This window comes from Vigna unguiculata, chromosome 5, assembly GCF_037176805.1.
Source record: "Vigna unguiculata cultivar grain cowpea cultivar isolate G323 ecotype 2 chromosome 5, ASM3717680v1, whole genome shotgun sequence".
NCBI classification, from domain to species: domain Eukaryota; kingdom Viridiplantae; phylum Streptophyta; class Magnoliopsida; order Fabales; family Fabaceae; genus Vigna; species Vigna unguiculata.
In genome coordinates, this window is record NC_140796.1 from 27907253 (window position 1) to 27979341 (window position 72089).

At 35.5% G+C, this 72089-nt stretch overlaps 4 protein-coding genes and 2 long non-coding RNA genes across 7 annotated transcripts in view; 3 read left to right on the top strand and 3 right to left on the bottom strand.

Annotated features, from left to right (window-relative positions):
• The window catches only part of LOC114185480 (DUF641 family protein (DUF641)), a 2445-nt gene extending 256 nt beyond the window's left edge, over positions 1-2189 (top strand). The window contains exon 1 of the mRNA XM_028073216.2: positions 1-2189. This exon is cut by the window's left edge and continues 256 nt beyond it. Coding sequence (XP_027929017.1) covers positions 149-1723 — 1575 coding nt within the window. The 5' untranslated portion in view covers positions 1-148 and the 3' untranslated portion in view covers positions 1724-2189.
• A 2877-nt stretch (positions 2190-5066) lies between these two features.
• On the top strand, positions 5067-6988 carry LOC146886318 (uncharacterized). Its single transcript, XR_014994862.1, has 3 exons — positions 5067-6081; positions 6347-6395; positions 6505-6988. It is a non-coding gene; the product is annotated as an uncharacterized LOC146886318 (long non-coding RNA).
• A 12123-nt stretch (positions 6989-19111) lies between these two features.
• LOC114184893 (protein ACTIVITY OF BC1 COMPLEX KINASE 3, chloroplastic-like) lies at positions 19112-28033 on the bottom strand. Its single transcript, XM_028072280.2, has 8 exons — positions 27595-28033; positions 27272-27499; positions 26098-26433; positions 25282-25837; positions 24818-25004; positions 24346-24712; positions 19717-19856; positions 19112-19354 (listed from the first exon to the last, which is right to left on the bottom strand). The coding sequence occupies exons 1-7, from the start codon at positions 27892-27894 to the stop codon at positions 19740-19742; spliced, it is 2091 nt and encodes a 696-aa protein (XP_027928081.1). The 5' UTR covers positions 27895-28033; the 3' UTR covers positions 19112-19354; positions 19717-19739.
• A 9104-nt stretch (positions 28034-37137) lies between these two features.
• On the bottom strand, positions 37138-39307 carry LOC114183396 (uncharacterized). The gene is made up of 3 exons (XR_003604357.2): positions 38793-39307; positions 38616-38695; positions 37138-37371 (listed from the first exon to the last, which is right to left on the bottom strand). It is a non-coding gene; the product is annotated as an uncharacterized LOC114183396 (long non-coding RNA).
• A 280-nt stretch (positions 39308-39587) lies between these two features.
• Positions 39588-47202, bottom strand: LOC114185445 (uncharacterized). Of its 2 annotated transcripts, none has more exons than XM_028073168.2 (7): positions 47029-47202; positions 44522-44699; positions 44154-44226; positions 40936-41185; positions 40749-40845; positions 40161-40226; positions 39588-40055 (listed from the first exon to the last, which is right to left on the bottom strand). In XM_028073168.2, the coding sequence occupies exons 2-7, from the start codon at positions 44645-44647 to the stop codon at positions 39858-39860; spliced, it is 810 nt and encodes a 269-aa protein (XP_027928969.1). In that variant the 5' UTR covers positions 44648-44699; positions 47029-47202; the 3' UTR covers positions 39588-39857. The 2 variants fall into 2 exon arrangements, with proteins under 2 accessions (XP_027928969.1, XP_027928968.1); XM_028073167.2 differs by having other exon boundaries at positions 44154-44234.
• An 18683-nt stretch (positions 47203-65885) lies between these two features.
• LOC146886319 (uncharacterized) lies at positions 65886-67419 on the top strand. The gene is made up of 3 exons (XM_085673392.1): positions 65886-66293; positions 66349-66826; positions 67025-67419. Exons 1-3 carry the CDS (start codon positions 65886-65888, stop codon positions 67417-67419), a joined length of 1281 nt encoding a protein of 426 aa, XP_085529518.1.
• The last annotated feature ends 4670 nt before the right edge of the window (positions 67420-72089 follow it).

Sequence of the window (72089 nt, forward strand, 5' to 3'; positions counted from 1 at the left end):
TGCCCTTTCTTCCAAGACATCCAAAGCACATTCCCACCACCATCATTCAGTAGCTGGCACCGAGTTACCGCACCACCAAACACCATAGCACAATTGAATTGAACCTTTTCATTCCAAATCCCTCTACCTTTCTACTTCACCAACCACGATGCCTGAAATGGATGGTTCCTCCGCCAAACCCCCACAAATCTCAGAAATGTTCCAGAAGTTCGCCCTCGCTTTCAAGACCAAAACCTTCGAATTCTTCTCCGACGAAAACGCTTCTCCCCTTGACGACATCGACGGTTTCTCTCTTCTCGACTCCACAGAAGAGATCATCCCCGACCAAAAAGTTGTGGTCATCAAGCCCGACCCTGATCCATCCCACAATTTTTCTCCGCCGCCGCGCTCTCCGCCTCCACAATCCCCTCCGGAATCTCGAAATCCGCCACCGCAATCTCCGCCTCCACAATCCCCACCGGAATCTCGAAACCCGACGCCGCAGATCACTCCTCCTGCCCCCGAATCTCCCGAGCCCGTAAAGGCGCCGGCGTTAACCGAAGCTCAGATCAAAGAAACGGCACACGCCCTGATCTCGTCGGTCTTCGCTGCCGTCTCCGCCTTTGAAGCTTCCTACTTCCAGCTCCAGAGCGCGCACGTGCCGTTCGTGGAGGAGCAAGTGACCACTGCAGACAAAGTGTTGGTTTCGCATCTGCAGAGGCTATCGGAGCTGAAGAAATTTTACCTGGCTCCCGAACATCGTGGTTTTCCATTCGGCTCGTGTTTGGAAGCCGAAGTGGAGGAGAATCAGAGCAAATTGAGAACTCTCGGCACCGTCTCGAACCGTTTGCAATGGGAGCTGGAGCAGAAGCATGACGAAGTGGTAGCCCTGAAAGCCAAACTGGACGAGATTCACAGGGGTAACGTGAATTTGTCTAAGAAGCTTTGTGCTAGCGCTTTGAACCCCTCTTCTGATGTTTTGTTAACTGTTAAGGTGTTCGATTTATTGCTGCATGATGCTTCTAGAGCAACACATAGGTTTACCAAGATTTTAATCGGTTTGATGAGGAAAGCAGGGTGGGATTTGGGCTTAGCAGCCAACGCGGTTCATCCCAATGTTGATTATGCAAAGAAAGGTCACAACCAGTACGCGCTTCTGTCCTACGTTTGTTTAGGGATGTTTCATGGTTTTGACTCCTTAGATTTTGGAATGGAAGAAACAGTGTCCAATGAACACGTTTGTTCGGATGTGGACAAAAGAGACGGTTGTTTGAAGCAACTGCTTGAGCATGTGTCTAGCAATCCCATGGATTTGTTGGGTATTCACCCTGGTTGTGAGTTTTCGCGGTTCTGCGAGCACAAGTATGAGAGGCTCATCCATCCATCGATGGAGTCGTCCATTTTTGTCAATTTGGAGGAGAAGGAGGCTGTGTTGAACTCGTGGCGGTCCTTGAGTATGTTTTATGAGGCGTTTGTTGGAATGGCCAGTGCCGTTTGGACACTGCATAAGTTGTCCTACACCTTTGAACCCGTAGTTGAGATTTTTCAAGTGGAAAGAGGTGTGGAATTTTCTATGATATACATGGAAGATGTGACAAAAAGGTTGACCTGGCCAAACAAGGGAAGGGCCAAGGTGGGATTCACTGTGCTTCCTGGTTTTAAAATTGGCAGGGTAGTTATTCAATCGCAGGTTTATATAGGTAATTTCAGATGTACAGAAAAGTCTAACCAGAGTTCTTCTTGAAGTTGTGGGCAGTGTTTTGAGACTACTATGTGCAGGAGTCAAATGAATCCTGTTGATATTTCTGGGGTTGGTGTTTGTTTCTCCCCTTGAGTGAAATCCACCACTGTTTTGCCAGAATTTCTCTAAAGACGCCTGTATTGGAAAGACGATGCCAATGTTGCTCTATATTCCTGCCTGATGATGTTTGCTTCTTTGTTTGATGCTGAAGCAGGAGCAGTAACAAAAAGATTTCAAGTTGTTCAGTATTTGGTGCCAATACAATGAGGATCAGTAGTTTTTTGTTGGTATTTGTTTTTCTCTTTGAGCTTTCCTCCCAGTTTTGTTTCATGTCTGTTTTAGGTCACTTGTGTAGATTTAACTGTACAGAATATTCTCATTCTCGGTACAATAACAACAAATACACCAGTAAATTGTGCATGTATCACTTATTACTTATATATGACAAATGACATTGGTTTTCTCAATACTCAATAGAAATTCTGTCTCTCCAGTCTCCAGAATATGAAAATAGTATCATACAAAAATTCTATAAAGTATATTTGTAATATAAAATTTCTCTTAGAATGGATGGCTGTTGTCTCCTCAAACCAGCTAAGTTGATTAAGCTTCAGACATGAATTGTGAATGCACAGGTACGATCTCCTACACTTTCCTACTATTTAGACAGTTTTAAGGGCAGAATTTGAGGTTCTGTTATGTTTAAAGATTCTTATTGTTAAGTTCATTCAAAGTAGATCTTAATCAACTACTTTTCCCTTTTTCTTTTACTTGTAGTTGGGTCCGGCTTTTCCCTAAGTGAACTGGAAAATCGGGAGCAATTCTTAGCCGTCAGTCAAGGCACCAAAACCAAACTTCCCAACCAGCCAAACCTCAGTGATTGAATGTGTATTTTGCAAAAGTAATTAGAAAAATTCAATTTGAACCAATTTGGCTCTTAATTTGAATGATGAAATAGGGCAGCACTCACTTGTTTGGTTGAAAAACTAGTGAACTAGTTAGGAGGAGTCTTAGTATGTTTTCTGTTAATGAAAGTCTAATATCAAGTTCATAAAGTGCTTGTTAATTAGGTATGAGATGATTACAATCTCCCTCATAGCTTTTAGGTGTTTCACTCACTATCAAATCAAGCGTTTACTTAATGTTCCTTTTTATACATGTTTCACTCACTATTTAATGTAGGACTTGAAAAGACTATGCAGCATACTGGTTATTCATTCTTTGTTTACCACGCTGGACTTTGGGACTATGCACAAAGGTTGGTTGGTTAGTTTAAATCTTCACTTTCATTAATATATTTTATATTTTTTTACATCCTTAACGTTTCGGTTTAAGTATTTTTTATCCTCGATAAAGTATTGAATTTTGTTGTTGATTTCTAATCATTTTTATTTAATGTTTTCATCGTATGAACTTTGTTTTTTTCGCTTTATTTTAAAAAAGCTGTTTAAATAGTACTTTGATCAGTGAAATAAAGTGTTCTAGAGGCCAAAAAATGAAATAAAAATTTATTGGAGATGAGAAAGTTCAAAAAAAGTTATTAGGAACAAAAGAACAAAATTTACAAGTTATTAGAGAGTAAAAATATATTCCATCCAAAATTTTGTATTATTTTTAACACATTGTTAAAAAAGTTATATTATATACTAAATAGGTCCACTTTATTAGCTAAAAGCAAATGCTGAATAATTAAAATTAGACGTTTATTGTGATAATTTTCTTAATACCTGAAAAGAGGATGAAGTAAGCAGAATAATGTTTGTTGTCCTTTAACACTGCTAAGTGATATTCCTGTAATGTAGGGAATGTTGGAAACTTTGAATGTTGGTTTCGGAGGATGCAGGCACAGGTGTAAGGTTTTTCAGTTTTAAGTTGTTATATTTATATTATTATATAATAATAGAAATACATGTACAAGTATAACTTTTTTTATGATAATAAAATTATTATTCGAATTATAAAAATAAAATAATTATTATAATTTTATTATAGATAATTATTTTAACTAAGAAAAACGGTCAAATTGAAAAATAATTAAATTTATAATATAGTAACAGAGAATCTTTTATTAATATTATATTTATATATAAGGGATAATCGAAAAATTCCTCAAAAATTTATGATTTTATCAGAAACAACTTATTGTAGGGAATCATTTTTGAAATGAGAGATTCACGTATACTTTCCTTTTTATCTAATGCATCCATCCTAAGGGGAAAAGGACCTTTCTTTATGAAAGTATGGTACAATTATCTGCGTCTTAGTAAAAATAAAATTTAAATTCATGATAAATTCGAAATCAAATTCTCATCCCAAAATGAGTGGAACCTGCTTGCTTCCAATACTGTGCGTCGACTTTTGCAACAAGACATTTTTGTGTCATCCTGTAAAATGAAAATGAATGACTTAGTGTGTTGTTTTCGAAAGAATGATTTAAGGGAGAAAGAAGATTGATTTAGATGAATTTGAGAGTGAAGTTTATGTTTTTTTTAAGGGATTTGGAGGTGGAAGTGGAGTTGATTTGAGGGTGAATTTGTTCTTGGGGTTTCTCTGATTTATTTGTCCGGTGCAGTTTTGATTGTGTAGGGATGGCAACAGGACGGGGATGAGTTTTGTTATCCCATACTCATCCCCGCAAAAAAAATTCATCCCCATACCCAAACTCAAATCCAACAGGTATTAAACTTTTGTCTCATCCCCACCAAGTAATAAGTATAATTTCGTACCTATTCACGTACCCGTTCTAACTACTTCAATATTAATTTTTATAAAAGAAAAAAAATTATGGTAAAAAAAACATAATATTATCAATTCAATATTAGGAAGATGATTTCTGTATCAAATACTTTGAAATAAATTATAATTGTTTACATTTTAGATTAGAATATCAAATAAAATTTCATAAGAACCAAAACATTTATTAAATTTGCAAACTATAAACATTAATGAAACTTGGTTAATAAAATTAAAAAACATTTAAAAATATATAAAAGGAAAACAAATATTCAAATTAAAATATATTTTAAATGTTTGTTTACTTCAATTTTTTAAATTCTTATGAATATCTTTTTATACACTAATAAAAGTTATAATACATCACTTGATCAAAATGACACAAAGAATAAATAATAAACATAATAATAAAATTTTGACATAGATTTTGTATCTTTTGAACTCCAATATATGTTGGATAGTGACAAAAAAATATTCATAGCAATTACATTAAATTTTTATATTGTAGTAAATAAAGGTTATTTATACAATTAAAGTGAAAAAATTATAGTATGATTAAAAATGAGTTAGAAAATAAAAAGTAATTAGATAGAATATATCGAAATATTATTCTACATATGATGAAGATAAAAAATAAATAAAAATATTAAAAAATTAACAAATGTGTGTCTTAGAAATAATTTGAGAGATTATCGAAAGAAATCGTACAAAGAAAATCAAGTGTATAATTAAGGGTATGATGATAAAAAATACTTTGGAGATCTAAGAAAACTTTTCACATATCAACATATATACTTAATGGTTGAAAAATAACGAAAATTATATTAACGAAACAAAAACGTTATTCAAATTAAACAAAAATTAATAATAATAAGTAAATATTTTTTTTATATTACCTTAAATTGAGAGTATAGACATTGTCATGTGAAAGGAAAATATATAATAAATAAAAATATTAAAAAATAATAGAAATATTCAAATGTGAGGCATAAAAAAAATTTAATTAACATACATCATTTTAACATAATCACATAAAGGTTATGATGAGATGAAAAATATATTGGAGATGCGAATTAGTTTCATGACAAATCAAATAATTAGAAAAAATAAAAAATAGAAAGTATATATATATATATATATATATATAAAGGTTACTTAATTAATTGTGAATATTTTAATAATTTAAACGGGAACGGAGATTTGGCGGGGACGTGTATTATGGCGGGGATTCCCCATACCCATACCCGGTCAATGCGAAAGTTTCCCGACAAAACAGGGACGGGTTCAGACAATACCCACGGAACGAGTTTATTTGACATCTCTAATTGTGTACTAGGTATCTTAACAACGCACCGAACAAATATATAACAACATCTACTTGTGTTAATATCTGGCATTCTTGAGTACAACTAAAGTTTGAGTGTTAGGTTTATGTTTTTCATTTTTTTGGAAGAGATTTTGGGATGGAGGGTTTAGCAGGTTTGAGCCATTTTTTTGAGACAAAATTTCTAACTGGGTTTGGTGGTGTCATAGCTATTCCTTCAATCATAGATGTTACCATGGCTGCACTTTGCCCTGGTCAAGATCAGTGCTCCCTTGCCATTTACCTCTCTAGTATCCAACAAACTGTGAGTATACTCTTCATTTTCATTTCATTCTCTTCAAATTCTCAATTTTGTTCCCTCCTTTCAATAAACTCATCTTCAAACACTTCCACAAATACTTACAAAAACTCTCACATACTAAGTTATGTCTTTTATCCATTTATCAGTTAGCTTTAGTTTACGTGTTGATTTTTTTTTTGTAGAGAAACTACTAGAAATATTTGATATGGACTTTCTGTATATTTTATATTTTCTGAACTGCGGTGTTCTGTTGAACATTTACACGTAGGGGTTGCTAAGCTAATTTCGGGGAATAGCAACAATTGTTATATGATAGGGTAAAATGTTCTCTTTTAATTGTTCAGACTATTTTAATACCAACCAGTTCACACTATCGAGCTTTTACTTTTCTTATGTCTTGATTATTGGTTGTCATCATTTTGGTAGGTAAAGAACTTCATCTTATTGGTTGGCGACATCCATAAAAGCATATACTTTCTCGATGGAAAGAGCATGGTGTTCAATTGAGTTTGTTAGCCAATGATTTTGCTCCTCTCAATTGGTTTGCAATAGAATTTTTTTATTGATGGAAGTACTCTTATTCTCATGGTTTTAGATGATAAAAAAAATCCAGGTTCGTGACATGCATTTGCACTTTTGAAAGTTATTTAGAGCAAATAAAAGGAATTTTTTATAATTGAAAATTTGTTGTTGAACATAACAAGAAGAAACTATTGAATTTTTTAACTTGTGTCTAGTAATTGTTTAACATTGTATGTGTTCACATGAAAGCAAAGATAATGGGGTAGCCAACAATCATATTCTATAAGAAAAACAATCTTGAAGTGAATGAGTGCTGGGATTTATGTGAAAGAAAGCATGGATGAAGCTCTTATTTTAGGAAGATCAAGATACAGAGGAATGAAAGTGTTGATTGTACTTATTTATATATATATATATATATATATATATATATATATATAACACCTAATTTGGTTCTTTAATTTTATTCAGTTCTTTTAGAAAGACTCCTAGTTTTTTATTTGTTCAATGTAATTCTCTAATTTTTTAAAAATGTTCAATTTGGTCATTTCGGTTAGATCAATGTCAACGACATGTAGTGCCACGTGTCATATTACTGTTAGGGATGTCAACAAAAATCGTACCCACGGGTATCTACAAATAAAACCTGCAATAGGTAGGAAATGGATATTGAAAAATGGATACCCGTGGGTAACACCCCATTTAAATAATACCCTTAATTAAATGAAATGTCACACAGAATAATATAAGAAGCAAAGTCATGGAGTATAAACACTACTCCTTACAGTTCCAGAAGAAACCAGGAATGAACTAGGGCACACAACGATGCTAGTAACAAAATACAGTAAAGGATCAACAATGTTCAAAATAAAGCTTAAAGACAAGACAATACATGGGCCACGACCCTAAAAGAAAACTCAAACAAATGAAATCCAACCCAGATAGGCTATGCAGCGAAATCTCCATTTCCCTGTTGACCACGAGGAGTTCTCGCATCTACTCACACCAATAAATTGATGATCATCGCAAAAAGAGAAAACCACACACGGAACATACAAACAAGCAGAAATGGTAAGCTAGAGTAGAAAATGATTTATCATACCATTACATACAATTTGATAGTCAAAGATTAATACGTCAACCAATCATGTGATGACTCGCAACCAACACACTAAGACTCAAGACACAACTTATCCGGATACATATAATTAGTCGGATTCACCGGATGTTTGCACTTGTGGTGGCCTCTATTGCTCTGCAGAGCCAATTGCCAATGGGTTTCACCCTACCACTCACAAGGTTAGCCTTCAAATATCTAAGGCCTCCTGCTACTCTCACCACTTGAGTCAATACGCTTTACGTGAGACAAACTGACTCTTTAGAGTGTTAGTATGCAATCCTTATTTGAATCGTTACTAAATTATATAATAAGGCACCACCACGAACTTCGTGGAATTACGTCCTAAGTATGAGGCACCACCATGCAACCATTGTGGAATTACGTCTTGACAAATGAGGCACTACCATGAGATCTCACCTAGAGATTCATGAAATTACGTCCTGACCAATGAGGCACCACCACGAAACTATCGTGGAATTACGTCCTGACCACACCAACATCATGTTTCATCAACCAATATAAAATCATTGTTCATACCAATTCCATGTCACTTTTATAACCAACCACCTCATACATGTCACATGCCAAGATCATGCCAAACCTATCAATTACAACCCATAAACCATTTTACTCATGCATATTCACCCAATTCATGAACTCCCACTAAAAGGGGTCATGGAATTACGTCCTGACCATGAGGCACCACCATGCAACCATTGTGGAATTACGTACTGACCAATGAGGCACTACCATGAGATCTCACCTAGAGATTCATGAAATTACGTCCTGACCAATGAGGCACCACCACGAAACTATCGTGGAATTACGTCCTGCCCACACCAACATCATGTTTCATCAACCAATATAAAATCATTGTTCATACCAATTCCATGTCACTTTTATAACCAACCATCTCATACATGTCACATGCCAAGATCATGTCAAACATATCAATTACAACCCATAAACCATTTTACTCATGCATATTCACCCAATTCATGCTTTAACAGAGTAATATAATCATACAAGTGCTCACCAACCAAAAAGAGAGGGAAGAACAAGCACCAAGCAAATCCTTGCACCAGTCTCGCTCAAGCCATGGACCCTCGCTCAGGTGAAAGGGGTCTTTCACTTAAGCTACAGGCTCTTGCTTAGGCAAGACTACCAATAGAGGGTTTTGCTGATCTCTCGAGTTCTCACTTAGGCGAGCCCTTCTCACCTGAGTGAGACCACCCCTCGCCCAAATGTGAGGTCCCTCGCCGGGGCTACAACTGCAGCGGCACACATCAAACTCCCACGAGTTCTTGCTTAGGCGAGCCCCTCTCGCCTGAGCGAGATAATACCTCACTCAAAATGAGAGCTCTCAACTTGAGCGAAAGCTTGAGTAGTAACCTAGGTCATTTTCTGCTATTCTCGCCTAGGCGAGACAGGCTCGCTTGGGCGAGAGTATCAGTACTCGCCATTGTTCTCCCTGCATCAGCCATACATACGCATCCAAACAACTCAACAAGGCCTTTCATAATTCACAGTAGCACACAAGCCATACAAACATGAAACAAAGATGAAAACAAGTAGATCTACAGAATATATGAAAGACTCTAGCTTCTCTTACCTGGAAAATGCTAACTCAAGCGAATGAGATCCTTAGCGGACTAGCACCTAAAGCGCAAGCAAATAGCGGAACTGAAAACAATAAAGGATGAACGAAAATGTGCTATGACAGAGACTAGCGTGAAACCAAAGCTTGAAGAAAAGAAGGGAATGCAGAAAGCTCAACTTACTTGGAGGGAATCGTTCAACGGAGGGGAAAAATAGGGGAGCTCACTCAAATCCTAGCAGAGCTTCTGAAAACTGTTCAAAGGAGAGTGTAAGGTGGTTATTGGCAAAGTAAGAGCAAAATGAGAGGGTTTTGGTTGCTTTAGGGTCTTTGGCACCCTATGGGCCAGCCTTTAGGCCCAACTGATTTAAGAGAAACCCTTAAATATTGGGGCAAAATAATTTGGGCCTTACAATGTCAATTTGATAGAAAGGACCAAATTGAACATTTTAAAAGATTGGAAGGCTCAATTGAGCAAATAAAAATTAGAAGTTTTTGTGAAAATTCGAATAAAATCAAATAACCTAATTATATATATATTCACACTCTAAGAATTATTATCTCTTATTTCATATCATTCATACCAAATCAAAATAAAATTCTAATATTTGAACTATATACAACATTCACATAATATAAGCCTCTTCTATTTTACATATAAGTTATACATTATTTGTTGATAATGACATATAAATCTATAATACAAAGTTTTATCTATGAAACAGGGCAGCACCTAGCAAAGACTTTTTAGTGCCCAACACCCAAGCTCTTGGGACCTTTGAAATTTACAATCCATGTGGCGTCTTACACCAAATTCACAATGTCCAACACCATACCTCTTTAGAGTTCATGGTCAAGTAAGCGTCCAACAGTCCTAGTGTGGTGCCCAATGCCTTGGACCATTGGAACCCAATGTCAAGTGAGTTCCCAATAACCTTAGGGTGGCGCCTAGTGCTACAATCACCAAAGCTCACTGACTTCAAGTTCATTCTAGTGACCGAAAATTCTGTAATTTTGCCCAACATTGTACCATAAAATAGATTTTTTATCAAAATTTAACAAATTAACTAAACTTAATGTATGCAGAATTAAACAATAGAAAAAAAACTAAATGCATGCATAATTAAACAATAATAAGAAACTGAAAAGATGAATATAGATGGAATTTAATTAAAACAATTTGGATCAGAGGAATTGAATAGACTAGCAAATAAATTAGATTCCAAATTTTATACTAATTGCAATTAAATGTGGTGGTGAATGATGTGAGTGATGTATGACTAAGTGAATTTGGCAAATTGGGTGTGAATATAATAAAATAAAATTGTGGATGCAATTGTGAAATAAGAGGTAAAAAAAAAGAAAATAAAAAATAAAGTCAAGTAATGAGTCTTAAATAAATTGACTACACAAGTAGCTAAAAGAGATTAGAGCGAGAGCATGGATGAATATAATAACTTGGATTATATAAAACTACAAGATTAAATAGAAAATGAAAAATATATTAATAAGAGAATTAACCGAGAATTCGTAGAGACTTCTTATTATTTGACTCAAAATAAAAATACAACTCAAAATTTTATTGAAGAAAATAAGGGAGAAAGAATGGAGGCTTTTTGCCCTCATATGGTGTGTCTTGTACTTTGTTTCCAAGTCTCTATTTGTAGAGGATTGACCAAAAACATTATTACAGTATTAAAATTAATTACAATGGAATAAAATTGATTAGAGCAATTCAGTGTTTTCCTAATTTGAATCATCCACAGAATATATTACATTTTCTTCTTGAAATTAAATCTTTGAGAATAAAATTGATTGGAGCAATTGAACTTTTTACTAATTTGAACAATCCATAAAATATATTGTATTTAATTCTTTAAATTTTGCTAGCCTTTAATTTAGCTAAATTGGCTTCTAGTAATGAATTTGATTGATTAACAATCTTCATGAATTGGCTCCTTAAATTGTTGGTCATTCTCATCTACAATGGGCCGCCCAAGACTGGTCCTTGATTTCCATCAATTTGGCTCATGTTAAATAATCTTGGATACCTTTCTCGTAAAAAAAAATGCAATGCTAAAATTATGCAAAATGCAACAAATTTAGAAAAATTGAATTATGCTATGTTTTTATTAAAAGATTTTAAATGCATGATTTGTAAAGATAATAATTAGCTTAGAAAATTCTCTTAGATCAAAAAGTAAAGAGTAGAATGACATACATCACATACACGATAACGTCATTTAAAGCCCACAAACACGGCACCTAAGTTACTTAGACAGTAATAAAGGCCCACAAACGCAACACCCGAGTTACTTAGACAATAACATCAGTTAAAGCCTGCCAATGCAGTACCTAAGTAATCTAGAAGATAACATAAGTCCACAAAAGTGACACCTCAGTTATTCAGACGATAACATAAGACCACAAACAAGACACTCGAGCCTACCTAGATGGTAGCATAAGTTCAGCACGCTCAAGCAACACCTTAGCCTACCTAGAAGGTAGCATCAAGTTAAACCCACTCAGGTTGTACCCGAGCTTGCCTAAGCCAGCTATACAAAGCTTGCTCAGATAAGTGACACCTGATCTTGCCTAAGTCAATAATTCAAAGTGCTCAAGACAATATTCATGGTCAAAGACTACCACCCACAACTTAGCCAAATAGCCAATCTACCTACAAAGTCAAACGACCCATCCACTTGCAAACATAAAGCCAGCTACAACTCGGCCAAAAGGTTAGTTACAATTGCAACAAACATTTCCTTTATGTTAATTAAACTTTCGAGTTTAGGGGACTTATGTACGTACCTAGCCCAATAAATATATGAAGTAGCATAGTCCAACAAGGCCCATTAAACATTATTGACCTAGAAGTGGTTAAATAATTTTCTAAGAGACATTTGTTATCATATATTAATAAAATATAAGACTAAATCTCGATAGTTTAATTTCGTTATAATTATCTTTTAATTCTATATATCAATAGAATATATGGTTAACCAGGTAAAATATTGTGTTATTGTTATTATCTAGCTAATTTAATATATAAACGGTAAGTTCTTATATTTCTTGATATTATCTTATATTCTTTGGATATTTTATATTTTTATAACATAATTCACAAGGCCGAAAAATTTTATAAAATTTTATAAATGCAAATACACACTTTCTTACTATACCATGTATCCTAAAACTCTTTTATTGACTTGAGAGTTAGAAAGTCTTTTGCAGGTAGATCTTTCTCTTTGAACGATAAGAGATTCATTTCTAGCCATCAAAAATATTTGAATCACCACTTGAATCTTATTATCAGTCCTAATGTCCATGTTTTGGATCTCAAGAAAAACATATATGATTTGATATATGACTTTATATAATTTGGTATTCATTCATTTAACAAAACATGTGACAATGACATTGACGAACAATGTGGCCATTGGAATTTGTGCAATCACCAAACCATGATCACTTGACCTAGGTAAAGTTGTGATGATATTGCCTAAGTTTAGGACATATGCAGCAACAAAAATATAGAAGCTATTCAAAACTGCTAAATATACTCGTAACTAGATGGATGGTGGAAATATAACTTCAAAAGCAAATATAGTTTTTTTAGTATCATCATACTAACTACACGTTTTAAGTCACCGATGTTTTGGAGTATAATTATTTAGGAACATAAAGAATACCATATAACATTTGGAAAAACATTTGTAATTATAAAATATGTGAAATATGTTTTTCGTTCATGATCCCTTGACCTAACTAAAGTTCCGATAATATTGCCCAAGTTTCTGACACATGCAGTGGCGAAAATATTCAAGCTATTCAAAATTGCTAAATATACCCATAACTACATGGATGGAGTAAATATAACTTTAGAAGCAAATATAGCTATTTGAGTATTGGCATACTAACTGCAGTTTTTAAGTCACCAGTGTTTTGGAGTACAATTATTTATGAACATAAAAAATATCGTATAACATTTGGAAAATCATTCATAATTATAAAATATGTGAAATATGTTTTTCGTGCATGATTGCTTGACCTAGCTAAAGTTATAATGATATTGTCCAAGTTTAGGACACATGTAGCGGCGAAAATATACAAGTTATTCAAAACTACTAAATATACTCGCAATTACATGGATGGAGGAAATATAACTTTAAAACAAATAGAATTGTTTGAGTATCAACATACTAATTGCACTTTTTAAGTCACAAGTGTTTCGGAGTACAATTATTTATGAACATAAAAAATACTATATAACATTTGGAAAATCATTCATAATTATAAAATGTGTGAAATATGTTTTTTTTCATGATCACTTGACCTAGCTAAAGTTATGATGATACTGCCCAAGTTTAGTACACATGTAGCGACGAAAATATACAAGCTATTCAAAAATGCTAAATATACTCCCAACTACATGAATAAAGGAAATATAACTTTAAAAGCAAATATAGTTGTTTGAGTATCAGCATACTAATCTCACTTTTTAAGTCACCAGTGTTTTGGAGTACATTATTTATGTGTGAAAAGTTGGAACGAAGTTGAAAGAAAAAAAAAACAAAAAAGAGCGCTACTACAACAAAATTGAAAAAAGGAAAGGAAAAAGAAAATAAATGGAAATAAAAGCAAGGAAGTTGAGTGGAATTGTTGGGAAACAGTGTGCATAACAAAACAATTCTGCACTTGAACTCATCACTTGATAACACTGTCGTTGACGCGATCAAATTAATACTACTAAATTATATCAATTCCAATATTGCTAAGATAGTAGTCAAGAAAATAGAAAGGGTAAAGTAACCCTAAGTCGTCTCCCAACAAACATGAGATTGATTTTTAACAAGTTAGTTCTTATAAAATCTATACAAAACGGTTAGTCAAATAAAATAGTATTTGAAAGAAAGAAATAAATATGGAAAAAGATAAAATAAGATAAAAATAATAAAAAAGAAAATAGATTAATTTCATTGCTTTTTCAAAATAGATCCATCATCGGTTATCTAAAGATTATTGCTCAATTAATTATTGTTGTATATTTGCAAATTAATCAATGTAAATTCTCAATTAATTTGTTGGCGTTCTCACTATTAACCAAAGTAAATTTTCAATCAAAAGCAAGAACTTTGTAAATTAATCATAGTAAATTTAACCAAAGTACATTCTTAATTAAATATTACTATCCTTAATCATATCCATTCTTTTACCTCTAAAATCAAGCAAAAAGCTAATTAACCAAAGTACATTTTTTATTAATTCTAGTTAAAGTTTTCACCTCTAATCAAAGTACATTCTCAATCATTGGTAAAATTAAAATTAAAAACCTTTGAACTCATATGATTGATATGCATATAGATTAAAATATCTCACTAATTAGCTATGATGTAAAAACCATTACTTTTCATGTGATTCAAAGATAAAAGACATAGATGAATTAAAACCTCAACAATAATAAAAAGAACAAAGAAATTATTTCATTCTAACCTCAGAATCTATAATGAAATTACAATGGAATCAACCCAAGAAGTTTAGCACTCCATGAAATACAAAATAAAATAAAAATAGAAGAAGAAAAGAGAGAGAAAGAAATTAGGCCCCCAAAGGATTCCTAAATTCCGGAGTGTTGAGCTTGTTCTTTTTTTTTTTTTTTTGCTTTCCCTTGGTCTCTTTATATAACAATTGGACTGAGCTTTTCTTTTACTAACATCTCTCAAATATCTTTTAAAATAAAGATAAAGATAAATATTTAAAAATATTTTGAGAGATATAGACTATTTGACAAATATAGTTGGTTGATAATATCAATATATAATATAATTAAATAAATAAATTACTTAAAGATATATGATAAATTATCACCAACTAATATTTGTATTAATTTTCCAAATCAGCCATTTTCAATCTCCTCAAATTATCTTCTAAATAATTCAATATCTTCAAGATATATTTGTTTGTTGTGGATCTAAAAAGATTTAAGAAGATCTTGTCATATTTAAAAAGATTTGGTAGTTATTATCTTTTGATATTTTATGTTAAAATTAAATAAGATAATTATTTAAAAATATCAAATAAAATATCTAAAGATATATTTTCCCAAATTATCTTTCATCATAAATATTTATGAATTATCAAAGCCCTTCTTCTGGAAAAAAGATAGAGAAAACCACAAGATCTAATTTTTGTTGCTCGTTCCCTCTTCTGCTTGGCTTAGACAAACTTCTTCACTTTTTGAAGCTTTTCATGCCTTCTTCATGCAATGCTTAACTTGGAATTTTGTGATTTTGATGATTTCTATTCTTGGATTTATCTCTAAGGTGTCATGAAGCTTTAAGCAATTTATTTCCACACCTCCATGAGTTCAACTTAGTTGTAGCTGCATTAACACACTTCAAAATATCCAAAAAAAATTTATGCAACTAAAAAGCTATTTTTAACATCTTTTTGTATCTCATGCTCAATAAACCCAATTATAACAAATTCCAACTAAATCAATCTGTTAAGAACAAAATTCAATTAAAAATCTAGAATTAAACATTAAATGAGGGCAAAAATATGCACTCATCATCACTCTCCACCCTTATTCCCTTCACATTTCAGGATTCAAGCGTTACTTATCTTTCATATACCACAACCTTAGTCCAACCTCATTACAAGCCACTAAATAAGTCTTTTTAATCTTCAATTTGCATTCATGTGATTGGTATTGTTTAGGAACTTTGCAAAGCCATAAAGATGTTCATTGGATTGGATTATGAGAGCAAATATGTTCATATACACTTGAATGTAGAGTGGAAACACCACCTATGAGGATGAAATTGTTTTTGCCATTAAATCTTGAATGTTCACTACTTGAAAATCTTTGTTTGGAGTTGCTTTTAATGATTGATTGTTTTGTAACTTGAACTTGCTAGCATGTTTTCCTTATCTTGCCCAAGAGTGCAATTGTTAAGTGTAAGGAGGTGATAAGTATCTTATCTCTAGAGTTTTTCTTAGTTAATTACATTGTTTTGGGTAGATTTAAGGTGTTAATTAGGAGTTATTAGCTTGGAATTAGTTTAGTTAGATTTTTAGGCTAGTTTTACAAAAGTGGCTTAATTAGGTGTTTTTAATGTATTTTTAGTGTAATCATTAGGAGTATTGTTAGTATGGTCTAGTTTAGCTTGCAATATAGGTCAATAAATAGGTAATAGCATATTATTGGTCTTAGTTTAGGTACAAAGGCTTAGAAGTAGAGCTGATCTAGTTGTAGTCTAGTTTAAGGAGCTTTTAGGAAGAGTTTGGTGTGACTAACATCTATTTTGAGGTTTTTGAGTTTAATGCATGGAAAAAGATCAAGGAAAGAAATCAAATATTGAAAGGAAGCTATGGGGAAAATCTGAATCAACCAAAATTGAGTGAAAAACTGTAGAGTTGACTTTTTGCTAAAAGAGTTTACTATAGTTGACTTTTTTTATTTTCAAATCCAGATGACATGGTACTTGTGAGGAAAGTTTTAGAACATTAAATCACATTTGTGCTGACCTTTCAAGGATGCATGAAACGCCTAAATCTAATTTTCACATGTTTAGTTCATTTAGGTGTTTTTAGTTATAGTATAACTTAGGTTTGTGAATTCTAATTTGCTTCTTTAGTTGTGAATACAGACAAGGGTCAAGTGTGGAACTACTGGAAGAGAATTGAATGGAAGAAGTTGTTGTTGAGATTTATGGTTGAAGTGGATCCAAGGCTATTTGTGAAGAATGCACGTGAAAGGTTTAGAATTGGAGGCAAACATGAGCTATCAAGGGGATGGTTGCATCACCTGCTGTGGAAGGTTGTAGAACCTAAATGAACACAATAACCAATGGTTATGACCTACTCCATTAGGTGGCTACAGTTGGGAACTTGCTACCTAAGTTACAAGTGAAGATGAGTTAGTTAGATTGGTGTAAGATAGGGATTTAGTTAGTTAATGGAACTTGTACTGGCCAGTTACACTAGTTGAAAACTAATTAAAAGTTAGCACCATTGACTCCCTCAATAGGAACTCACAATCCACACAAGCGCGAACCAGTCACGATCATACCATTCACTCTCACCACCATGCGAACCATCACACACCATACCTTCATTCACACTCACTCCACCATGATTTTCTATGTTTCTTGGTATTCTACTGCAATCATGGATGATTCTTGAAGCTTTTTCTGTGAGAATTCTTCCATTTCCACAAACACAATTGTTGTAAGAATGATTCTCCTTAATAGATTCATCTATTTCTTTCATTTTGTAGTTCAATTTTCCATGTTTCTCGTTCTTCTTTTGCTGAATTGAGTTCATGATTTAAGTTTGCTTGGTTTAGTCATATCAAGTTGGAATCCTATTGAAATTTCAGAGAATGCAACAATCATTATATTTAGATATCAAATGTCATTTGATTAAGATCAATCATACATAAACCACTCAACTTGATTCATGAATTTTGAATCTGTAGGATTACATACTGTTACATCCATATTTGATTTCGAATTTCGTTTTCTCGTGTTTCTTGTGCCTGTTTCGTGTTCGTTATTCCTTTATGATGCTTTACGTGATGATTTCAAACCATTCCTACATCCAATTCGTGACTCTTGCATCCAATTTCACATTCGCATATGTGTTTGTTATTTCCGTTAAACTAGGATTCTTGATTTAAGATTTTACGTTCTACTCGACCATTGTGCATGATTACAGTTTCTATGTTCTATTTAGATAATTTCTAAGCGTTCTGTATAATCATATGATCATTTCAACCATTCTATAGTGATTCACGACCATGCCTTGCAAATTTCACGTATGAACATTCATGAGCAATTTTCAAATTTCAATTTTCGGCACATTAAGTTGTTAATTCGTTTTCAGTGACTTTGTTGAGGTTAATTTGTATGTTAGAAGCATCTCACATGTTTAGATTGTATTTAGGATAATGACATTGTATATTATACACGCATTAGTAGCTTAGACATTTCATCAAACACCTTAAAAGCATTCTACTTTACTTAAGCATTTCATCAAACATTTTGCATTCATACACATTCATATCATTTTCAATTCATTTTAGTATTAGTTAATAGATTTTGTATAGATTTCCTCTGATTCACAAAAACACATTCAATAAACGTTCAAATCCCATAAATGAATTGTTCTTTGATTGATCACTATATTATATTAATTAGTAAGTAAATCAAATTTAACTAAATCTCTACATAACAAGAAGTTTATGAAAAAAATAAAACTTTAAAGTAATTATAGTTGTTTAAGTATCAGCATACTAACTATACTAACTACACTTTCTAAGTAATCAGTGTTTTGGAGTACAGTTATTTATGAACGTAAAGAATAGCATATAGTATTTGAAAAATTATTCGTAATTATAAAATGTGGAAAATACATTTATTTTGTTCTTAAACTACTATAAAAAATAAATGTTTTACTTTTAAACTAAATTATAAACCTTTTAGGCTTTGAACTTCATAAAAATTATGTAAAATATTCTTTTTAATAAAAAATATATAAATGATTTTCATGTGATAAATAAAATTTGATAATAAAATATAATTTTCACATGTTATTTGTTGAAAAAATATTTTACATGAAAGTGCAAGAACAAAATATTTTATAATTCAATTGAAGAAAAAAATACAAATTTGTTTGTTAGTTTAGAAAGGAAAAATATATTTATTCCTTATAAAACTAATAAAACTATTATTGTTACTTGTCACTGTTAATAGAAATAAATATATGCATTTATGACTCAAAGATCAGAGTGCATGAAAAGAACAAGAGGCACAAAGCAATGCCTTTTCAATTGACACTATAACATTATTGTTCTTGATGATGATGATTATGATTGATTATGATGCTTGCAGCATCAATAATACTGAGTATATAATATGTACAGGTTTCTTTTTTCTTGCAAAGGAGAGGATCCAAAACAAACAAGCTAATCCAACAATTTTGGAAGAATCAATTTCTTTTCTTGCTCTGTAAGAATGTAATTCCTCTATTCCCTGTTAAAACACGTTAAAGGAAACAAAATAATATAAGCTACCATAGTACGGTGAGAGATTCAATTCAATACAAACTGAACTAAACTAGCATTGCAAATTATACCGAAGAAAATACTAATGAGATCTAAACAAACCTCGAGTAACATAATCCTAACTAATCCTATGACTAAAATACGACAATCCATTGCATTTTGTAAGCAAATTCTTCTTTCAAATTTGTTCGTAATGTTGGGCACAAGAATTCGATTTTAGTCACAAATCATATTATGTTGAAATGGATTTCAACTTTTATCACACCTAGAATCCTATACACCTATTATCACTTTTGTAAAACTTATATTGAACGAAGAAATTCAAATTACCTTCTAACAAGCACATAGAAAATCTATGTGGAAGGTGTTGGAACTCGAAGTACTTGTTGCAGAAAGCGTGCTGCAAGACGTTGAGAGATCCCGCCCATAACACGTTCCCCAAGTCTGCGTGCCTCAGGTTGCTGAAGGACCTGTTCATGTGCAAACAAAAATTTGTCTTAAATTAAACTACTAGCAAATTTGATTAAGAAAAATGAAACTGAAGGTCAAATATAAAATGCCTTAAATTCACTTCAACTAAAAACTTAAAATTATTTCATTTAACACTATTCTCAATGTTTCTTTCTTTTCGTTAGAATAGTTTATATTACTTTCAGAGCAATTTGGTTGTTCCTATCTTTAATCAAGGTACTAGCGGTGAACTCTTTTTTCATTATTTCTTTTCCTCTCTCTATACAAGTCACCATAAATATGAATATGGGTATCACAATGAATCGATCCTGCTCTGACTGTCACTAATAGAAGAAGTTTTGTTCATAATAATCAAAGGGAACTGCATTAACTTTGACAGAATTATATCCAAGTTAAAAATGAAAAACACTTACTGACAAACAGAACAGGGTGTGCTTGTATAGCTCGTTATGTATTTAAGGAAATTTGTTATTTTATCCCTGCTATAACTTTATTCTTTATTACGTATTGGTACTAGTACTACGATTATGTATTTAAAATCAATCCCATAATTACATGAATTTGTTTTTTTAGTGTTGGAAGTCCTACATCGACTAAAAATAAGACTAATTCACAATATATAAGTGGGTGCAATCCTCACCTTATTAGCTGGTTTTGTGGGGTTGAGCTAGACTTAAAACCCACTTCTAACACTTAGAATTAGCTCTCTATATTTCCTAAAATAATCAGCAGTCTCATGTATTTCTAAGTCAAATGGCCTCATTATTCAAATATAGAAGAAATATATTCTTCGTAAATTTGAGATAGTATTGGAGCTCTAGATCTTGGGGAGTCTTTGATCATAACCTAAATTGTGGCTTTCATTGCTGCGCCACTCTCATCACTGTTGTAGCCTTTACTGTTGCATAACCAATATGGCCTGAGATCATGAATTCTGGAATGGAAATTGGTGACAGATCCCAAACTACTACAGAACTGTAGAATATCCAGCCCACAAGTACGTGCTCTCTAATATATTCTAGTAAGTTTTCATTTCATTTTCTTTCGGTCTTGATGCTTTAGATACTCGTTTTTCTGACTATTGGATACTAGACTATGGAGTCATTGGCAATATGACCCCACTACCCAAATACTTCTCCACATATTCTCCATGTCCTAGTCACAAGAAACTTTCACAGCAATAGGACATGGAAAGGTCCAAATAAGCACATCCATAACCTTAAAATGTGTCTTTCATGTCCGTAAATTGTCCTCTAATCCCATTTTTGAACAAAAACAAAAAAGATCATTCACGTAATGTTTTCTATAATAACTCTTGTATTTTACAAGAAAAGAACTCAGGAAGAACGATTGGACATGCTAAAAAATGGAATGGTCTTTACTATATGGAGGATTCGGCTATAAATAGCCACTTCCTCATATCTAAATCCACCATGACCAATAAAGAAAAATTTCAACTACACCATTATCGGCTGGCACATCCTGCATTCCAAGTTATAAAATTTATTTTCCCTTTCTTGTTTAAGAATTTAAAGGTTAAATGTCTCCTTGTGAGATGTGAGTTTACTAAACACAAGCTTGTAAATTTTCCCACTACCAATAAGAGAAGTCCTGTCCCCTATATTGGGTCCTTCTTATTGAAGCACAAATTTGAGGTTAGTTCTACTTTTATTCAGTCTATCAATATGATTAAGAATCAATTTGGAATCAATAGTAACTAACAAACATGAGTTCAACTCCTTTTGATAAGGCCGAGGAATCAATTTGGAATCTGATAAGGCCGAGGACAACAATAATCGTGAGTTCAACTCCTTTTGCCGAAAAGAGGGCGTAGTCCATGAGTCTTCATGTGCCGGCACACCTCAACATAATGAGATTGTTGAAAGGGAAAATGGGAACTTAATAGGACAAACTACACTTTTTTTAGTATCATGTTCCTAAGAAATTTTGGGGGGAAGACCTTCTTTCTTACATGTCACTTGTCAGCCATTCTAACATTTGAGGACTTCCTATCACATGTTTTGGGCATAAATGTCTTGTTAAATTAACCGTTGAACATTCCAAATTTATGTGGGTATTTAATGAAAGATCCTTCTGATGTGCTTTTGGTTTGTGTGTTTTTGTCCTTGACATATCTCCAACTTTGGATAAACATTTGACGAGTCATCAAATGTGTCTTCTAGGATACTCTCTACTCCGTAAAGAGTATCATTGTTATTCTCTTAAAACAAAAAGATACTATATGTTTGCAAGTGTTACAAGTTTTTGGAAGAGGTTCACTCTATCCAACAAGTCTTCCCTATTCCATTAGTTGAACCTTTGGTCTTCCTTGCTCATGACACCCTCAATCAAACAATACATCAAGTTTTTATCATAGTCATAATCATTGTCACTTATTGTCATTTACCAATGCAGGGCTCGAATGATTGGTCAAATGTAACATGCTTAAGTTGGGCCAAATGGTGAACTTGAATGCTTGAGAACTAAATTGGTGGCCAAAAGATGGACTTAGATATATGGCCTTAATTACCGTAATACTTTTCTCTATTGGCAAAAATTACTATTGTTCGACTTTTTTTTTTTCGATGGCATTTGTTTGTCATTGGCTTCTCCATCAATTAAATGTTGATAATATTTTCCTTCATGGTGACTTGGAAGAGGAAATCCACATGAAACAACCTCTTGGATTTGTTGTTTAAGGGGAGTGTGGTTTGGTTATAGTATTAAGCAAACTCCATGCGTCTCATTTGGTTAGTCATATTGTTTAACTTTTGGGCTAAAACGCACTAAAGTGGATCGCTAGGTTTTTATTGTTATACATCTCTTGGAAAAAGTGTTTAATTGTGTAAGCTATCATAGACAATACTATGGGAAGAAGCAGTTAATTGGTTAACAGTTAGTTGTTATATTATATGACATGACGACTTTTTTTAACTGTCATGTCAGGGAGAGTTAGGGGGGATCTTTTTGGCATGAGAAAGGAAAGGAATTTTCCTTTGTAAGATTTGGTTTGTACTGTGTGTAATGTGAATAATACAGTGCAAAAGACTTTATCTTTGCTTCTTTTTCCATCTTGTTCCTTCATCACTGTTTCTAGGTTCCTAACAGCTAATGACATTTTCACAACAAGGAATGATGCCAATAAAATCACTCGGCTAAAGAAGCATTTGTGCACCCACTTTCAAACCAAAGATCTTGCATGTATTAAGTATTTTCTAGGCACTGAAATGATTCAATCAAAGAATGGTACTGCGATTTAAAAAAAAAAAAAAATATATATATATATATATATATATATATATATATATATATATATATATATATATCTTGAAAGAAATGGGCATAATTGAGTAGGTTCATCAATAGTTCTTCGGATCCAAATTTGAAATTAATTACCCAATAAAATGAATCTTTCTCTGACCTAGGAAGGTACATAAGACTTATCAGAAAACTCATTTATCTCTTTATTACTAGACCTGACCTGTTTTTTATAGAAGAGGTAGTTAGTCAGTTTATGTAGACTCCTCACATTAATTACTGGAATGTTGTTATTTGCATCCTTATATACCTCAAAAGGCTCCAAGACAAAATCCGCTATATCAAGATAACGGAAATACACAAATCTATAGGTATTGTGGTGCTAACCATGTAGGATCTCCCATAGGAAAACATTTCACCACTGAATATTGTGTTTTCATTGGAGGGAATATTGTTTTATGGAAAAGTAAGAAAAAAAATGTGGTAGCTTGAGCAAATATTGAAACTAAGTATTGAGTAATGGTGTCACTCGTGAACTTAGGTGCAATAAAACAATTCCTCCAAGAGCTAGAACTTTGTGATGTCCAGCAAATGAGATCCAAGTATAGATCTCTCAAGTTCCTTTTCTCCAATGTTTTCTCAAGTCTTTTATAAATTTAACTCCATTGTTTCAAGATCATCTTCTCAATGGCATTTCCTCTGTTAAATGTTAATTAAGGAACTGTAGACGTTTAATAAAGTGCAGTATTGGTGTTACACGTGCATGCTAGATACTCAAAAACCAGTGGATAATCCCTGTACATCCTTCAAAGTCAAGCACTTCTATTGCATCAATAATTATTAATACTGACTTTTGAAACACTGATATTTGTTTTAAAGAAAATTGTTTTAATTGTGGTTTTGGATTTGTGCTTACAGGAATCTCAAATTAGCATGTGTTTCAATCTCAAATATATCTTTAATGTATTCTCATAATATTTCTTTATTTTGTATTGAATCAGTGTAGCTGCAATCATATGCAGTGATCTTTGTATCAGAGTTATTTTGTACTTGTCTTATGTCACATCATTGCTACACAAAGTTGTTGACCAAGTGCTATAGTTGTGCTAAGTTTTTGTTACATGAGAAATCAGTTCAATAAATAAATTAACACCTTCCGAATGTCTCTATATTCTATAAATGGTTCATACTCTATAGAAACACAATAATGCAGAATACGCTGGATCTTACCTGTAGTATAGGTAGTAAAAGATCTCGATCAAAATCATTAGATGATTGCAAAAGTCCCCATATCCTGAATACTTGATCTCTAAGCTCTATCATCTTTTGTGTTTCAACTTCGGACATTATAATGGGTCCATTTGCATTGCCATTGAAAACAAGAGTCTTCATAAAATCAGGAACTGACTTGTATGTATCAGAAATTGTGCTAAGTGTAAAAGCTTCAGTCACTTGAACAGCTTCTTTGATAACAAGGGTCCTGAGTTCTTCACCATCTGGACTCAACAATACTTTTAGGACAGGTTGTAAAGCCTCTTTTGCGGAGAAATCTCTATCCATTCTCCCCTGGACTAGCAGGTTTTCAAGCCTACCCCACCTGCACTCGACAGATCAATGTCTATTCAAGTAAATTTACTTAAAAAAGTATGCTATCATCATATTCAATCAATAAAACATAGACTTTAGATAGCTGAATGTATACCTGAATCTCCCATCCTGGAAAAGCAACTCTATAAGAGCATCTCTGAGATATGGGTTTGGGTCTGTCAACAGCCGCTTAGCAAAATATGGGTAAGATGCCGCAAGAACCTTAAAATTGGGATCAGCATAAAGTGCTAAACCTTCTAAGACAGTGAGAGACCTTAATATTAAAGCATAGTAGGCTGGGACTGCCAAAAGAAAATGCAAAAAAAAACCCAAATCCAAACCATCAGACTCTGCAACATAGCAGGTATTGAAATAGACAATATCATCACTCAACCATTGAAATTGAAGGTTTTAACAAAAATATCAAAATGTTTTATTTTCTTTCACGGGTAAAATATAATTGATGTTGTCATCAATGTGTTTTTGGAAGTGTGTATCTATCCCTGGCTGAAATGACTCAAGAATCACTATAAAAGGGTACAACATGAAAATGAGAAATTGATAAAAAGAATATCTCACCATTGAATGGAAATTGATACAAAACGTTTCCTAGACCATCCACCAGTGTCTTGAAGTTAAGTTCACTCACAGTATAATTAAGTGCATCATCAAAAAAGTCTCGTAGTGCTGGTACAATTGGTGATACATCAACATCAGGTGACAGAAAATCAAGAGCATAGTAGTCACGAGCCATAGCTTCATAGTCTCGGTTAACTAAGTGAACAACATGGCCAATTATGGCAGATCTTGCTTCTTCTGGAGTCTCACTCATCATCCCAAAATCAAGAAAAGCAAGCTTTCCCTCCGGTGTTGCTAAAAGGTTCCCAGGATGTGGATCTGCATGGAAATATCCATACTCAAGTAGTTGTCTGAGGCTGCACTGAATGCCTGTATTAACCAAATCCAACACTTTTAATCCTTGTCTCTCAATAGCTTCCTGTTCATTTAGTTTGACTCCGTCAACCCACTCCATCGTCAGTACTTTGGCACTTGTATAATCCCAGAAAACATCAGGGACACAGATATCTTCCTTGTCAGCATACAATTTTTTGAACCTCCTTGCATTTTGTCCCTCCTGCAGGAACCTGTCAAAATTTACATTCAATCCTGAAAAAGAATCTTACATAATTTACAAATAAGTAGTTTACTATCAATAAACAGGGAACATAACACCCATAACTACAAATGAAGAAAGCTACAAGTAGATTCAAGCATTTTCTAGACACAAGTCAATAGGGTAAAGATGCAACGTTTTATCATTTTATGTTTTTCTAAAAAAATTACGAAATGAAAACAAAATTCAAACGAACATATGGAAATGATTGAAGAACTAACCTGCACATAGTTGAGCTCCTGAAATACTCTACGTGCAAATTCATCAATAAGCGCAACAACATCGCTAGTGATTATGTCAACATATTTATTAATAAAAATCCCAAGACCTCTTATCAGGTAGAAGTCCAATCCTATTGCTTCCTCAATACAAGGACGTTGCACCTTCACAGCCACAAGTCTTCCTGAATATTTCAACTGAGCTTTATAAACTTGTCCTAAACTGGCTGCTGCTATGGGTGATGGTGATATAGAAGAGAATATGGAGTCAAGAGATAGACCCAATTCCCTCTCAATGCATGCAAAGGCCTCCTCATCAGGAAATGTAGGCAAACCATCCTGGTAAAGTACATACAGGATAAAAATTACCCTTACTTTTAATTCTTTAATGCAGAACTTCATAGAAAAAATTATAATAAAGGGCGTATACCATCGTACACTACATCATCAAATAAATTCACATTGCATATAAGAACCAAGACATTATACACAAAAGAGTATGCTAATGTACGCTACATATTGATGAGTCACACTGCAAACCAAACTTCTTAGGCACCGTTTGGATGGCCTCATTTTCAGCCCTTTGTATAAAGCTATTTGAAACAATCCACATACATAAATTGTCTGGTCTTACTTCCATTAGCTACATGCTTAAGCTTAAGAAAGCAAGCCTTCGAAAAATCAACTCTTGCTTATTTTCAAACAAAATACCTTCAATATATCATCAAACTTCCATTCTTTACCCTTACTGAAATGTTTATCCAAACAAGATTTATCTTCTTTTACTGTAATATAAGGTCTACTCAAACAAATACCCAGGCTCTACTTGAATAAATTTCTCTATATGTACTTAATGAAGAGAAATAGGAAAGTAAACTGAATTCAACTTTTCATCCACAGAAGCTCTCATCTAACTTTGTGCATTAATTGATTTTAACTTGTGAAAGAAACTTGATACATTTTACTTTCTATTTTCTTCTTCAAGTTTTCATACAGAATTTTATCTAAATTAATATTAACTCAAGTAGTTTCTCCAAACAAAGCACTTAAAGGTAGTCAACCTCTACACATGCTCTAAATTTTTTAAGTTTTATAGTTATAATCGTTCACTAACTAACAAACGAAAGAAACACTGATTTTGAATCAAAAACGAGTCAAAGGGAAGTGAACACAACACTTGAAGCTCAGAAAGCTCTTCCAAATACTCCGGTGGGCATATGTCAGGCCTTGTGGACAATCCCTGACCCAATTTCACAAAAGTGGGACCCAGCTTCGTAAATATGTTCTTAAGCTCAGACGCACGAACTATTCTATTCTTATCGAGCACTCCATTCCTCTGGTCCAGCAACAGCTTCATCCCAAACGAACCCAACGCACCTACAATCTGAAGGGTCCTCCGCACCACCTACCACAAAAAAGGGATCAACCAATCCTCAAAATCCGAGCCGTACCCACGAAAGAACTTCCAAAAGGGTATCTAAAAAGGGTAAGAGAGATGACCTTAACGGGCTGAGAGCCATACATGGACGCTATCAGTTGCGGGTTGTAGACGGTCGCATTGGCCGCGCGTGCCATGGCTCTGGCCTCGGCTTGCAAGTCATTGGCACGTGACAGGGTGAGGACCTGAATGGAGCTATTGTCTCTGGGCGCGGAAGGTGGAGGCGGTGCTTGGACCAGAGCAGCTTGTGGGGTGAGGCGCGTGAGAGTGATTCTTCCGCTGAAACGACGTCGTGTGAGGCGCTTGGAGAGCGGAACAGAACCGCGCTTCCATGAAGGACACGGCTGCGCCACCGTTGCCATGGTTCGTGTCGGGTATGTCAACTCTGATTATGCCGTGGACAGTGGAAATTTAAATGGCGCTTGTTGTTTTGGACGAACTGAAAATGAGTCAAACGAGTAATGGGAGAAGCATACACGAAATTGCATTTGGGCCATTTGATTTTTAGGACACAATTTTTTTTGTGCACGTCAATAATACTAAATGAAAACAAAATATTTGATATGCATCACTTTTTCTTTTGTAATACGTAGAATCATTGTAGGACAAATAATTGATACCAAAAAGTTTCTGCTTCCATTTTATATTATTTTTTATTATCTTCTTTCTATATTTTTTTATAAAAAAAAAAAAAAACTTACTTTTATTAAGATCATTTTATTCTTATAAAATAGATCGTCAAATAATAATAGTTATTAGTATCAAATAATTTTTTATTATTTGTATTCTTATATACTTATACTTATACTTATGTACTTAAAGATATACCAAATAGAGTGTGATCAACGTTCTCTGTTTATCTAAAAAGACCTTATTTGTTTTTTCTAAAGCAATTATTTTACAAAGTAACATTATTTATATGTTTAAATTCTTTTTTATTCTTCATAATTTTATGAATATATAGTTTATCATTTAAAACAGAAAAGAGAGTCTAGATTTTTATTTATTTTTTTTTTTTACCTTTGCGGCTCTAAATATTTTTGTGTAACAGAAATAATTAAGTGGCGTAAAATTGTGGCCATGGGAATTCCATGATCCACAACCACTTATATTCGGATATGTATTAGTACTATAAAACAAGGTCACTGATATTAACAATTATATTCCCACAAGTTTCAACAAAAGCTGATCCTTACTTGTTTCTCTGAAATTCTGAATGAATAAGCAATATTTATGGTATTATCTATTTCGCATTAATGACCCACGTAGATGCATACAAAAGAATTTTTGGACTTTCTTTTTCACTACCTTCACCTATTCAATGGTTTTCTTTTTTATTGCTACTTCACTTTCATCCAATGAGTAAGAGAAATTAAATTTATGTTACACCAACTGTCGCTTATCCGAATCACTTTCATATTCAAGATATTATTCCAAATAAGCTAGTAAAAAAAGTTGTTTCAGGAAAATAAAGTAACTATTTTTTCTTTATTTTTTGTTTTTTTTTTGGAAATATTTTTGTAATATTATATATATGTTTTCCTTTTGATTTTCATGAACCAAATTGATGACATATCTGTATCCATGGCCAAACAACAATAAGGTTATGTTCCTTTGGGGGTATGAATATGGGAAGAGTGTGAAGATGAATTTGTGTTAATTTGGATAAATGAATGTGTGTTTTTTAGTGGATTTAGATGGTAAAGTGAGTGAATCTGGAGATAAGTTTTATGAAAGTTAGTAAAAGATTTGATTGATGTGATAGATAAAATAAACTGTAAAAATAGATAGAATAAGGAAGTTACCAAAATACCCTTGATGGAAAAAGAGAATGATTTTGTAATTTGATGTTATAAAAATAATTATAATTAATTAATACAAATGAACAAAATATTAAAATTATATGAAATTTTAAAATAAATAGAAAATTAAATTTTTATGAATGTAAAAAAAATTAAACAATTAAATTTTAAAAAAAATTATACAATTAAATTTTAAACAAAAGTTATGCAAATAAAGTTAAAAAAACACACACACACAACACCGGTGTTGTAACTGGTGTCAAACCCCTTTATGCCAAGGCACCGGTTACGTAATGGGTGTCATACACACACACTTGAACTACATCAATTAGCTAACCGGTGCGCATATCCTATGCACTACACTACGGGACTTCATCCCCACCACACGCCACCACCTCTTTCACCTAAGTCTGCCACCACATCCCACCACCTCCATCCTCTTCCTCCCCCACCACACCCAAGCACCTCATGTTCTTCCCCACCACGGCATGGCAGAAACTTTGCATGGGAAACGAGAAAAGAGAAGGGTATTTTCATAATTTATCATATATAATTCGAGTATCACCCCCACTTTTGCGAGGATGGATTAAACCATCCATCCCCCAAATCCGCTATCTCATTTCGCTTGAAATCGCAACAAAGGAAAGCGTTGAACCAACGAAATCCGCGCTCCCAAATTCCTTCGCACAGTGCCACCCCATCAAAGGAAAACTACGTAAGAATTGGAATCATCTATGGAAAGTAGACTCTAACTCCTATCATCATGGTTCATCGATGAGTGTTTATTAGATTAACTTTATTTTGGTCCTTGTATTATGGGTATAGTAGTATAGGATTTTCCTTTTAGGCCTTGTATAATTGGCCAAGTAGTCTATGATTTCTTTTAGGCCTTGTATTTGGGCCTTGGGTTGTAGTGTAGGATTTTGGGCCTAGAGAAGATGAGCCATAAGGAGACACATGGGTCTAGGGTAAAATCCCTTACTTGGAGCATAAACCTTCTAGAAGCTTGTGGGCACATGGCTAGAGTGCTCTCGAAGTTGCTCTCTTTTGTGAGACAAATGTTCTTGCCATGTAGCATGTTCCTAATGGAGAGGATTTCTCCTTAGTAATGGCCATGTGTCATGCTCCTAATCGAGAGGATTTTTCCTTAGTCTCCAAGTTAGAATATTAGTGTTTTGCTTCTACAATTTGGAGACACCTTTAAGGTTACCTTAGGCTATAAATAGAGGTGTCTCCCTATGTAAATCACCTTTGGTTTGAGTAAAGTTATGTTGCCAATTTTGTGCCATACTACTCAATTTAGGTCACCAAGGCTAGAACACCCCTTCTAGGTTTTCTCTAGTCATCCTTCCTTAAGAGTTGGTCCAACCTCTCTTCAGAGTACTCAAACACAACCACAATCTCTCCCCCTGCTTGAGTCATATAGCTTGAAGGAGGAGTCATCATCTCTTCACATCAAAACCACCATATTCCTACCACCATCAAGCTTTCGGAAACCACCACCCATTTGGGAGTCTCCACCTTGCTTGAGTCATATAGCTTGGAAGGAGTTATCCAATCACAAATAAAGTTAAAGAAAAAATAAACTTTTGTTTGAAATATTTAGTATAATTAACAAAATAAATAAATAAATTATATTATTAATTTCATGGATAAATTCCATTTATAAGTGAATATTTATTTTAGTTTAGTAAGATTACTTATTGTTTACTATTTCATTTGAATCATATTTATTATTATTTACTATTTTATTGGAATCATATTTATTACTATTTATTATTATTTATTCTTATCGACTTATTTTATTACATAATAATACAACAACTCATATAGAAAAGTTTTGTTTATAGTTCCTTGATTTAAATTTTTTGGGTTAAGTAATGTTTTAGTCCTTGAACTTCGACAATAAATTGGATTAGTTCATGTTTGAAACTTTGATACATTTTGGTCCTGAAACTATAAAAATGAATGGATGTAGTCATTTAAACGTGTTTCATGCTAACATTTGAGTTGTTTACACTATTTAATACGTTCTCGCTGTAAAGTTAGTTGGAAGATGTGTTTAACACATAAAAATTATTTAACATAATTGGGTTATATCCATTTATTTTTAAAGATTGGGACCAAAATGTATCAAAGTTTTGGACATGGAAAAATTTCAATTTCATGTCAAAGTTTAGGGACTAAAAATATATGTAACTCATATTATCTTTTAAAATATTGGTATTCATAAGGAATAATGGATCTTCAACAAATATTTTGTGTAACATCCAAATTTTTCTTAACACCTTTCAAGCCATTTGGTTATAAACAACAATTAATTTCTAGTAAAACCTCTCGAAAACATGATGTTTAAAAAAAGAATTTTTCTTTAAAAATTGAGTCATCTAAAAGTTAACCTATCGTATAATAGTTTAAATCTTGTGTCGTCTAATAGGCTAAAATTGATATTGTTTAATAGACCAAATCTTTAACTCATCCAATGAGTGCAATGAATTTAAGAGTGTTAGTCGTCCAACGCTTAAGTATACAAAAATCATATCCACAATCTTAATTGAGTAACATGAATAAAAAGAAAATTATAAACTATAAGTTTCTAGCCCAGACTCATCCCATTGCCCACTCGTTTATCCTTACTATGCTTTCAGACTTGTTTCCTCTTCTACTCCCATATTAACATGGTCATCGTAGGTGGAAATAATAACCACAAAAAGAAGGTTAAGCTAACATAACAAATATTTCAATCAATGGATTATCAATATCACATACATCACATTCTTCCTCTCCAAGCATCACACTCACTCACTCACTCACTTGTTTAGTATGTATATTTACAAGATTCACTTTCACCCTTAAAATCCTAGATACTCTTAAGAGATTTTGTGTGATCCTTCTAATAACCACAAAATATCATATATATCTTTTCTTACCTTTCTATTTATGTTTCTTAGGAAAATCTTATTATATCTCTTAAATAAAATCTTAAACTTTAATGATAATCCTCTTAATATCTTTTAAGATAAAATAAGAGAAATTACCTTAAAGATAATTCCTACTAATCCTTAAAACTATTCCCATATTATCAAATCTTTTATCTCTTAAGAAATATAAAAATATCCAAATTATACATCAATATTCATCTTATTTCCTATGTAATCTTTCTTTAATTGCTAAATCCTTTCTTTAATAACCAATATCCTCCTCAATAATTATATGAAAGATAATCTTACCATAATCTTTTATGATTCGCCTGACCCGGAAAAATTAAATAAATAAATAAATATTTATTTAATAAATGCAAGGGCGATAATTCCTAAGTTAATAAATATGGAAAGAGAAGACAAGGAGTAATGGTGGCTTAAGTGGTTGAGTGTGTGGAGTGGTGTCGAGAGGGTGTGGGTTTATCAAGGAGAAGGGTTCCAGGTCAGGGGAACTGTCATTTCTTGTTTTAATGATATTATATGCAATTGTTATCTTTCTGACCCCATCAGTACTATGATAATTCCTTTTGGTGTAATGTTTAGAGTTTTCTTCTAAATACGACATACTTATTATTATTATTATTACTATTTTTATTATTATTATTATTATTTTATTTTACTATTATTATTATTATTTTTATTTATTATTATTCTTATTATTTTATTTTACTATTATTATTATTTTTTTTTATTTTTATTATTTTATTATTATTATTATAATAATTATTATTATTATTTCTATTATTGTTATTATTATTATTATTATTATTATTTTATTTTACATGTATTATTACAATTACTATTATGTTTATTATTACTTTTATTTTTATTTTTATTAGTATTAATTTATTATTATTATTATTTTATTATTATTATTATTATTATTATTATTATTATTTTATTTTACTATTACTTTATTATTATTGATATTATTATCATTGTTTTATTTTATTTGTGATTTTATTATTGTTATTATTTTTTATTATTATTGTTTTATTTTATTTTTATTATTAATATTATTATTATTATTATTTTATGGGTTAAATATGTTTTTGGTCCCTCAAGTTTGAGCGAAATTTGGGTTTAGTCCCTCATCAAAATTTTTGACCAATTTAGTCTTTTATCTTCCAAAATGCGTGAATTTAGTCCTTTTAACCAAATTTTGTTAAGTTTATCTGACATTTCAAGCGCATTTCATGATAGTATTTAAATTATTTATACTGTTTGACACATTTTTGCTTCAATGTTAACTTAAATACTATCATAAAATGCGCTCGAAACGTCAGATAAACTTAACAAAATTTGGTTAAAAGGACTAAATTCACGCATTTTGAAAGATGAATGACTAAATTGGTCAAAAGTTTTGATGAGGGACTAATTCCAAATTTCGCTGAAACTTGAGGGACCAAAAACATATTTAACCCTTATTTTATTATTATCATTATCATTATTATTATTTTATTTTAGTATTACTTTATTATTATTGTTATTATTATCATTGTTTTATTTCATTTGTGATTTTATTATTATAACGTCCCATTTAATAAATAAGTTTAATTAAATAAAACATCACATAGAATATAATATAAAGAACAATGCCATGGAGTATAAGTGTCACTCCTTACAGTTATCCAAAATGCTCGGAGAGAAAATTAAGGCACACCATGATGTCATTAACAAAACAAAATGTAATAGTTTTATAGTTGACCAAAATACATAGGCAATAGTGCCTACAGAGAGTACTCGAAGGAATGAGATCCAACCCAAGAAGGGGCTACACTGTAGAGTTTCCATCACCATGATGACCACTAGGGGTTTCCATATCTGCTCACACAAATAAATTGATGATCATCGCAAAAGGAAAAACCACACCCAAAACACACAAACAAACAGAAAGGGTAAGCTAGATTATAAATCAATTTAACATGTTATGGCACACATACACGTAAAACAGATCATAAACATGCAACAAGATAAGCAAATAATCATGTGATAACAAACAATAGGAGGGGTATACATTCAACATTAAGTGAACGTAGGGTGCAGGTCTAGAGTTTCACGAATGCAATGTGTATTTGTGGGTTGCATAGTTTCCTTTGACTAACCATGATCTTAAGGTGCCAACACTATTATAACTTGGGTGAGACGTAGCATGGCATTGTTGTCTCTCTTTCTTCACTTTCTCGTATACCCTTGTGTCAGGCTATCAAAGGAGGGAAGGTTTTTTTTTGTGTGTGTTTATTTTGGCTTTATGTGTGTATGAGTGGAGTAGTATTGGGACCCACAATAATTAGGATTGTTATATAATATTTTAAGGCTTTGGAGGGGCCACAACATGCTTGTTTTTGTTTCTTACTTTACGTGTGGTGCACACCCAAGGCTAAGCTCTAACTTTTGTTTTTATTAGTCATTAAGACAACTTTTAGTATTAATGGGACGTGAGCATGTTGTGGGCAACCGTGTTTTCTTCCTTTTGGATTAGTGGTTTTGCTTGTCAAGATCCTTTTGGTTGAAAGAAAAATAATAGCACCACCAAAACTTCATCTGGGGTCGGGGTGGAGAGAAACTAAATTGTCATGCTATAACATTTTCTCTTACTTAGGTTGAGGCTAGCTTTCAGTTCTTGTAGTTACAACATCCCAAGTGATTAGATGCAACTAAGTTTGGGGTTATAGTTGTGTTCCCCTTTTTTTTTTGGCAACCACAATTTCTATGGGTACTTAAAGGTGTTTCGGTGTAGTGCCACGTTCCTAACGTTCTCTTTCTTTTGGTGAATAAGGTATTGTGATCAATTGCGAAGATTTGCTCTGTGAAGTGGATAATGCATAAATTTGGAATCTTTGCTAAATTCTACATGTTTGAGTGTCTTTAAATTGACCAAAGTATGTGCAATTATGTTGTTTCTCGTATTTTTCATGCAACAGGGACCGTCAGGTGGTAGTTTCCTAGTGCTAGGCGCTAGGTCTCTAGTTATTGGTTTCGTTGGGCGCCAAGCTCTAGTCGCTGGACGACTAAGTTTTTTCTGGTCCACGTAGTTTTTGTAAAGGGTGTGACAATTAAAAACAAATTAGACTCTTCCTTCTTCTTTTTTACTTTTAATACTAGAAAGTCTTAAGAAAAATTATTACACTTGCTTTTTCTCTTCTTTTTTCTATCATATTTTTTATTTATTTTTTGAGAACAAACTTATTTGTCTGGACGAAATTGGGTGATGACCTATATGCAATGTGATCCAAAACTATTTCTCAAAATTTATTTTGAAAGCATGGCCTAAACCATTGGCCTAATTGAAAACTATCTAGAAGATCTCTATCATATCTCGACCTCCTTATTCCTATGAAAATATTATTTGAGGCCCATCTAGCCCATTGATTATCACTCAATTATTTATTTCTTTATTTTTTAATTTTATTTTTTAATAATTTATACATTGCATTTAATTTTTCTACTTTTAAATAAAACTATAAATCATCAATTGCTAATTTATAAATTTTAAACAACAAAATGATAATCAAATTAATTTATTTAATAATATAATTATACATTTTTCAATATTTCAAAAAATTACATCAATTACTAACTTAAAAATTAACTTATTATAATTATTACGTATAATTTTCTTTTGTACTTCTTTTCCTATTTTTTTTTTTAAATTAAAAACTAAAAAAAAGATACCTCAGAATTCAGTTTCTCCAAAATCGAATTTTCACGATATTCCGGCAACACATGTAAAATAAAAGGCCAGAATTCAGTTATAGAAATCGAATTCTGACCAAAAACCAAAACTGTGCTATAATATAAAGAAGAGTTTGCTACCCAGAGAAATTAAAAACGAAACTGTGCTACTGCGAAAAACAAATATATATATATATATATATATATATATATATATATATATATATATATATATATATATATATATATAATATACGAATGCACCTGCATGGTCTCGGGAGGTACATGTACGAATCATGATGAGGTGGTTTTGATAAAAAAGATGAAAATTGAGAATTGGTCTTATACACTAAATTATTGGATTAGACACTAATCATACACTAATCCTACCCATAAACAATTTTAACTATATGCGATGTTATTTAATAGACGAAATAAAATAATGTTTAGAAGGATACAAATATCTAGCCTTGTGCATCGAAGTGTGTTCCTCAATCATTAACAATATCTTGAACTTGTCGGTCTCCATTATCTCTTCATGCTAGTTTCCCTTTATAAAATTTTATTTGTCCATTGCTGTTCCTTTATTTGACTTTCCTTATTTAATAATATCAATAAATAATTAATAATGTGATTTTTTTATACATTTCCTACTATTTTTATTCTTATAAAATGAACTTTACTAATTCATTTATATATAAAAGAACTACCCACAACAAATACTAGTTAATGTGAAGAAGAAGAAAAATTACATGTGCTTTTATTATATAATTATAATATTTTTAAAATTAATAAAAGATTCAATTTTCTATAAGTTTTTTTAATAAATAATTTTTAAACATAAGTATGTTTTATTATTGTGAAAAAATGTACACATAAAACAAAATCATGTGTTTTTCACACCTAATAATAATAAAAGGAAAAAGATAATAATTTATATCAATAATAAATAAAGTACACACTACTCATTTCATTTTTCTAAACAATATCCAAATCATATATTACATTTTTGTGTTTTTTACAAAATTGTTTATTATTTGCATTATTAAAGGCAACCTACATAGGTGTCTTTTGTAACGTCCCATTTAAAATATAATATAATTAAATGAAACATTACACAAAATAGTAATAGAAACAAGGTCTTAGAGTAAAGCCGCTACTCCTTATACTTATCCAACGAAAACATAATTGAACTAGGACACACCATGATGCCAATAGACAAGCGAAGAAAAGGGTCAATAGTAATTTAAAATATAACCCAGAAGCAAGACACTACATGGGCCATAGCCCTAGAGAAAAGCCCAAATAAACGGAAATGCAGTCCAAACAGACTATGCAGCGGAACCTCTATCACCCTAATGATCACGGGAAGTTCTCACATCTGCTCACATCAACAAGTTGATGATCATCAAAAAAAGAGAAAACCACACAACAAAACATACAACAAACAAAATGGTAAGCTAGAGTAGAAAACAATTTATCATACAGTTACATACAATTTCATAGTCTAAGATGCATGTCAACCAATAATGTTATGAATTTTCAAACAATACACTAAGACTCAAACACGACTCATCCGGATACATATAATTAGTCGGATTCAGCGGATGCTTGCACTTGTGGTGGACTTCCCTGCTCTACCGAGCTAATTGTTACAATGTCTCATCCCCCACACACATGGTTAGCCCTTAATGAGTTCCAGGCCTCCTACTACTCTCACCACTAGAGTCAGTACACTCTATGTGAGACTAACTGACTCTTTAGAGTGTCAGGATGCAACCTTACCTTGAATCCTTACTAAATTATATAGATGGGGCACCACCATGAACTCCCACTAATAGGGGTCATGGAATTACGTCCAGACTAATTGAGGCACCACCATGAGGTCTCACCTAGAGGCTCATGGAATTACACCCTAACCAATGAGGCACCACCACGAAACTATCATGAAATTACGTCCTAACCACATACAAATCATGTTTCACCAACCAAATAGGTACTTATCATGTATACCAATCTCATGCCAAACTTTATAATCAACCCTCATCCATATTCCATACCAAACTCATTATTTTTAATCCATGAATCAATCCCATACATGCACCTTACTCATTCCATACTTTGAACATATTAATTCACCCAAACATGTGGCAAACATACAAGGACAAAGAAGAACACAAAACAATACACACTCTCGCCCAACTCCTCGCTCAGGCAGAAAGGTCTCGCTTAGGCGAGAGGGTCTCTCGCTCAGGCGAGCTCCTTTCTCCTAGGCGAGAACTCGAAAAGGGGAACAGTGGCTTCCTACGATGTCTCGCTTAGGTGAGCCCTCCTCGCCTGAGCGAGACTGCACCTCGCTCAAAACGGAGACTCGTCGCTTAAGCGACAACTCGAGTAGGAAACTTGGGCGAACCTCCATTAGTCTCGCCTAGGCGAGACGTACTCGCTTGGGCGAGAAAACCAATGCTCACCATTGTTCTCTCGTGCAACAGTCCAACAAATGCACCCAAACAATTCAATAAGGCATTCCAGCAGCTCACATTCACACATAGTCCATTCAATATGAAACAAACGAAAAAACAAGTAGATTTCACGGAATATACAAAAGGCTTTAGCTTCCCTTACCTGAAAAGAGCTAGCAAACTACTTCAACACTAAGCCCATAACCGGAGCAGCTCCAAGAGCAAATTTAAGAGCTGGAAATACTGACCAGACAGAAAACAAATTTAAACTCGTGAATCTTTGTCGGCCCACGAGAAATAGAGTGGAAGAAAAAAGTATAAGGGCTAGAGGTCAACTTACGTGAAGTAGAACAAGCTTGAGCAAACTTGACATTAGCAGAGATCAAACCCTAGCAGAGGAACGACCGCAACTCTAAGAAAATGGAAGACTGTTTTCTGAAAGTGAGAAGAATGAGTAGGGTTAGGGCAGTTTAGGGTCCTTGGTCCCTTTTGGGCCAGCCCTAGGCCCAACTCATTTAGGACAACCCTTTAAAATGAAGGCAGAAATGTAAGTGAGCCTTATATATTTCTTAAACAGCAGTTCAATGACTTTTTCTTCTTGCGTCGTCGCCATTATTTCTTCTTATACATGCATATTATAGAGATGGACTAAAATATCCTCCTTCACTACATCTCATCCCACAGTTGTTGTCATTGCTATCGCTGCTGTCATCATCATCGTCTATTGTCATTGTAACCCTGTTCTTCACTGCAGAGGAAGGGAGAGGGAACACATTGCAAAATAAAGCTCACTCTAAAACACATTTTATGTATTCTGAATGCTTATTTTAAGAAAACCTTTTCCAGAAAATATCACATGTTCTGAAAAACGTGTTTTTGAAAATTGTTCTAAAAAACTCATTTTATGTGTTTCAAAAGGTTAATTCCGAAAATCCTATTTTGAAAATGTTCTTTCAAAAATCCTATTATGGAATTAAATAAAATAAAGTATTTTCAAAATTATAAGGGTGCAACTGGAAATTAGGGGTGTGCCAAAAGAAAAACCTAAACAGTTAGTCTTACTTTTTTTTCTTTTCAAACAATATTTTTTATTATTTTATTTGATAAAACAAATACAACAATGCAATAGAAGACATGTGGACAATCATCACGCCTGTGTGTTTATATTATTAATAATAATATTTCACGAAGTAATCTCTACACAGCTTTGGTGAACTCGTACAAGCATTGGGTCTGGTCTACAACTAGTAAGGTATAAAATAACGAAGTCACATTTACATCTCCCTCGTAAATATTTATGATCAAGTTGTCCCCAAAGCAAGAAAACCCATCATTTTATATAAGAATTCCATGCACCTCAATATTTCAGGAAATCGCATGCTCTTTCTTTAGAATGCACGTATAATTACTGTCCATCAGGAATTTTGCATATTGCATATGCTTTCTTGCCAATCTTACATTCAATACCTTTGAATTTACAGCTAAAAATACTCTTCTCGAAAGATTTTCCCACAGCGAACTTCATTTCCTCGTCGACAACTTTCTTCAGTGAATGGGAAATGTCACCCAGTGCCCATGCTAAGGATATGTGCGGACGAGGATCCTGTAATGAGTAGTTCAAGTTCAAATACTAGAAGAAAAACAGGGATAAGACAGTAGTTATGATGCAGTGGTTGTGGTGGCAGTATTACTCAATAAAATTACTAACCTTGTAAAACTCAGGAAGATTATGAAGTCTGTAAACTGTATTGACTGCTTCAATTTGCTTTGTAATCTGCAATTAATTGGAAAGAAAAAGCACATTTCACATTAATTGATAAACTAGAGGGCGAGAATGAATTGGCCTTAAGATTAAACAGTGAGAAAATAGCAGTCTTTTCAGATATTAACTCTACTTTCCAGATGTTCTCTCATCTTATCTCTAGTCTTTTTTTCCAATTCTGTGTGATTTTCCATGCAAGACCAAAAGAATGTACGAGACTTTTGAAAATTTACAATTCAATCTTTATTTAATTCCGTTTCACATGTCACTCTAATGGTTTAATTCAGTTTCAAATGCAATTTTCCAAACTTCCCAAAGTTCTACTACGAATAAAATGATTTCCGTTACCAAGAGAGCATTAATATGTTTTAAATCAGCAGCTTTATAGTCAACCAACCAAGATACAAGTATTAAGCCACTATCAACACACATTTAAGCGACAAATGCAATGCATAACCCCAACTTGAATATGATTAAGAATAACACAAGTAACAGGGGCATGCGAAAAAAGAAAAGTAAGGCTAGAAATGATACCTCTATCAACCCTCCTTGAACAACTTCTACTGAGATAAAGGTGCGAGTGTGATCATCATTAACAAAAACCTCCCACTTGTTAAAGTCTATCCAAAACCTACTTAAATGGAAAAAAATAAGGAAAACATGTGGAAACAAAAATAATGTCCCATTTTCACAAGTGAAAAATAGAAGAAATAAAACTGACTGGCGCTGAATTTGAAGCTTCTGTTTCAGCATTGAGACCACTGAGTCAATCTGGTGCACTCGTATTGGAACAGTTCTTCCCAAACTTATATGAAATTCTCTTCCTAAGGCCACTTGTTCGAGCTTCTCATCATTTTGGCAGAGGACGTTTAAAGGGACATCAACATCAACAGCATTAAGATTTGGTTCCCGAGATGAAACTTTTCTCAAGAAAGCAGATAGTTCTTTCTTCGATGGAGATGAAATGTTAACTGTACAAAAAAACTGCACCTTGTATAACTTATCATGAAAAACTTTTGAACAAATTTACTGGCATGGTGAAGTCTATTAGAGATATATGAGGAAAGAAATCAACGACGTACTGGTAAGGGAACAAGAAAATATAAAATATCCTTGCATGTACTGCTTGAGCACGATCTAAAGATTAGGAGGGAAAAAACCTTTTGAATAAAGTAACTTCAAATCATAAGTGAAACTTAGAATGCCCTGTTCAATATTAATATCACTTTTCACAACTAACTCTTGCAGGTGATCTGATTCCTACGGCATGAAACTTCTAGAGTTCAAGGGCAAAAAGTTCATACATAGACTATAGTGTAATTGCTCAAACAATTTCATTGGGATCCTCTACCGCACAAACGAAGAAAATAATAATAGAGTAACTCGCAAAAGAAACAACTAGAAGATTAACAAGGAAGGACAAGGAAGAGCCCTATGAAAAAAATAGGGTTAACTATGTTTTGGTCCCTAAACTATAATGCAATTTTGGTTTTAGTCCCTATTTCAAAGTTTGATCATGTTAGATCCCCGTCCTTAAGAAATGCATGGATTCAGTCCTTAATACCTAACGATGTTAATTTTTTTTACGTAGCATACGGGGCACCATGTCACCCCTCTATTTTTGGACACGTATCGCATTTTTAATTACATGTGACCCAGGCCCAAACCCTTCCCCATTCAAACACATTGGCTACCCTTCCCCTAGCAGCTGGCCACCCTTCATCCACTGGCGGCGATGCTAGTCGTCACCAGAAGCCTCGCTCGTGATGACAACCACGACCAGAAGCCGCTCTGCCAACACGACAATCATTTTCCTCCACTCGAGTATTGCTTCTTCTCATCCATTCTTCAAATTGGGAAACTGTTGTCATCGTCGGTCGAATGCCACCACCGAAGCACTAGCACAAACCCAAAATGGGTTTGTGCAATTCAGGGACGCCGCTGGTTACCACCGTGATGCCACAACTGCCACTGGTCTCCTCCACCAACCCTTTCTCTTTTAGACCTTATTTCTTTGTTCAAGGTGAGTACTTTGTTGAACAAACACATAGAAATGGGAAGCAAAATACAGAGATGGGTGAGAGGAGGTGTTACCTTGAATATATTTTTTATTTTCTTTGAATTGATTGCTTGTTGGGAATGAGCCTTGTTCAGTGTTGGAATGGGATTGGTGAATGGAGAAGAGGAGAGAATAGCATGGAAGACTATTGAAAGTGTTATGTGGTTCTGTGGGTTATTTTTTGTGTTGGTGAAGATTGAGATGTGTATAGAGTGGTGATGTTAGTGATTGGATGAAGTACCGAAAATGAAAATGGGTGGAGATGGTGGCACTATTTTCTTTGCATGAGTGGTGATAAGTAGTGCGTGTGGGTTCCTATGTTGATTGTTTTTGTCATTGTGGGTTCTTGTGTTGATTGTTTTTGTGATTGTGGGTTCGATTGATTTTGTGATTGTGGGCCTCTGTTGGGTGAACTAGAGGTGCTGGAAAATTGGAGGTGGAAGATGAATGCACTGGGGAAGAGTTTGGATGATGGAGCATGGGGAGATGTTGAAGAAGTGGGGTGATGTTGGGTGATGAAGACAATGTTATCGATATTGGATAATAGAAAATATTGGCAATCCAAAAATCCTTTATAAAGTTATAACCAAAACCATATCGGGTTATAGCGGAAAGTATAACTTTTAAAAAATAATTATAGTGAAAGCAGAGAAGAAAATACAAAAAAAAAAAATAGAGTTGACAGTGGTGGCGGGCGGTGGTGGTGGGCAGTGGCAACCAGTGGCGACATTTGTGGCTGTTGGTTGTAGTAACTAAGGCCAAAGTGAAAAGAATAAGAGAGGAGATGTTTTGAACAATATTTTACTGTAGTGTAAAAGAATAAGAGAGGAGTTGTAGTAACATGTAAAAGAATAAGATAGGAGGGTTCTCTGTAATAGGGTTTCGATTAAATAATGTTAGTAGGCCTGACCCAAATTTTGACCTTATGTATTAAACATTCAGAAAACACATAGAAGGATGAAATTAGGGTTTATGTGTGCTACCACTCATTCAACCTATCTGTCAGAGTCTTTAGAGGACACACGAGAGCAAAGTATGATGGTAGTTAATAGTTTAATTGTCCTTATGATTCTTGTAGGTTACATTTTCTCCCTCTATATTTGCTCTTAGTTAGAATTTACCTATTGCTTGGGGATAAGGTCTCGGAGAAATTTATAATAGATCAATTTTGAATTTAATTGTGATTTATTTTTCAAAAGTTTTAGTGATTGTTTTCTGTTCAGGGCCATGCTTATTCCAAAAATTCATTTAAATCTTGAAAGCAGTTAGTAGCATTGAAATTAAGTAAAGGTTACATATGAGGATTGAAGAATCCTTTTGGAAGGAGGAAAAGATGAAAGTAACAACCTAAGCAAAAGAGATAGAAGTTAAGATGATTTTTGAGGAATTGGTCAACAAACTTTTGCCTTCGAGTGATATTGGACTAGGAAGTAAGCTTCTCAAAGATTTGCTCAACAACACATCCTTGCTAAGTGAAATATGGACAATGTGCCAGATTAGAAAAGCACTCAAGAAAAAATATTTTGCGGTGCAATTGTTTGGAAGTGGGTCAGAGTGCTAAAACTCATGAGATAACACTATCCATTGTTAACAACTCTCTCCTAACACACACTTCTACCTTCATTTCTTTTTAGACTTTGACGTTTCTCATGGGAATGAATACCTAATCTCTCCATTGTTTAAGTTGGATGTTACTCTTAGAAAGTAAGTAATAGGCCTAAGTGCAATTTAAATCTAAATGTGGGGCATCCTAATGTACATAGACAGATCAATACGGAGTAAATTCATAAAAATCACTGCAACAGCAAAACCATCACATGGAAAACATAGAACGGTTTGTTTACACAGACAAATTCTTCTAAAGATCATAATTATCTTACTTGGTATGTAGATATGCAAGGCATAGTTACCATCAACATGAGGGAAGCTTCTAACCCTTGTTGCCTGACCTATCTGCAGATCTAAAGGCCATTTACCATAAAAACCATGAACAGTTGTACAAAAGAAACATAGCATACCAGCACATAATAAGAAATGAATTTGGTTACAATAACACTTCCAACATAAGAAATAAAATTTTATGAATTCAGAAAAAAAATTGTAAAATCAACTAACATTTTGAGGTTGGTAAAATTTGTGATTCTTGTTATTTCCTAATGGATCACCTAAACATATCCATTAAGATAAAGGCTTCATTCTCTTTTTTCCTTCTAGTAATGTAAATAAAATCATCTAAAACTTAGAATACCAAGAAATGTTGACGGGTCAAGGAGAGAGATAGGAGGTGGTGGCAAAGATGTGAACACTGCTGAGGGCGGAGAAGTTGGAGCTGACGGTACAGATTCAGAATCTGAATCAGAAGATCCATCCCCATAACATGATTTCAGTGCCTCCATTTGTCAGTCTACACTCTAACATACAGAGATCTGCACATAAAACGGATAACATTTATGGTACCTCAAAACAAATATAATAATCAAGGAATGATTAAAATCTTCAGAAAGCAATCCCTGTACGTTTATGCAATTATATAGCTCAATTATAAGAAGCAAAAATAGATTTCTCTCTCATTTAATTTGCTACTTCATCCTTTATTTACTTATTCTTTGATTAATTTGCAATGATAAATGTACCGTAGTTGGATGCTGAATGAGATTACTTACAAAATAATATTTTTAAAGGATTGCACATTCAGGACTTGGAATGGGATTTCATTATGTTTAACTGGTAAAGCTCAAGCGAAAACCATTAAGCATGACACACAGTTAGTAATGGAACAAAACACTAAGCAAGTTTCACCATAACTGATACGGACAAAGAATTGGAAGGACATATTAGGAAGATTCAAAATGCTTATGAGAGGAAGAAGTGGAAACCCATTTCATGGGGACCACAAGCACACGCACACTGATTTTCCTGATAACAGAATTGCCTACTTGTTAGGGGGAAGGAATGTAGAGAATCTTTTATGTTTCAGAGAGAGAATAGGGAGTATAAGGGTAGTATTACGTGATCGCTTGGGGAGGCTGGTTTTGGGTGGGAGAAAACTGATTTTGGGCTGGGATTTGGCAATAGGACTAACGTTGTCTTTGTTACTTTGTTTTTTTGTTGAAATAATACAAGGGATTCCCTTTCATTACTTTTGTATATTTTTGGATACCTATCAATTGGTATCAGAACACTCGATTCTGGGAGTGATGGTACTTATGTGAAATGCGATGGAGAAGCGCATTGATGGCCTTGAACAGCAGCTCATTGAATTGAAAAAACTTGATCATCTCTCACAACAGGTCTTGCAGTGGCAGACCTCACAGACAATGTTTGCACCGGAATGAAATGTGAACGATGCTGTAGATGGTGAAGTTGAGAGTGAAGACAGCTCGAGTTCCACCACATGAAGCACTAGGTGTGATTCGTCATGAGATTTTGGGGGATGTAAGCTCAAGATACCCATATTTCGTGGTGACAACAGCCATGGATCGATTGACCGCGCTAAACAATATTGCAAATTGAACATGGTGGACAAGGAAGAAAAGCTTGACACTGTGGTAATCACATTGGAGGATAAGGCGCTGATTTGGTATGAGTGGTGGGAAGAATAGAGTCAGGAACTCAATTGGGAGGAATTTAAGAGTGCATTTATGCGACGTTTGCAATCGGGTTTGGTACAAGGGATTCCCTTTCATTACCTTTCTGTATTTTTTAACATATTAGATGGAATATAATTTAACATATTAGATGGAAAGATCCTCTAAAGATCTTCCCCTATTCATGATACAGTTTCAAAATCTGTCGATGATCAAAATTGCCTTATATCACCTCATATTGAGAGAAATTAGAAACCTTAAACTTAGTTTCAAGAATCACTGAATTAACCAAAATAAACACGAATTTCATCACCAGAAAAAGCAGAATCGTGCTAGATATTTTATCAAGCACGTGACCTACAAGCTCAAACTACACTAGAAATAAAAAAAAAAAAAACTCAATCTAAAACAAAACCAAAGGACACCTAAAATATTCAATGCATTGAAAAAGAAAACTGAAGCAAAATCTTATTTCAGAGTTCACTAAAAATAATATATATACATGTGTGCGGCCATTTATAAATATAAAGTAGACAAAGAAAACAATTTTTCAGACACAAAAGGAAAAAATGAAGAAAGCTAGCATTACAAAAGTCTAGCTTTAACTGATGTTACTATGGAGCACTGTTAAAAAAATCTACCAAGGTCACTCATTGACTAGGTCGAGGAACTGTCCGGTGCTTTAAATATTGGAGCTTGCATCTTATACAATTTTTGGCTATAGTGAAGGCCAATTAAAGTAGAAGCACGAATAACATTGAAATATAGAAAATTTTAGTCGAAAGTAAGCATAAGAATGCTAATTTTGACTATGAAGAAGAAGCAAATACAAGATATTGAACAAATGAAGAAATGATAATAACAATTGGGAAATTGGTTCCTAATAATTGTTTAATCTAAAACAAACACAGCGTATTAAACGGCGAACGAAAACAGTAGAGCATGTTAAAATTGCATTATTGTGAACGGCGTTTTTCATTTTCTATATCAATTTTCAGCTACAGAGCATCAGTTAGATTAATTGTTCATTAAAAAAGGTATCTCTCAGTTACGAAGAATATGCCTAAGGTTTTTCTGCAGTTTGGAGCACGGCTATGTTATATTCATTTAATTTATATCGAACAAAATTTAAAACATGAACAAGCAGGTGAAGAGAGAAAAAGGTTACCTCAAAGTTTTGTGTTATGGTGAACCGGCCACGTCCACCACTGTCATCAGGTTCACGATGGAGAAGAAAGGGGAGAAAGGTTAACGACAGAGAAGGGTTCCAATGTTGTTGTCTTTCTCAACGTCTGTGAGCTTGGGACTATGTTATGCTTTAACTTTTAACGAGCCAACAGGACTCGCAAAATTCTGGGAAAATATTAAAATGTAACATTTCACTTAGGTTAATTTAATAAATCTAATAAAAACAAAAAACAAAATTAACAATTTTTTAAGTTATGAACGAAATTATGAAATTTAATTAAAAATGTTAATTAATAATTATCTAATATTCAATTTTAAAAATAAAATAGTATATATTTTTCAAAAATGTATAGTAATTGTACTATGTGGCCAATAGTAAGGTTCAACGAGATCTATTATGCAAATAACATATTCTAAGATACGCTCATACAAACAAATATTTTTATATTAATAATAATTATGACAAATATATTATTTAATATCATATATTATTAAATATATGATACATGAGGTATGTTATCACATTATTATTAATATTATTTAATTAAGATAAGTCTTTATTTTATTAATATTATTCGATATCATATTACCAGTTTTATCATTTGGATTTCTGGTCCTAAAATCTTATAAATACAACTAATGTCCCTCAAGAAAAACACACTCTTATACAACTAGTGTTACCACTACACCGCACAATCATCAACAAAGGAAACATTGTTCCAGCTAGCCTATGGCACTGATGCCATGATACCAGTAACGCTTGACGAGGCTTCCTACCGTCGACAACACTTTGACAAAGTACATAACGCAGAAAATCTCAAAGCTGAGCTGGACCACAAACATGAGGTCCAAGAAGAAGCCTGCATAAGAGAGGCAACAACAAAGCAATATGCAGTACACACTATAATACTCAAGTTTGAGAGAGATCCTTCAAGAAAGGAGACATGGTCTGGAGAATGTTCAACAATGCCAACAAAAACAAAACTAAAGGCAAGAATGGCGCTTACAAACTAAAGGAGCTCAGAGGAAAGCTCGTCCCCAAAATGTTAATGATGTATTATAGTTAAACAATTCAGGATGTGTACTCTTTTTCCTTCGCCCAAAATTTGTCCCTAAGTTGGGATTTGTCAAGCAAGGATTTAACAAGGCACACTTTACTTTCTAATAAAAGTCCTCTTTTCCATTCATATTTGCATTCTTTCTTATCTAATGTTGATCAAAAAGCCCTCCAAGAGAGGCATCGAGTTACTTAAACTAGTAACGTTAAATAAAAGCCCTCTAGACGAGGAATCGAGTTCCTTAAAATATTAACATAAAAATAAAATCTCTCCTCGTGAGGCACCGAGTTACTTAAACTAGTAACGTTAAATAAAAGTCGTCTAGGTGAGACACCAAGTTACTTGAACTAGTAATGTTAAATAAAAGTCCTCCAAGCGAGATACTGAGTTACTTAAACTAGTAACAACTAAAAACCCTCTTAGTATTGAGTTACTTAAACTAGTAACATTAAATTAAAAGTCGTCTTAAGGAGGCACCGAGTTAATTGAACTAGTAACGTTAAATTAAAAGCTCTCCTAGCAAGGAACTAAGTCACTTAAACTAGTAACATGAAATTAAAAGCCCTCCTAGTGAGGCATCGAGTCACTTAAACTAGTAACATGAAATTCAAAGCCCTCCTAGAGATGCACTGAGTTACTTGAACTAGTAACATCAAATTAAAAGACTTCTTATTGAGGCACCAAGTTACTTGAACGAGTAATCTTAATCAAATGTCCTACAAACGAGGCATCAAGCTATCTAAGCGACAAGGCAAAGGCAAAAAATATCCAATGTGCAACATGTATTAACAAACATAATAATGCATTAAATAAAGGTTTCACTACAACAGAGTTATCAAAGTCTGAACAAAGATAAAAGACTATCTAAAAAAGAGGCCTAGTCATCAGCCTCAACAACTTGATCATCGACCCCAACAACCTAGACATCGGCCTTAGCAACAGCAAGGTCGACTTCCCCTCTAGCCTCAACTTCAACTTGCTCCCCGACTCCATCCTCGACACTCCTCTCCTTACCAACAAGGGTGTTTTCAACATGTCCTTATGGATATCGAACTACTCTAAAGCCAAGCCAAGTGTGAAAAGGGTGGCCTGCCTCTTAACCTTCTCAAAACTTACAGCAAAGGCGACCAACCCACCAACTACAAGAGCGGCATTATCCTTGTCCAATCGGATGACATCGGCCTTGAGACCAACAATCTTCTAGTTTTGACGAGTCACCTCCTCTTGAAGAGTCTTAGTGTTAGATGAAAAACGACAAGTACATCGGTCGCACGTAGAAAGTAATAAATATATTGTTCTCTCCACATGGACTTGTGCAACACATGACAAATCTCACAATTCACAACTCAAATAGACAACAAAGCTCACAAAACACAAAGAAACTCTTTTTGGTATTTTATCAAACAGTTGGTGTGCAACAGAAATTAACATAGATTATATACAATTGTCAAGACTAGATTTCATTCACTTTATTCTCATGCATTCACAAACATCTCAATTCCAATTTCAAGTCAAAATCAACTCACAAGAAGGCTCAAATCCTATTCCTAACGACTTTGAGTCTATGATAACTCATAAAATTTCAATTCCTCGAATCTTCAACAAGTGAAATCATGCATTAAGTTCAAGAGTCTTAAGATTACTAATGAATCATGTTCTATCCCTAGATACAAGCTCCATTAGGCATTCAATTTCAGTTCTAGGTTCAAAAGACATTTTCCAACACCTCAAGAACCACAAATCATGCATGGGTGGCCAAACCAAAGCAAGTAGTAAGCATGTAAATCAAATACTAACATAGAAATGGAAAAACATATGGATTAACATCACACAATACACAAGAATTCAATTCGTTACATCTAATCTTAACGAATAGGTTTAGCTCTCCATGGTGGAGAACCTAGGTTTTCCAAATTGAAGAGATATGGAAGAAATGGAAACCAAAGAGAAGATGTAAGCCCTCTCCTAAGGTTCTTGGCAACTACTCCATGCTCCAATTACGCCTCCCATTTGCATCTCCATCTCCAATTCACAACCCATCTTCCTCTCCAACCCCAAAAAAGGGAAAACCACCATGAATGGAGGAGAAGACCCAAGGAGGAGTGAAAGAGATTCCCAACACTCCTAGCATCCTCCAAGAGGCTCTCTAAGCACCTAAAAGTGTTTCTCTATCGTGCAAAATGAGGAATGGACCAAACCCTCACGAGAAACAAGATTAAAAACCCATTTTTTGAAATGTTAGCGACGCCATCGCTCACCCTTGTCTCAATAGCGCTTAGCGCCAGGCTTTACGAATTGAATGGCGTTCAGCCCCAATTTCCACCACTCAGCCCCAGTTTTCCATCGCTCAACCTTAGGCAATTTGACAACATTATGTATTTGAAGCATTGGACGTGATTCCAGTGGCGTTCGACGTGGGTATTTACTTCAAAATCAATTTTTTCTTATTGAATCATGCTCCCTTGAGTTCTTGCTTTTTTTCCTCCACCATAAATGTTTCCTATTAACTTATTTAACACACTTAAAAGAGATATTAGAGGCAAAACAAGCATAACACAACTAAGACACAACAATACAAAACACACTAAAGTTGAGTATATAACAAAATAAAAGCTAGGAAAAAGTTGATTTATTCATGACAAAAAACACACAAAAGAGGTAAAAATGGACATTATCACTTAACGCCTGCCTTGGCCTCTTCGAGGTCTGACTTTAGGCCCACTTTTTCCTCCTTCATTTGGTCGAGCTTAGAAGACAAAGTGGCGATGCAACAATAACATTGCACCAACTCCAAGTCCTTACTCGTCAATTGTTGGTCGACCTCATTATACAAATTGGCCAGGTTGTCTTTGGAGGTCTTCAACTTAGTCACCTCTTGCTGCGAAGCCTTGAAGGTTCCTTTGTCTCCTTCAACTAAGAAATTAAGCCTTCAGATTTGTGAGCTCACCATCTTTCTCCCTGACCTTCTTTTTGCTCTCGTCCAAATGGGCCACAAGTCATAGGCTCTCCTTCTTGACTTCCTCCAGGTAAGCAATCCACTTGTTCCTCTCAAGCATGTAGCCCTTGCAGAATCACATGATGGACATGACCCAAGCTATCATAACTTCGCTTGAGTCCATGTAGCTCTCAGGCCAACCTTCCTAAACATCTCCAAGTCACAACGGGTATGAAGAAAGTCACTCTTCACGCTTTCCCCCAACATGTCCAAGTGCCAAAGAGACTGAACGTTAGGTAGTGGTCGAAGCATGCTCGAGAAGAAAAGTTGAGCTTCAGCATGAGAAGCCAGGAACTTCCTTGGAGTTTGGCGGCAGAATCACAAAAAGGTTGTTGGAAGAAGCCTTACTTGGAGTCACTTGTTCCTCGAAAGCTCCCTCAACTTAAGGACCTTGCTGGACACCGTCAAGAATTTCCTCTATAGGACCCTCGAAAACATCACCAACTATCAAGTCAACCACCTCGGGAGTGAGCACTTTCGTGATCGATCTCTCGGTAGCAATGAGGACCAACTTTGGAGATGCCGAAGGCTAAGCGTTTTCTCGTTCCTGGCAGGGGAAGCCACACTAACTTTCTGCCTCTTGGGAGCAGGAGAAGTCGCTGCCAAGGATGGCCTAGCGACTTTAGCCTTCTGTTTCTTCTCATGGTCAACCTTCCATGCTTTATAGTCGAAGCCTCTAGACAACATGATATCTGCAAAATGAGAAAAAGGTCAACAACCAAGTTAACAAAACAACAATAAGGAAATTTGTAGCCTTACCCTCAAAGAGAGTAGTAGGATCCTCCGCTTGAGGAACTCAAAGCACATCCTGACAATTTAGAAGTTGCTCGATAAGTTCAAGCTTATTCTCCTCCTCAACACTCATTTGAGTATTAGGCATGGAGTTGAACTTCTCAAGGAAGGACTAGTACAAAGGAAACCTCAACACCTTAGTGCTGGGAGACATGAAGTATTTAAACTCAGCCTCTAGATAATAAGCCTTTACTTTAAAGAATTTGGACTTGAAGTTTTAAAAGACAGAGTGTAGACAATAAACAAGGAGTTGCATTTGGCACCATTCAGAGATACCCAACCGATCTTAGCCCCATGTTTCATCTGGTAGAAAAACACCAACATACCTGGAGTAAGGGTAAGGTCGAGATGATTACATACAATCTCAAAAGATTTTACAAAACCGAAACTGTTGGGGTGGAGCTAGCTAGGGGCCACTAATAAGTGAAAAAATTTGCCCTCATTTAATGTTTAATTTTGGATATTTAATTAATTTTAGTGCGTAAAGAGTGATTTAATTGACAATTCTACTAATTGAGCTTATTGAGTTTGTGAGACAAAAATAGCTTAAAAAGTGATTTTAATTGCATAAATTATCTTTGAATGTTCTAATGCTTGTTGAGGTAGCTGAAGTTAAATTTGGTTCTTTAAAAGTGTGAAATTAAATTGTTTTGAGTTACAAAGTAAGACAAAAAATAGTAAATTATGGAAAGAAATAAATCAGGAGCTAAATGCACCCTGGTTTCTATTTTACACACTACTTTTTTAAGTGGACCACCCAAAAACCTATTTTACACCCTTATTTTTTACAAAGTTTCACCCTCCTACTACTCATCAATAAGTTCCAATCAAATATTGGCATATTGCACCCTAGCTCTCAAACTTTTTCCAATTAAATGATAGGTTAAAATACCTTTTTGGTCTCAATTTTTGTCAAGTTTTGTCAAATTAGTCATAATTTTGTTTTTATGCTCTAGTAGGTCCTAATTTTCGTCAATTTTGTTCAATTAGGTCCTTTTTTACCAACACCATTTAAATTATTAACGGCCATAAAAAGTAACTACCACGTGTCACTTTTTTATTTTTTTATTTTTTTAATTTATTTTAAAATTTTTTAAATGTCCACGTGTCAACCAAGCAGCGTGCCACGTGTAAGAATCAATGTTTTATTTTCAATTTGGTCCCTATATTTGTCATTTTTGTTCAATTTAGTCCCAATTTTTGTTAAAATTGACCAATTTTGTCCCTATCAAAAATCCTACCAAATTTTATTTTTATATAAAAGTTATAATTATGTGAATTTTAATATATTATATAAAAATATTTAATTAAAAAAAGTGAATTTTAATATAAAAATTAAATTTGATTTTAATTTGGAGAGGGACAAAATTGGTCAATTTTAACCAAAATTGAGACCAAAATTGAACAAAAATTACAAATATAGGGACCAAATTGAATATAAAACATTGACTCTGACACGTGGCACGCTGCTGGGTTGATACATGGACATTTAAAAGAAATTAAAAAAAAAACACGAAGTGGCACGTGACAGTCACTGTTCATTGTCGTTAACGATTTAAACGGTGTTAGTGAAAAAAGACCTATTTGAACAAAATTGACGAAAATTAGGACCTATTTGAGCATAAAAACAAAATTAGAACTAATTTGACAAAACTTGACGAAAATTGAGACCAAAAAGGTATTTTAACCTTAAATGATACCACCTCATCACTTTCAACCTAGGTCCAAACAACACCTCCAACCAGCAATCTGCCAAAAAATGATGTAGCTACCCACGATGTTGGCGTAGATCCGGCATCCTTACATATCAAACTAGGTTTGGAATCATTGCATCATCACGCACATGCAGCACCATGATCCACCTTCATTCTCCATCCTCTCCAAACCAAAACACCATAACAACCATCCAGATGCAGATTGGGATTCCTTGCACAACGAAACCCACACGAACACGTGTTTTGTTCACGCACCAGATCTTCTCTCATGACCACCATCTTTTGCACTTGCAAATCAATGAAGTCACTACAAACCTGCATCAAAGTAGTGAACGTTGGACCACTGTGACAACAACCACACATTTGCTTGAAGCAAACTATAAAACGCCATGAGTCACAACAAGGAACTAAAACGCAATGCAACACCATCATTGTAGCTTCACGCATAACACCATGGAAGAGGAAGGAAAGTATCATTTGGGAGAGAGAGAAATCTTCAACGTGTTAGTCATTGATTGCGCAGTCAACATGTCAAACATTCATAATCTAGTCAAAGTTGGTTAAACAAGAATGGTTAAAATGCAAATATTGATATATTTGGATTTATCTACAAATTTGGAAGACAAAATTGCAAATGGCTGATTTGAAAAAAATAATGCAAATATTGATTGATGATAATTTATCAGATATCTATAAGTAATTACTTTATTTAATTATATCAGAAATTATCAACCAACTATATTTGTCAAATAGTTTTAAAATTTGCTATCTCTCTCAAAATATTTTTAGATATTCATAACAATGTAGATAAATGGTATTTATAATTATTTTAAATATAGTTGAGAGATTTTAGCAATAGAAAGTGTAACATCCCGTCAGGATATTACGAATTTTAAATAAAAAGTAAAGAAATATTACACTAGCTTCATTTATTAAAACATCATAATAAATGAAGCTAATGTAATATTTCTTTACTTTTTATTTGAAATCCGTAATATCCTAACGGGATGTTACATAAAGCCCAATCCAAGGCCTATATAAAGAGACCAAGGAGAAGTAGTAACACAAACTCAAAACTTTGGAGTTTAGGAAGCTTTAGGGTGGGTTAATTTCATACTTTCTCTCCACCATTTCTTCTTTTATTTTTATGTTACTGTTGCCTTCCATGGAAGGTTAAGCTTCGAGGGTTGGTTCCATTGTAAATTCATTATGGATTATGAGGTTAGAATGAAATAATTTCGTTATTCGTTTAATTATTGTTATGGTTTTCATTCAGCTATGTCTTTTATCTTTGAATCACATAAAAAGTAATGATTTTACATGCTAGCTAATTAGCAAAGTGTTTAAATCTATATGCATGTTAATCATATGAGTTGAATGATTTTTAAATTTAATTGAGACTTTACTTTGATTTTATTTAGAAACTTTCATGTGATTAGCTGAGTTTTCACAAATAATTGAGACTTCACTTTGGTTAACAGTAGTTACTGTAACTAAAATTAGTCAAGACTTTACTTTGATTAATTAAATTTTTTATTTGGTGAGGAAATAAAAGAATAAACATCATTAGACATAATAAAATTTGATTGAGACTGTACTTTGGTTGAATTTACTATGGATAATCTAAAAGTTCTCACTTTTAATTGAGACTATAATTTGGTTAAAAGTGAGAATGCGAACAAATTAATTGAGACTACATTGATTAATTTGCAAATCAACAACAAATATTAGTTGAACAGTAACCTTTAGATATCCGATGATGAATCTATTTTGAAAAAATAATGAAATCAATCTATTTCCTTTATCATTGTATTTTTATATCTTTTTATGTTTATCTTCTTCTATTATTTTTTTCCCATATTATTTAACTAACCCCTTTTGTGTAGTATTTATAAGAACTAATTTGTCAAGAATCAATCCATGTTCGTTGGGAGACGACTAGGGTTGACTTTATCCATACTAATCTTTGGCTACTTTCTTCACAATATTGAAGTTGATACAAATAAGTAATATTAATTTGATCGCTTCACGACAAGTTATCAAATTTGGCATCGTTTTCGGGGAACACAATTAGCATTTTTATCATTTTAGTTCTTATTTTATTTTTTCTTATTTTATTTCTATATATCACTAACATCTTCTTTTTCTTTATATGTTTTTCTAACATTTATTTTATTTTAGCCATTTTCAATTTTTTAAGCATAATTTTTGTTTGAGGAATTTTGTTGGGAAATTTGTGAAACTAGTTGGGGAACACTTTGGCAAAGGAAAGATAAGGTACTTAAGTTGTCCATTAAGACACACCTCTCTTTCCTGGAAGTCTACTGAACAAGCTTTCAACTTATTTCTTTTTAGAAAACCTCTTTCAAAAATGCAAAATATTTTTTCATATGAAAATAATCAGTAATGTGATTTTCAAATGAAATATGATTTCTATACATAGCAACCACATGATCCATATGGTATTAGCAACAACTTGTTACACATACTTCTGCATTTGATATAAGTAGGTGATGAAGGATTGACCCCAACCAAGGATGGAGGCACATGCTTAAGAAGACTAAACATGTTTAGAAAGGAAGTTCACTAATCCTTCATCCCTTTCATTTGTGTTTGTTATTTTTGATTCCCAAAGTTGACTTAGTTGAATCAACTTTAGTTGACTTGTTGACCTTTGACTAGGTTTGACTTGTTGACTATAGTTGACTTGACTTAAGCCAACATGTTAATCTATGTTTATTTGCTTTGTAGGTTAATTAGGAGTAAGAAAGCAATGCTAGGTGGCGCATGGTGATTGGGGAGCATAAATGATGTGGAGGAGAGAGTAAAGCAAAGGCATAAAGCATAAAGTAAAAGGCATGAAGCAAGTGTACCTATGTACCTTTGGTCTCCTTTGTTTTTAGCACACTTTGGCCCCCTTTTTGGAGACATATGAGACACATTCTTTGTTTCCTTTTGCGCTAGAACGAACTTAGCCTTGCACACACCATAGTTAGGTCTTTTGTCTCTCATTTTTGTAACCTTATTTGACCTAGTTTCTAGAAGCTAGGGTTAGGTTTTTGTAGAGACATCCTTAGGTATCTTTTATTTGCTTAGAGGCCCCTAAACTCTTCTATATAAGAGGTGCTCCTAGACATGTAAAAGGGTTGAACATTTTGAAGTAAAAACACTCTTGTGTCTCAACCATTTGTGAGAGTTTCCTCCCTTGGGAGTGAATACTTTTAAGCCTTATCTTGCATAGCAAGTGCGGCACACATCCACTCATCTTCAAGGTTGCCATGGCTTCTAGCCTAGCCTTGTAGTGGTGTGCTTCTCACATTTTTACCATTCCTTTCCTTTCCATTTTATGTTTTCTTCTTCCTTTAATTGTTCTTAGTTTTCTATGGTTTATGTGCTTTCCATTTCCTTTTTGTTTTGAATCAATCCATCATCTTCTTCTCTTGAGCTTTGTGAAAGGAACCTTCACATCTAGATAGCTTGCTATCTTAATGTCCAGTGGGGATTCACTTAGCTTTCTTAATCAACTCACACCATATTCAACAATCTTAAAAAGAAACAAGATAATCCTTCATCAGTAGGTTAACTATACGTCTACTAATTATCTATATCCCAGATCATATTTTTTGGATTATGAGAAACAACCATACCATGAACAACAACCATATTCTGAGTATCCACTCCAACCATCATATGTCCCATTTGGTTCTCAATAGCATCAACAAGCACCACCACAACAAGTTGCAGCAACCAATGGGCCATCATATAGGGAAGTTGTGTTATTAATGGATAGACGAAGAGAAATTAGACACCATAGATGAAAGATTGCAAGCTGATCAACGATGCAAAAATATTAAACAAAAGTTGTATGAAAATAATCAAATATTAAACAACATGATGGAGGATGTAGATATCAACAACTTTGTAGAATTGCTTGTTACTGTTAATACCACCCTCGAATGTTATCTGAGATTTGTTGAAACCCATAATTTAGAATACTTCATCATGACATAAAAGATATGCTTCTAAAGTTGGCTATTAAAGCAGAACAAATGTCTGATGATTTAGGTTAGTTAATGAATGACAAAGCTATGAAGGTCACTTTAGAAAATTTTATGAAGATTGTAGTTGAGCAGAAGGCTAATATAATAAAAATGTTAAGGGGCATGAATCAAAGGATGGAACAATTGAGCACTGTTGTGAACGAGTACACAATTCAATTGTCAGATCAACCAACACCGAATTCACATCACATTGATATATCTACTGATGGATATATTGATGCAATCATGGATGCTCATACTAATATGTCTTTGATGAACATATCAATTTTATTAAAGATGTTGTTGAGTCTACAGATGAAGAAATTGAAGATTTTCACACTAACATATCTACAGATGGATATGATGATAATGCTCAATGTGAATATAACGTTTTATCTATTAATGATGATATGAGTACAAATGATCTTTTTCAGGAGCAAATTGGTGAGAATAATACAATGGAGGAATCCACGTTTCACCTCGCGATTTTGGCAATAGTTACAAGCAGCTTTAGGCACAACTAAGAATGAGCTTAGCCTATCATCCTCAAACAGATGGTTAGTCTGAGAGAACTTTACAGTCATTGGAGGATCTGTTGAGAACATGTGTGTTGGATCACTTGAGGACTTGGAGTGATATGCTATCATTGGTGGAGTTCACGTATAATAATAACTATCATTCTAGTATCGGAATGGCACCATACGAGGCTTTGTATGGTAGGAGATGTAGAACATCATTGTGTTGGCATCATGATGGAGAGTCAATGGTGCTTGGGCATGAATTTTACACCAGATCACTAAGAAAGTGAAGGTGATACAGGATCAGATGCGAGCAACCCAGAGCAGGTAGAAGTCTTATTGAAATAAGAGGAAGAGGCCGCTTGAGTTTGAGGCAGGTGACCATGTATTCCGCAGGGTTACACCGACAACGGGTATTAGGGCAACCCTCAAGTAGAGGAAGCTGACTTCTCGATTTATCGGTGTGTATCATATCACGATTGGACTAGTAGCGTACGGGATTGCTTTTGCACCTCTTTTGGCAAATCTGCACAATGTCTTCCATGTATCATAATTGAGGAAGTACAGTGCAGACCCTACGCATGTGCTGGAAGAGGACAATGTTCAGGTGCACGAGGATTTGACCGTTGGAGTTGGACCGGTGAGAATCTTGGATTCTCAAGTCAAGAAACTCAGAGGGAAGGAGATCCGTACTGTGAAGGTCCTTTGGAATGAAGCAACCAAGAAGATGACGTGGGAAATGGAAGACCTCGTGAGGAATTCGAATCTACACCTATTTCCCAGTAAGTCCAATTTTTGAGGAGGAAAATTTTATAAGGTAGGGGGAATGTTAGAGCCGCGAAATTCAATTAATTAAATAAATAATTAATTAATAAATGCGGGTAGTGGAAGCCTTTATGGCATTAAATGTTGATTATTGTGATGTGGAAAAGTATTAGCTCAAATGGTTGAAAGTACTTGATTGTGTGAGAGGACTTGAGTTCAAGTCCTATGTATGCCATTTATATGTTATTTAATTGATTATTATTATAATAATATGCTTGATCATGATGAGTGATAATATAATCCTAGAATTATAGGAATTCTCATGAAACATGAATTGGTTGAATGGTTGTGTATTGATTTGACATTGGCATGGTTATGGGTTTGAATCTTGGTAGGTCTAAATTAAAGTTCTTTTTACCAAAATTAGTTTTGGCATGAAGGTTTCTGGATTTTCGCTAGAAACCAACTGGCGGCAAGAACTGTCCGCCAGGCGACCCAACTTGCATAACTAGTTTTTTGGGTTCTCTATGAACAACCTGACAATGATGAATACCCGTCAGGCAATGCGAGTCAAATTTGACTCGATTTTGGGTTTTTCTGTGTTTTGGATTATTTTAGTTTGGTGGAAACGGGCTTTAATCATGGATTGATTAAAGGGAAGGGATAAATGGTGAAATTATGGGGTGATACGAGGAAATTGGGTGATTTTGGTATGAAGTTGTTTTGGGTTTGAGTAATTGGGGATTTTGGAATTTAGGAATTGATCGTAATGGGCTGGATTAGAAATTGTTCATTTTATGTTAAATTAATCAACGATTACAGTAGGGGAAATTGGCGTGATAAATTGATGAAAGGTGAGATGGGAAATCTGGGTTTTTAGCAAGTGAACAAAATTTGGGATTTTTCCCATAACTGATGCACCGCCTGGCAGGATATAAGGTGCCACCAGGCGGTAGCGTGGTCTTAAGAGGATATTCTGGATTTATGGGCGTGATTGGCTCGGATTGGGTTCAATAGTAAGTTATGGATAGACCGATTATGGGAAATTAGTAAAGAGACAAATCTTCATTATTTGGGTGTGGGGAATAAGCATGGGTAATGAAATGAGGTGGAAATTTAAAGTACGGAATGGAATATTGGTGATGTAACTGGTCTTAAGGTTTAAATGGTAAAATGTTGTAGTGGCTGGATAGGTTCATCATTGGCACAATGTTTCTCTTGTTGGTTTTAACTTGGAAGCAAGTTGATTATAACTGTGAGTGAATGATCATATGATACATTAAGGGATAAGACAGTGGGACATGATAAACCGTGTAAAATGGTTGGACTATTTAGGATTATGACAGAAAATAGGTACTATTGGGATATTGTGAAATGATTTTATGAAGTGGTAGCACTTAATTGAATTTAATTATTAGATTGATTTAGAGAATCGAATGCTTGGGAATTAGTGAATCTTAAAAGAGGAATAGGAACATTGGTGAGAAGCTAAACCGAGGAGAATTGATGCCATTATCCTACTAGATATCAACTCAAGTTTTGATGCTTAGATTGTGGATTGCAATCTGTTCTGGGTGTTTAGAAACTAGTACTGCGCAAATACTGGTGTAGCGCCTATAACACCCTGATTTATGGTGTCACTAGCGGTTATAAAACATACACTATGTAGAAAAACAACAGAGATGAAACTTTAATATTATCTTTAAACGTGTATGTCAAAATAAATTTCCAAAACATTTTCAAATAACAACAGCAACCTAAAATAAATTACATTGCCTTTGATATTTATTCGCAATGAAACTTAATAAAAGAAAACCCCGAGTTCATCTCATTCTCTCATCAATCTACACCACGTCTGATACACTTATATTATCACCTGCTCCCGTATAACGCAAACGTTATACAATCATCGCATAAACACATAACAAACACAGAAACAAACAAATATGGTTAAACTAACCACGAACAATGATATATAAAAGAAATTTAGCATAATACGACATTGAAAGTAATACTCAACATCATATCCAAGTAAAACACGTAAACATAATAATATAAGCAAGCTCTAGTTTTTCTTTTTCGAAATCATACTTCGGTTACTAATGCACACATTATTTCTTCTTCTGAAAATTAAAGTTTCTAAAATTAAAGTTTCAATACTATTACATGTTATTATATTTTACTTTATTTTTAAATTAATAAAGACCTATCCAAGAGAAAAAAATAAAAATAATATGAGCATATAAAATAACGTGTGATCATCCATCCCTTTCATTTAAATAACATAAAAACTATTATCCAAATTATAATATCTATCATAGCATATGGCATAATATTTTAATATATAGTATACACATATCTAGGATTTCCTATTTCACGTAGATTATATAAAACAAACGCATACATGTTTTTTTTTTCTTGTTAGTATATTAATACCTCAATATACATTTTTAAAGTGAACCAAAACTTTAAACTTTTTTTCCACGTGGGTCACAAACCCTTTTTGATGTTCTATACTAATACATAAAACTAAAATGTGATAGGTAATGAGAACAATCCAACACGTTAAACTCACTCAAAAGCACTACAACATAAAACCAAAAAGTTTAGCATCTTCACCTTTCTCGAAGGCACTAAACAAAACATGAGATATGGCTATTAAAACGCAAGCGGTTGCACCACAGTACATGATAAAAGAAATTGATTTTGTATGCAAACCATGGCTCTTCCCTAAAACACCATCACTTACACATGATAGGAAATTAACAAATCAACTATTGCACAATGAAATCAACAACCATGCACTAAACCTCTAACGTGGAAGCACTAGAAAGATAACCAACAAGACAAAGAAAGGATGTGCAAGCCATAGCCCTTACTCTACCGCTGCCTCATCATGTGACATACTAATGGTGTCCAAAAATTGCACCCAAACCATGAGTCTCTCCATAACGCATATAAACATAAAATATTCCTAATGAAATTGAAAGCAACAAACTAGGAAGGCTACACCCAGCATCACGGGATGTGATCTAATCCATGAACAAGGCTACCTTTTACACATAAACTAGCACAAGAAACAAGGCCTGCACCAGAAATGTAGAGAATGGAACACTAAATCACGCCCCATCTAAGCTACAAGGAAAGTGCAACTTTTAAAACAACAATTAAATAACTGGTCAAATCCTCCTTCTACGTGAATAACCAAAATTTAAATATCACCCCTAGGGTTTCAATGTGAACGAAAAGATTGAAGGTGCGTGTGGTGTGGGTTATTAAGGAGAATAAACAAAATTGCGCTACCCTCAAACATTGAACATCACGTAAAACTTGAAAACCTTTACGTAGAGCAAGAAAACATGGAGTTCAAGCAACACGGATTAGAACGCATATCAGAAAATAAAACAGCATATACTCCTCATTATTTCATTAGCACATGCATACTCTCAAAATTCTCATACGTTAATCAACAAGTTAAGTGAGAAGGAAGGTGATTGCACCATAACCAAAATAGGAATAGATGTATGCACTGAAATTACCCCACCCATATCAATCAAGCAAGAAGACATAATTACATGGCTTGCATCGCAACAAAATCAAATGAACATCAACCAAAAACAATTGCACCACTCGTCCAAGTTTCATTCATCAAAAAACCCAAATAACAAAAATGAAAACAAGTATGGGTTCAAACAAAAATAGAAAGTAAAGTCAGCTTGCCCTACCTGGATTGGTTCCTCCAAACCTAGTTTGACCACTACAACTCTCAATCTCCACAGTTTCTCTATTCCCTTCTTTTGCCATTTTTTTTCCTCTCCTAAAATCCTAACCTTTTTAAACCTATATAAATTTTATTCCCTTTCATTCCTAATCTTTTATGTTAATGTAATTAAAATAATAAGATTGCACTGTTTATATTTCTTTCCGTTCCTTTCGGTTTCTAAATATGATTCTAAAAAAACATCCTGCTACATCCACACACGAGACCAAGCAGAGAGAAAAACTAAAGCAATTTATGTGGGCCTAACAATAAAAGACAAGAAGAGAAACAAACAACATAAATGAACATATTCTGCTTCCAGCCAAGGTCAAAGCCACACACTCACGCATAGCAAACAAACCCATTAACCACCAAGCCAATTACTCTATCTTGATGCCATACACACTGTAAAATTATAAAAACATGTATTAAATATAATATTAATAATTAAAATAAATGAAACAATAGCTTAAACCTCTAAAATAATTATTCCAATTTTCATTATTCAATAAAAGATTAATTTTAAATAAAATCCACAACTCTAGTCAAGCCATTCATTTTTCCATGTTTTTCTCTTTATTCTATTTTTTTATCCGAGTCTTACAGCGTTTGGTAGTGGTGCTTGGCCATCAGGCAATAGCTACAATTACAATGGGCTTTAGAAACGTGTGGCGCCTAACAATGAGGGTAGTCTCGCCAAGCAATGTCTGCAACGCTAGTGTGCTTCAAGGCGCTTGGCGGTCCGGAAGCGTATTTCGCCTGGTGGCTAAGGAGCAGCGCCAAGCGATATTGTAGATGCAGAACTATGTTTTGGTTGCTGTGGATGTGCGTGATCTACAAGGCTTTGGTGATACCTCGAAGGTCGCTTGCTAATGTTCCTTGAGTTGTGGCTCAGAATGTATCCCTTGAGTTGTGGCTCGGGATAAGGGCTAAGTACGTGGCATTCCTTAAGTTGTGACTCGGAATGGCATCTCTTGCATTGTGGCTCAGGATAAGTTTGGTTTCAAACCCTAGTTCAAACAGGAGAAGTACGCCATGCTAATGTGCCTTGGATGATCCACATCTCAGGGTTAGGCGCCGATGAGCACATTAAACTATCCATGTGGCTAAGAGCCCTCACAGTCCAAGCATAACGACGCAATTATCAGGGGCGCGCTCTACCACTGAGCTAATAGCCCGTCGTGCGGGCCTCCCGCTAGGGCCCGCTATGCCAAAAGCAAGAGAAACCCCATCCCTATCTTTCCTTTTTTCACCCCCACCCATGTCGCCCTCGTAATGCCCAATCTAATCACAATTGTAGGATTTCACGCTGATAACACTATTTCCTGAGCTACCCACAGCCTTGGTATAGTTTCTGCGAAGATATGTGCCTCCGTAATTATAACAGCATAGCCCTAGAGATGATGACTGTGGTCGGTTGTACGACGTCTTCTACTGTTTGGTCTTAGAAGTATTCTTCTGCGTCCTCTCGACCTGACTAGGTCCCACAAAGAATTTTGGTTTCTTTTTTTTCTTATACGTACATGGTGTGCTAAAAGATTATTGGTTGGTGAAGAAATGTATGCAAAGTTTCATTAACTCTTTCTCTTGGCTGCGGGTCCCACATAAAGCTTTTTTGGTTTCCTTCTTTTCTTATACGTATATGGTGTGCTAAAAGATTATTGGTTGGTGAAGAAAAGGATGTAAAGTTTCTTTAATTTTCTCTTGGTCGCAGGTTCCACATGAAACCTTTTGGTTTTCTTCTTTTCTTATACGGATATGATGTGGTAACAATACTCATGCTCCACTTGTGTTTTTTTTTTTATTATTAAATATTTGTATGGTTTTAGTTAGTCAATATATATGCGTGTTGTACCACACCTAGCCAATTCGACCAAGTAATAATAATAAACGTCCACCATATCTACACGCGAAGTTATTCAGGTAACCGACCTAGACTGACCTAATCCTACCCGACATAAATCGGCAACCCAGGACACTAAGTACCAGCCTAAGACCACGTACTAGCAATAGTGGCACAAGCCGCCAAAGAGGTAATCAGTCTATGCCGACCACCCTAGTATGCTTAATGAAATCAAAGCACTCCTAAAATTTAGTAAGCCCGTAATAATCAGACTAAGGGCCTGAGCTAAGGCCTAGGCCCACCTATGGCCCAAGCCAGGGCCCGGCCCATGGAATGGTCAGATACAATTAATAATCTATAAATATACATGGACCCCACGAATTAAAGGTACGCATTCATTACTCCATTAATCACCTGATTTGACTTTTGAGAGCTTTTGCTGACTTAAGCTTTGGAGTCCCTTCTGTAGGTAACCCCTCCCGGGTCCAAGCCGATATATGCCAAAGGGGGAGAAGCCAACCGAGGAGATAGCGGATATGGGTAAGGTGATACTTGTACCTAACTGATCTTATTTGTTCTCTACAGGAACAATTGGCGCCCACCGTGGGGCACGAGACAACACCTTACTACCCTTTTTCTCCGAAGATGGTTTCAACCCGTAGTAGAGCTGGAGCTAACAAGCAAGCTGACGCTGGCCCTTCAGGACCCGCTAACATCACTCCGGATCTGGCTACCATCCTTGACGGTCAAGCCAAAATGCAACAGGAGCTGGCCGATCTGAAAAAGCGCAGCGCTGATGAGATGGAGGCACTGCGACAGGAAAACTCTCGCCTCATGTGAAAGATCGAGGCCGATCCCACTCAGAAGGGAAAGGCCAAGGAGGCATCTGAAGCTGCAAGGTCCCCAACCTTCCAGCCCACAGAAGAAGAAAGCGAGTACAATCCCACCCCTCACACCTTCACCACCACCCAACAAACACCCATCCCCTCAATCCATCCCACTCATTTCCCCTCCACCCTACCAGGGCACACCGCGGCCCCTACCCCCGCCGCCAACCTCCACACCACCCAGGTACCCTACAATATCCCCACCACCCTACACACTGCTCATATCCCACCACCCTACAACCCCCACTACCTCCCTTCCACCCACATCCTCCCTCACAACTTCACCTCCACCTTTCCCACCCTTGTCCACCATCCCATCCCATCCCCCCCACCCACTCCCACCCCACCAACCCAAACGTCGTCACCCCTTCACCGACTTTATCGCCAACACCCCCCTTCCCACCCAGTGGGAACCCTTCACCCTAGAATGTTACACAGGTGAAACCGACCTTGACGAACACCTTATGATCTACATCACCCACGTGGCCCTATACACTTCCCAAGACGCCGTCTTCTGCAAAGCCTTTCCCACCACCCTTAAAGGCCCCGCTCTCGAATGGTTCACAACCCTACCACCTTACTCTATCGACAACTTCAACATCCTCTCCCATATGTTCACAACTCACTTTGCTGGCAGCCGCCCACATCAAACTACCACGATCTCCCTCCTCGGCATCAGGCAAGAACATGGTGAGCCACTTCGGCCATTCATCGACCGCTTCAGCAAGGCTGCCCTTCGCACCCCACACCTTAACCAGGAAATGATTCTCCAGTGTATGGCCCTCACACTCCAACCCGGCCCCTTCGCCAACAACGTCTACCTTCATCCACCTACCTGTATGCACGAGTTAAAGTTGCGGGCTGCCGACTATGTTCGCATGGAGGAGATACAGACCCTCTACACCAAATTCTGCAATGACTATGCAGCCACCACCGCCAACCCCACCCCACCACCCCCCCGCCCTGATCCCAGACCACGAGAGCCCCGACAACCCCGCTTTACTAGATATGCTCCCCTCAATATCCCCAAATCCTGCCTCCTTGTTGAGGCCTTACAAGCTGACCTCATCCCGCCACCATGCAAGACGACTACTCCCCCCCAATGTTGATATGACCAAATATTGCCGCTATCACCTCAACAATGGCCACACTACAGAGGATTGCAAAGCACTCCGGGACAAAATAGAAGAACTGGTGCGCGTTGGTCACTTTCACTGCTTCATCCGCAGAGATGATCACCCATCTCGAGCCCGTCACCCTCCTCGCTCCGACCACAGACGCCCTCCCCATGACTCTCGTCACGATATACGCCCTACCCAACCCGCCAACAAGGATCCCCAACCGGCTCGCACCGATGTTACCCCTGCTGACCCTCCCTTACGCAGCACTATCAACAGCATCTCTGGTGGTTTCGCTAGCGGAGGATCCACCTCTTCTGCCAGAAAGAAACACCTCTGCAATATCCAATCCATCAACCATATTACCCATTTCCATCACAGACGCCGCATGCCTCTTATCACCTTTACGGATGACGACTTTCACGGCCTCGACCACCAACAAGACGACCCCATGGTCATCACTGTTGAAATCGAAAACTACACAGTCAAGAAAGTCCTTGTCGACCAGGGCAGCTCCGTTGACATCCTCTACTGGGCAACATATCAGAAACTCCAACTCCCAGATATTGCCATGGTCCCGTATGATGAACCTATCTATGGCTTTTCTGGAGAACAAGTTTTCACTCGCGGCTACATTGACCTTCACACCGTCTTCCGTGATAGAGCCCAAACCAAAACTGTTCCCATCCGCTTCCACATCGTTGACGCACCCACATCTTATAATGTCCTCCTTGGCCGTCCCTCGCTCAACAACCTCGGCGCCGTCGTCTCCACCCCTCACCTGGCCATGAAATTCCCCTCCCCTTCTGGCGACATCCTCACCGTCCATTGCAATCAACGCTTGGCACGCGAATGCTACATGGCCAGCCTACGCCAATAACTCCCAATCCAGCAAACCAATCACATCGAGCGGCCACCTAGCTTTGTGATCGCTCTATCAGATGAAGATCTAGACCCCAGAGTGGGCCGAGATGTTCGTCTCGAACCTGTCGAAGAAACCACCCCCTGGAACTTCTGAATGGCCACTCCATCAACCTTGGCACCGGATTAAACTCTACCGAGCGTGCCATCATCACACTCGTTCTAGTCGACAACAAGGACCTTTTCGCTTGGTCAGCTGCTGACTTACCTAGAGTAGACCCTCTGGTAGTGTCCCACAAGTTATCCATCTACAAAGAAGCCCGCTATATCTCCCAGAAAAAACACAAACTCGACGAGGAGAGACGCCTAGCGGCCAAGGCCGAGGCCGATAAGTTACTGAGCGTAGGATTCATCGAAGAAGCTCATTACACCACTTGGCTTTCTAATATAGTCTTGGTGAAGAAAGCCAACAGCAAGTGGCGGATGTGTGTCGATTACACATATCTAAATAAAGCCTGTCCTCGAGATGCCTACCCCTTACCCAACATTTACCGACTTGTTGACGGCGCAACGGGAAACAAAGTCCTAAGTTTTCTTGACGCATATTCCGGTTACAATCAAATCCCCATGGCCGCATCCGACATGAACAAGACCGCATTCATCACAGACGACGCCAATTATTTTTACAGAGTTATGCCTTTTGGCCTCAAAAATGCTGGAGCAACATACCAACGATGATGGACAAAGTTTTCAGTCATTTGATGGGACAATATGTCGAAGTATATGTCGATGACATGGTTGTCAAATCTCCCAACCATCACCAACACGCGCATGACCTCTCAGCAGTCTTCTATGCATTACGCCAATACAACCTTCGCCTCAACCCTGACAAGTGCGTATTTGGCGTTGACTGCGGTAAATTCCTTGGATTCATGCTAACCCAGCGCGGCATAGAGGCCAACCCTGAAAAGTGCAAAGCGATTATCGAAATGCGTAGTCCCACCAACATCAAAGAAGTCCAACGCCTCATAGGCCGCCTTACAGCCATTTCCCGTTTCTTGCCCAAACTAGCTGAACAAACCCAACCCATCATAAAACTCCTCAAAAAATTCGCCAGGTTCACATGGACTGACGACTGTGAACAAATTTTCCAAAAGCTGAAAACCACCCTTACCTCACCACCTATCCTCCACAAGTTGGATACTCATCAACCCCTGCTGGTTTACATCATAGCCACCGATCACACCGTTAGCGTCGCGCTGGTTCAGGATGTAGGCGGCACGCAGCATCCTGTTTACTTTGTCAGTAGAACGCTACAAGATCCTGAAACCATATATCAAATGGTGGAAAAGTTGGCCCTATCCTTGGTACACGCAGCCTGCCGCCTTCGCCCACACTTCCAAAACCACAGCATCATCGTCAAAATCGATTACCCAATCCAGAAGATATTGCAAAAACTAGACTTGACAGGACAAATGTCATCTTGGGTCGTTGAGTTGTCTGAATTTAACATCCGTTATGAACCTCATGGCCCCATAAAAGCTCAATGTCTCCTAGACTTCGTTAATGACCTCCAATAGACACCCACAGAGGACCAGTGGACACTTCATGTAGATGGTTCTTCAAATCCGAAAGGTGCTGGCGCTGGCATCGTGTTGGAAGGCCCCAACGACATCCTCATTGAGAAATCCCTCCACTTTGCCTTCAAAACATCCAACAACCAAGCCGAATACGAAGCCATCCTCGTCGGCCTTTCCCTGGCCCACGAGGTTAGCGTCAAATCTTTAACATGCAAAACTGATTCCAAGCTTACTGTGGGCCACCTGAATGAGGAATTCCAGATCAAGGACCCCACCCTTTTACAATATTACCATCTAGTCCGTGCAGTCATTCAATCCACTTTTGACCAAGTCCGCATCGAACACATTCCTAGAACTGACAACATCAGAGCTGACATCCTATCCAAATTAGCCAGCACCAAATGAAAAAGCCGCCACCGATCCCTATTACAATAGACACTATCCACCCCTTCCATCACAAATACTTGCCATAACCTAACTCACACCCCAGCCGACAACCTAACCCATTCCCAAGCCCACAATTGGACCACTCCTTATATCCAATATCTCCAAACCATTAACCCCCCCCATATACTAACAAAACTTGGTTGGCTAAGGCCGCCAGATATACCATGATAGGCGATGATCTTTACAAACGTGGATATGACCAACCGCTCCTCAAATGTGTCACTACAGAACAAGCGCAGTACTTCATTAAGGAGTTGCATAACGGCATTTGCGGCTACCATTCCGGCGCACACACTATGGCTACCAGAATCCTTCGCGCCGGTTACTTCTGGCCGACTATAGAAGTGGATTGACAAGAATTCGTCAAAAAATGCAAACCATGCCAAAAACATGGCAACCTCATCCACCAGAAACAAGAACAACTTCATTCCATACTATCCCCGTGGCCCTTCGCTAAATGGGGGATGGATATCCTCCCCTTCTCCCCTGGCAAGGGCCAAGTAAAATTCTTAATAGTAGCCGTCGATTACTTCACCAAATGGATAGAGGCCAAACCACTAACCACTATCACAGCCCAGCAAGCCCAGCAATTTGTTTGGAAGGATATTATATGCCGATATGGTGTTCCACATACCATCATCACCGACAATGGCCGATAGTTTATAGATAAGGAACTAGCCAAATTCTACACTGGTCTGGATATCAAACACATAACCAGTTCTGTGGAACACCCACAAACCAATGGGCAGGCAGAGGCGGCAAACAAGGTTATCCTAGTAGAATTACGCAAGCGGTTAGACAGCGCCAAAGGTCGATGGCCTGAAGAACTAGTAGAAGTGTTATGGGCTTACAAGTGCACCCCTCAGTCGGCAACAAACGAGTCTCCATTCAGCCTAGTATACGGTGCAGACGCCATGATATCGGTAGAAATTGGCGAACCATCCCTGCGCCGAGAACTATATGACCCAACCCACAATCATCAAAACATGTCCACTCACCTCGACCTCCTACTCGAGCTTAGAGAAAAAGCTCATATACGCAACTTAGCCGCCAAACAAAGAGCTGCCAGAAAATATAATGCCAACCTATGCCCAAGACCGTTCATAAAAGGAGACTTAGTTTGGAGAATGGCCAGCAGTGCAAGAAAGAAGGATGGCAAAGTTCTCCGCCAACTGGGACAGCCCATACCGAATACGCGAAGACGCTGGAGGAAGAGCATATCGGCTGGAGCAGTTATCTGGGGAAGAAATACCTAATACATGGAATGTGTTCCATCTCAAGTTCTACTTTAGTTAAAAACATGTATTGTATCACACCAAACACTTGTAACCCTGGGTGTACTCTTTTTCCTCACCTAGTCTTTTTTCCCTAAGGAGGGTTTTGGCCGAGGAGGTTTTAACGAGGCACCCTAGATTCAATAATAATACGAAGGGTTCACAACTTTACGACCATTCTTTACTTCACTTCTCATATTCATTTAAGTTCCCCACCCTTACCACAAGTAAGCGGCCTGGGTCGAACACCCTTAACTTGTTGGTTAATTCGTTTAAGTTCCCCACCCTTACCACAAGTAAGCGGCCTGGGTCGAACACCCTTAACTTGTTGGTTAATTCGTTTAAGTTCCCCACCCTTACCACAAGTAAACGGCTTGGGTCGAACACCCTTAACTTGTTGGTTAATTCGTTTAAGTTCCCCACCCTTACCACAAGTAAGCGGCCTGAGTCGAACACCCTTAACTTGTTGGTTAATTCGTTTAAGTTCCTCACCCTTACCACAAGTAAGCGGCATGGGTCGAACACCCTCAACAAACAATGGAATTCGCCAAACATAACATCAATACTATTGACATCCGACAAACAAGATAACATACTTAAAGCATTAATCACATTAAAATAAAAGTAAAAAAATGTACGGAGTGCCACAGACATGATGTACCAATTATTACAGACATAGGATCAATAACGGTTTCGAATCATAAAAAATAAAATTTCTATTCTGCCTTGTCATCGCCACCTTCCACGGCAATCGTCGCTTCCTTCTCCTCATTGGTCGCTTCCTTCTCCACCTCCTCCTTCGGGCTGCTCTCAGCCTCGTTAACGAGCTGCCCATCAACAACATCTTTATTTACATCAAACTTAGAGTCTGCAGCATCAACATCCTTGTAAAAGAAGGTCGCCTGCCGCAACCCCTTCTGGAACCCATTAATGTGCTCTTGGATAATACAACCCTTCAAATCATCAAGTTCAACCTCAGCACCCTCATATTTTTCCTTCAAATCGTCATAGTCAGCCTCCAGGTCCGCTATCTTCTTGTTAAGCTTACTCTCTAAGTCCAAGCATCGAACCTTCCAGGTTCCCAACCTTTTTTTCTCCTCCTCCCAACTCTCCTTCTCTTTCTTCCAGGCCGCCCTCTCCTCCGCAAACTTATCAACCTTCCCTTGCAACTCCTCCATCCTTTCCCGATTTCCCTCTTTTACTTCCCGACGATACAAAGATCCAACTCGGCGACTTAAAATCAACGGTTTACTTCCAAATTCCACCATAGTCCTCACAAGATGATCCGGCTCCATACTGTCAATCGAGTTGATGATTGTCTCTAGAAGATTGATATCGATATCTTTCCTAACAAACGTTTCTGGTAGCTCAATCTAATCGGATTTTGG

Excerpts from the sequence above, each read along its gene's own strand:
- LOC114184893 (XM_028072280.2), bottom strand. The coding sequence starts at position 27,894 with ATGGCAACGGTGGCGCAGCCGTGTCCTTCATGGAAGCGCGGTTCTGTT. Across the intron at positions 27,500-27,594 it reads ATGGCTCTCAGCCCGTTAAG|GTGGTGCGGAGGACCCTTCA; the intron begins GTCATCTCTCTT and ends TTTTTGTGGTAG. Across the intron at positions 25,005-25,281 it reads GTATCAATTTCCATTCAATG|TCCCAGCCTACTATGCTTTA; the intron begins GTGAGATATTCT and ends TTCTTTTGGCAG.
- LOC114185445 (XM_028073167.2), bottom strand. The coding sequence starts at position 44,669 with ATGGAGGCACTGAAATCATGTTATGGGGATGGATCTTCTGATTCAGAT. Across the intron at positions 41,186-44,153 it reads CTTGCATATCTACATACCAA|TTAACATTTCATCTCCATCG; the intron begins GTAAGATAATTA and ends TTTTTTGTACAG. Across the intron at positions 40,846-40,935 it reads AAGCTTCAAATTCAGCGCCA|GTTTTGGATAGACTTTAACA; the intron begins GTCAGTTTTATT and ends CCATTTAAGTAG.
- LOC146886319 (XM_085673392.1), top strand. The coding sequence starts at position 65,886 with ATGATCTACATCACCCACGTGGCCCTATACACTTCCCAAGACGCCGTC. Across the intron at positions 66,294-66,348 it reads AGTTGCGGGCTGCCGACTAT|CCACCACCGCCAACCCCACC; the intron begins GTTCGCATGGAG and ends ATGACTATGCAG. Across the intron at positions 66,827-67,024 it reads CACTATCAACAGCATCTCTG|TCAAGAAAGTCCTTGTCGAC; the intron begins GTGGTTTCGCTA and ends AAAACTACACAG.